This window comes from Malania oleifera, chromosome 13 (assembly GCF_029873635.1).
Source record: "Malania oleifera isolate guangnan ecotype guangnan chromosome 13, ASM2987363v1, whole genome shotgun sequence".
In the NCBI taxonomy this organism is placed as follows: Eukaryota; Viridiplantae; Streptophyta; class Magnoliopsida; order Santalales; family Ximeniaceae; genus Malania; species Malania oleifera.
Genome location: NC_080429.1, coordinates 35,474,424 through 35,541,499, shown reverse-complemented (window position 1 = coordinate 35,541,499; position 67,076 = coordinate 35,474,424). Strand labels below are relative to the sequence as shown.

Here is a 67,076-nt window from a genome sequence, read left to right as displayed (position 1 = left end):
TTATGCACTTTTAAATTAAAATAAAAATAAAATGATCATACTAATTTAAATAAAATTGAAATAAAAATATACATAAATTTTTTAAAAATAAAAATAATGCCAATTACAAAATATTTTTACTATTTTTCAATTGTCATGTCCAATAAAATTTTTTTATTGTAAAATAAAATTCGAAAGTATAACAATCAAATAAAATACTTATAATATTTTTATTTTTATTGTAGTATTTTTTACAATGTGTATTATTTTGCAAATTTATTATTTTAATCATATTTTTATAATATTAATTGATTTAAAATGAAAATGAGAATTTTTTATTTTAAATTTATTTTAATTTTATAAAAATTAACCAAACATGTTGCTAGCTTTTTGATTTTTTTGTTTTTATTTGTAATTTTTGGTTTTCATTTCCATATTTTTTGATAGTAATACCAAATGACCCGTAAACGGGTGTTGGTTTCTAAATTTTTTTTTTATTTCCATAATTTTCAACAATAATATCAAATAACCTCTACGAGATTTGATGAGTTTTACTCAAATTTTGCTTTCTCATCTATACCACTAATCAATAGCATTGGTCATAAAAAGAATGAGACAAAAGATTAAAAAAAAAGAAAAAAATAATTTTGTATTCGAGAATATAAGATTTGAACTTTAAATATTAAAAAATAAAACTATATTCATTTTTGGAAAATACATGAATATAAAGTGAAGTTTTAAAATTTATACCCCATTTAAAACACGATGTAAAAAGCCAAACCATAAAATAAAATATCCAGCGACCATAAAAGTAAATCTTGACCTTATACTATATTGATGAAAATTGGGTGACTGTGTGTGTGAGGTTAGATTTTTATATTGCGAGTTATTTGTGTGTAGATTGCGGATTGAGTTTGTGGGCGATGCCAAATTTATATCCCCATTTGTTCATATGATGCTGCCTTTTGTTTCTGCCTGTTGATTCTGCGGCGGACCAAAAGTTCTCTTGGATGGAGAAAAAGTAAAAGGACCAAAAAATGGAGACATATGTAGGAGGACAGAAATATTTTATTTGGAGAACATGAGTACTCATTGATTTTATAGTACTGGGGTTTAAAAATTCTTATAAGAAGAATTTTTAAGTAATTTTTATGAACTATAGCAAAGTAAGGATAAAGAAAAGAAGCTATAAGATACTTGTGTCATTTCTACTAAGACAATTAAATTTAGATGCAAGTCTTTCTTTCTTATCTTCTGTCCTTTTTTTTTTTAAATCAAAAACCAAAATCAAAATTCAAGACAAATTGGAACCATTAACTACAGATTGTGAATTCATAAACGGTTTGTGGATTTGAATCTCCAAAAGTTCGGTTTTATGCCTAAGAGATAAAAAATAAAAGCAATTTGTTTTTAAAAAAAGTTTAACAGAAAAGTTTAGAGAAAAGAAAGACTTGTATTTGGTGGGTGTTAGAAAAGAAGGGAGTTTGTAGTAGATATACGAAATAATGACTAGCGTTAGGAATGTAGAAGGAGAATCGAGAGATTTTTCAATTACAATAGGTATACATCAAGGTTTTACTTTGAGTCTTTTTCTTTTTACTTTAATAATTGATGAACTAACTAGAAATATTGAAAATGGGATTCCTTGGTGTACGCTATTTGCAGAAGATATCGTGTTGATTGATGACAATAGGAGTGGAGTGGAATCTAATCTAGAAACTTTAGAGAGCCACATTAGAGTCTAAAGGGTTTAGGATAAGTTGAAATAAAACTGATTATATAAAATTTAATTTCAGTAACACAAGGAGAAGCAATAGAGAGAAGATTAAACTTGATAATTAAGAGATTAATAGTTGATAGATTTGGATAACTTAGATTTATTATCCAAGCTGAAGGGGAAATTCAAGAAGATGTAATACGTACATAGAATTAAAACAGGTTTGTAAAATGGAGGAGTGCGTCAGGTGTGTTGTGTGATTATAGAATACTCTCAAAATTAAAAAGAAAATTTTATAAGATGTGTTGGCTTTACAAGGCTTAACATCTTGTTTTGATGCTAACAAACAAGTAGAACTTAACATGCTTTGTTTAGTAATGTCTTTTCAGGACTCAATGATGAATGCAATGTTCAAGACTTCATAAAAGCTTGTACTTCAAAGAAGCGTACATAGAATTAAAACAGGTTTGTAAAATGGAGGAGTGCGTCAGGTGTGTTGTGTGATTATAGAATACTCTCAAAATTAAAAAGAAAATTTTATAAGATGTGTTGGCTTTACAAGGCTTAACATCTTGTTTTGATGCTAACAAACAAGTAGAACTTAACATGCTTTGTTTAGTAATGTCTTTTCAGGACTCAATGATGAATGCAATGTTCAAGACTTCATAAAAGCTTGTACTTCAAAGAAAGATGATTATATCAAGCTTAAGGCATGAATTAAAACTTGAAGATCATGAGAACATTGATATTAAAGAAAAAGCTTCAAGAATATCAACATGGAAAGGTTAAAGATCAAATGAAGCTTAGACCTCAAAATGATATATCTTGAAAGCTCACAAGGATCAAGGAACATGGAATGTCCATATCAAATAAAAGATCCATAATGAAAGCTCAAAAAAGATTGAAAGATCAAAGATCAGCGACAAAGAGAACTCAAAACAAAGAAGATTTAAATCAGTTTTTAGAACAAACTTTGTAAGTACTTCAAGTATGATTCAAGTATGACTTTTCATTTTGAAGCTCATTAGGCAAATGAGACTTAGAGACTTTAGTTTTAAGTCTTGGAACTTATTTTTCGAAGAAAAACTAATTGATATTCCAAGATTGAATAAGCAAAGAAGAGAGAGAACAAAAATATTTTAAAACAAGAAACAATTGGTTGATTGGCGACTGACTGCACATGGACAGTCAACTACCATGTTAAAGGTTTTAAAATAAGCAGATAGAAGCATGATAGTCAATTGTCTAGAGCTTGACAGACGGCTATCAATGTAAATTGAGACGACTGCTTATGTTTTGCCAGTCGTTTGTCACCTTTCTAGTCATTTAAAAAAAAACCCAATTGTTCAGTGACAGGCGCCTGACTTCTTGTTGACAGGCGACTGCCACCTTACTGCTTATGCATTTTATACGTGTAATACATAGATAGCCGACTGCCAGAGTCCTCACAGTCAACTATCATGCGACAAAATTTAAAAACATAACAGATATATTTTGAAATTTTCAATTGCTTGGGGCTTAAACTTATTTAAATATTAGACGCTACTCCAAGTAAACTTGGGGAACAAGTTAGATACTTTTCTACATCTATAAATACACCCAAGTTAAATTGATTTAAACACAAGAATTCAATTCAGCATTCGAAATCTCTCTTAAGTGTTCTGAAATTCTCAAAACTTTCTCTTGCTGTAAATTGGCATGAAGTTTACTGAAGTCTTGCTGATTCTCTCACTGATATTGTGCTACAACTATTAATTCTTTCATCTATTGAAAGAATCATATGATGAAATACTTCTAGAGGTTCAATTTGAATTTCATATTGTAAATTATATTGAAGTATATAATTTTGATCTGTACTAATCACCTCTTTGAGGAGCAAATTCTTTGTACATCTATTTGATTTGTATCTTGTAGATTGACGATTCCAAGGATTATTTGGATCGTTGGCTAAGCAAGGGAATATCGCTTAAAGAGGCAGACTCTAGCCTAATTGAAGGAGTGACTAAGCGTGGGGATATCGCTTAGAGAGGCGGGCTCTAGCCTATTTGAAGGAATGACTGAACGAGGGTACATCGTTTCGAGAGGTGGACTCTAGCCTACTGAAGGAGTGTGTAAACGATGTTGTTCTGCCTGACAAAGGAACTGGTTTTAGTGAATCCTTTGGTTATTTGCCAAAGGTGAGAACATAGGCTGGGTATAAGCCGAACCTTGTAAAAATCCCGATCTCACTCTCTCTTTCCCTTACTCTTTATTTTCAGTACATATAAATTGCATGGATGATTTAATTGGTAATCATATATACTATGTATATTTTGAAATCAAGTAAACTTAAAGTCTAAATTTTGATTTGGGTTTCGGAAACTAAAAGGGAGTACATTGGTTAAACCATACTTTACGAAAACCATACAAGAGTATATTACTTGGTTAACATCCCAAAGATAAATTAACTAAGAGTTTATTTGAATTCTGAATTTTGGGAAGAGTGTGAATGTTTTGTTGAATATTAAATTGAGAAACAAATTACATTCTCTACAAGGCTTAAATCAAACTTTCATACTTTTAGGGCTGCAAGTAAACAAGAGCTGAAATCCAGTATCTTATATATTGGTTTTAATATTGTGTTTTGAATAATTGGTTTGGTTGATTGATTGGTTACTTGGTTGTTTAAATAGTTGTGTTGTTGATTGTATAAAAGAAACTAAGTTCTTGTGTAATTGACAAATTAAACAAACAAGTCAGGAATTGGTTAAAAGAAATAAAAGAGGTTAAGAAGTCTTGAAAGGAATTAAGAGAAATTTTTAAAATCCAATTCACCTCCCCTTTTGGGACTACACCTTTGTTTTCAAGATGATTGTAAGGCTAGCTATGCTTTATGGTTCAAAATGTTGGTCAACTAAGAAACAACATGTTTAAAAAATAAAAGTTACTGTGATACGAATGTTAAGGTGCATGAATAATTTAATATTAAATGATAAAGTAAGAAATGAGCATATAAATAATAATTAATTTAGGCATGAAAAGAGGATAAAGGAGGGGCGGCCTAGATGGTTTGAGCATTTGAAATGCATGCCTAGTAGAACACCTGTGAGGAGGAGTGAGTTAGTTATTACTTTTGGAATGGAAATGAGTAAAGTTGGGCATAAAATAACTTGCAATGAGATAATAAGGATTTAACAACTATTACAACTTATAGTTAGTTTAGTTAGTTTGTTCTTTATTTTTAGTAAAGTCTATTGTTCAGTTCATGGTTTCTATTTTTTTTGTTTTTTTCTTTTCTTCCATTCTTTGGTTATATATACAGAGAATATCATATTATAAATTCAGATTAATGAGAATATTCTTCTACTCTTCGTCTCTCTCTCGTTTATTCTCTCATTGCTCTGTTACATGGTATCAGAGCAGTGATCTTAAGAAGGGTATGTTGCAATGTCCATCCGTCCTTCCTCTACATCTATTTCTATGTTCAACACAAATGTAGAGAGTAGTCCATACCATTTACAGAATAGTGATTCACCAGGAGCAATACTGGTGACCAATGTATTCAATGGTGAAAATTATTATACATGGAGTAGGTCCATGATGATGGCCTTGATGGTGAAAAGCAAAATTGGTTTTATAGATGGATCAATTGTTCAACCAGCTTCAACAGATCCTTCGATTGCTTTATGGGAAAGATGCAACAACATGGTATGTTCTTGGATTATTAGTTCCGTGTCAAGAGAAATTGGAGCAAGTATCATCTACTCACACATTGCGAAAGATATGTGGCAAGACCTCAAGAACAGGTTTACACAAGGAAATGGGCCCAAAAGTTTTCAACTATAGAAAAATTTATCAATGCTGGTTTAGGAGCATATGTCGGTAAGGGATTACTATACGAAATTGAAATCTTTGTTGGGTGAATTGGATGTTTACAATCACATTCCCACATGTTCTTGTGGAATTTTAAGAACCTGCACATGTGATGCCATTCGTCAGTTCTTGAAATATCAAGATAAACAACATGTTATTCAATTCTTGATGGGATTGAATGAATATTTTTCTTATGTTAGAGGTCAGATTTTGATGATGGAACCTCTACCAGAGATCAACAAAGTATTTTCTTTAATTGTTCAAGAAGAAAAACAAAGGGAAATTGGCAGAACTGGAGTAATTGACACTGGCTTTTTTGAGTAAAATACAAGACTCAAATTCTTCAGGTCAAAAATTTACTTCTGGAAATCAACAGGAAAGGAAAACAAAATTGGTTTGTACTCATTGTGGATTAAATAATCATACGATTGACAAATGTTATAAAATACATGGCTATCCTCCAGGATTCAAGTTTAACAACTCTTGACAAAAAAGAAAGTCTTCATCAGCAAATCAAGTTACAAGCCAACCTCTTGATACACCCTTTGAGTTTGTTAATCAATTACCTTTCTCTCATGAGGGTTGTCAAAAGTTGTTAGCTTTAATCCACTCATACTCAAATGAAACCATCACTCACCAAGTAGCCAATATTGTTTCTAGCATTCCTTCACAAAACACTCAAGGTATGATTCTTTCTAGCTTTCCTTCGAGCCATTTAGTATCTTCAATATCTCAAAATAATTGGATTATAGATACTGGTGCTACATACCATATAATTCATTCCATTGATTTTTTTTTTTACTTCCATAACAAAATCCTTAAACACCTCTGTTATGCTTCCCAATGGCAATAATGTACCAGTTACTCATCTTGGAATAGTAAAATTATTAGAAAGATTAATTCTTAAAGATGTACTTTGTGTACCATCTTTTTCATACAATTTTCTTTCAATTAGAAAACTGTATGGCTTTTGTGGAGCCTAGTTGTGTTTTAATTTGGATGACGACCCGACCTCTATTTAATTAGAGATTTCTATCCTAAGGCTTAGTCCATGGAGCGAAGGCTTGGGCCACAAGCCGTACTCGTGGGGGTTCAGGGGCAACGCCCCCGGGAAAATTTTGGAGCCCATTCGGAACGGAACCCTAGGCGTAACATATAAAAGGATTGCTTTCGGGTGATTAGGGTTCTGGTGGTTGTACCTGCGAGAGAGCGAGAGGGAGAGCATTGTATCACCGCACTCTCTGTGTTTTCTTCCTGATAATATTGAAATCCCTGCAACTCCGTGGACGTAGGCAAAATTGCCGAACTACGTAAATATTGTCTTGTGCGTGAAATTGATTTTTCTTTGGCGTTATTTTTCTCTATTTTATTTCTCACAGGTTTCGGGAATTTGTTCTTTATTCCCAACAACTGGTATCAGAGCCTAGGGTTAGGTTCGAGTGGGAGCAATGGTAGAGGAAGCAGGAAAGGTGTCCGGAATAGAAAAGTTTGATGACACAGACTTTGGATTCTGGAGGATGCAGATCGAGGATTATCTCTATGGGAAGAAGTTACATCTACCGCTTCTAGGAGAAAAACCTGCTACTATGAAGGACGAGGAATAGACTCTCCTTGACAGACAGATACTAGGAGTTATAAGATTAACTCTGTCCAGGTCCGTTGCACACAACGTCGTGAAGGAGAAAACTACAGCAGATCTGATGAAGACTTTGTCTAGTATGTATGAAAAACCATCAGCAAATAACAAGGTACATCTGATGAAGAAATTATTTAATTTAAAGATAGCAGAAAATGCATCTGTAGCACAACATCTGAATGAGTTTAATACTATCACAAATCAATTATCGTCGGTAGAAATTGATTTTGATGATAAGATTCGTGCACTGATCGTTTTGGCTTCGTTGCCAAACAGTTGGGAGGCAATGAGGATGACAGTAAGCAACTCTACTGGAAAGGAAAAATTGAAGTATAATGATATACAGGATTTAATTCTGGCTGAGGAGATTTGCAGAAGAGATGTAGGAGAAAGCTCAGGATCCGGCTCTGCCCTAAACCTTGAGACCAGAGGCAGAGGTAATGACCGAAATTCAGATCGGGGTAGATCAAAATCCAGAAACTATAATCGAAAAGAAGTAAATCTAGACCTGGCCAAAAGGGACAATGCTGGAACTGCGGGAAAACGGGTCACTTTAGAAGACAATGCAAAAGTCTTAAGAAGAAGAGTGAGGATGATTCTGCTAATGCTGTAACAGAAGAGGTACAGGATGCACTACTTCTTGCAGTAGACAGTCCACTTGATGATTGGGTTTTGGACTCAGGAGCTTCATTTCATACTACTTCACACCATGAAATCATACAGAACTATGTAGCAGGAGATTTTGGTAAGGTGTATTTGGCTGATGGTACAGTCTTGGATGTTGTGGGTATGGGAAACGTTCACTGCCAAATGGGTCTGTTTGATTACTAAAGAAGGTACGACATATTCCTGACCTGAGAAGGAATTTGATTTCTGTTGGACAGCTTGATGATGAATGGCATGCGATGTTGTTTGCTGGTGGCACTTGGAAGGTTATAAAGGGACCCAGAGTATTGGCTCGTGGAAAGAAATCTGGTACTCTGTACATGACCTCAAGTCCAAGAGATACAATTGCAGTTGCTGAAGCAAGTACTAATACAAGCTTATGGCACCGCAGACTTGGCCACATGAGTGAGAAGGGGATGAAGATGCTGCTATCAAAAGGGAAACTACCGGAATTGAAGTCCGTTGATTTTGACTTGTGTGAAAGCTGCATCTTAGGAAAGCAGAAAAGGGTGAGTTTCTTGAAAAGTGGTAGAACACCGAAGGCTAAAAAATTGGAGTTAGTGCACACAGATTTATGGGGTCCTTCTCCTGTTGCATCCCTTGGGGGTTCAAGGTACTACGTTACTTTCATTGATGACTCAACCAGAAAGGGATGGGTTTATTTTCTGAGAAATAAATATGATCTATTTGAAACTTTTAAGAAGTGGAAGGCTATGGTTGAGACAGAGACTGGTTTGAAAGTAAAGTGTTTGAGGTCAGACAATGGAGGAGAGTACATAGGTGGAGGGTTCAGAGAGTATTGTGCAGCACATGGAATCAAAATGGAAAAGACCATTCCTAGGACACCATAGCAGAATGGTGTGGCTGAGCGCATGAACAGAACTCTCAACGAGCGTGCTAGGAGTATGAGGCTACATGCTGGACTACCAAAAACTTTCTGGGCTGATGCTGTCAGTACTGCAGCTTATCTGATAAACCAAGGACCTTCAGTTCCCATGGAGTTTAGACTTCCTGAAGAGGTTTGGAGCGATAAAGAGGTAAATTTTTCTTACTTAAAGGTTTTTGCTTGTGTTTCTTATGTTTATGTTGATTCTGATGCTCGTAGTAAACTTGATGCAAAGTCCAAAATATGCTATTTCATTGGCTATGGTGATGAGAAATTTGACTATCGGTTTTGGGATGAACAAAACAGGAAAATAATCAGAAGTAGAAATGTGATATTTAACGAACATGTTATGTACAAGGACAGGTCAACTGTAGTGTCAGATGTCACAGCGATAGATCAGAAAAATTCTGAGTTTATTAACTTAGATGAGTTGACTGAAAATACTGTCTAGGAAAGGGGTGAAGATGATAGAGAGAATGTAGAATCGCAAGAAATTCAAATTACACCTGTAGCTGCGGTCCATAGATCTTCCAGGGCCATTAGACCTCCATAACGTTATTCACCTGCTTTAAATTATCTTCTACTGACTGATGGTGGTGCGCTAGAGTGCTATGATGAAGCATTACAGGACAAAAGTTCAAGCAAGTGGGAGTTAGCCATGAAGGATAAGATGGACTCCTTGTTGGGGAATCAGACATGGGAACTAACTGAATTACTAGTAGGGAAGAAGGCTCTGCACAACAAGTGGGTATACAGAATAAAGAACGAACATGATGGTAGCAAGCGCTACAAAGTCAAATTAGTTGTCAAAGGGTTTCAGCAAAAGGAAGGCATTGACTTTACAGAAATATTTTCTCTAGTTGTGAAGATGTCAACAATTAGACTGGTACTGGGAATGGTGGCTGCAAAAAATCTACATCTTGAGCAGTTAGATGTGAAAACGGCATTCCTTCACAGTGACTTGGAGGAAGACATCTACATGATTCAGTCAGAAGGGTTCATTGTCTAAGGACAAGAGAATTTAGTCTGCAAACTGAGAAAGAGCTTGTATGGTCTAAAACAAGCTCCAAGATAGTGGTATAAGAAGTTTGATAGTTTTATGCATAAAATTGACTTCAAGAGATGTGAAGCTGATCACTGTTGTTATGTTAAGTTCTTTGACAATTCTTATATCATTTTACTACTATATGTAAATGATATGCTTATTGCAGGGTCTAGCATTGAAGAGATTAATAATCTGAAGAAGCAATTGTCAGAACAGTTTGCAATGAAGGATTTGGGAGCTGCAAAGCAAATCCTTGGAATGAGAATTATTAGAGACAAGGCTAATGGTACATTAAAGCTTTCACAATCAGAGTATGTGAAGAAAATTCTTAGTAGATTCAACATGAATGAATCTAAACCAGTGAGCACACCCTTGGGTAGTCATTTCAAACTAAGTAAGGAATAGTCACCGAAGACAGAAGAAGAAAGGGACCATATGAGCAAGGTGCCCTATGCTTCAGCTATTGGTAGCTTGATGTATGCTATGGTGTGTATAAGGCCAGACATTGCACATGCAGTGGGAGTTATGAGCAGATTCATGAGTAGGCTAGGAAAGCAGCATTGGGAGGCAGTAAAGTGGATTCTGAGATATCTGAGGGGTTCATCAGATACATGTCTTTGCTTCACTGGTGCAAGTTTGAAACTGCAGGGTTATGTAGACACTGATTTTGCTGGTGATAATGATAGTAGAAAGAGTACAACTGGATTTGTATTTACTCTAGGTGGTACAGCTATATCTTGGGCTTCAAATTTGCAAAAGATTGTTACTTTGTCTACTACAGAAGCTGAGTATGTTGCAGCAACTGAAGCTGGAAAGGAGATGATTTGGTTACATGGTTTCTTAGAAGAATTGGGTAAGAAGCAGAAGATGGGCATGCTACACAGTGACAGTCAGAGTGCAATCTTTCTTGCCAAAAATTCGAATTTTCATTCAAAGTCGAAACACATTCAAACAAAATACTACTTTATCCGTTACCTCGTTGAAGATAAGCTGGTAATGCTTGAAAAGATATGTGGATCTAAGAACCCAGCAGACATGTTGACTAAGGGTGTTACTATTGAGAAATTGAAGGTGTGTGCAGCTTCAGTTGGTCTTCTAGCTTGAGGAGAGGAGGTTGAGTTGCAAGGATGAGGGATTGTTTTTAGGAGGATTGCAGTTGATATTGGTGATTGAATTAGTCTCCAAGTGGGAGATTTGTTGGGCTTTTGTGGAGCCTAGTTGTGTTTTAATTTGGATGACGACCCGACCTCTATTTAATTAGAGATTTCTATCCTAAGGCTTAGTCCATGGAGCGAAGGCTTGGGCCACAAGCCGTACTCGTGGGGGTTGCCCCCGGGAAAATTTTGGAGCCCATTCGGAACGGAACCCTAGGTGCAACATATAAAAAGATTGCTTTCGGGTGATTAGGGTTCTAGTGATTGTACCTGCGAGAGAGCGAGAGGGAGAGCATTGTATCGCCGCACTCTCTGTGTTTTCTTCCTGATAATATTGAAATCCCTGCAACTCCGTGGACGTAGGCAAAATTGCTGAACCACGTAAATATTGTCTTGTGCGTGAGATTGATTTTTCTTTGGCGTTATTTTTCTCTATTTTGTTTCTCACAAGTTTCGGGAATTTGTTCTTTATTCCCAACAAAAACTTACTTCATTTCATCAATGCACTTTCATATTCTTATCCAATGTTTGTTTTACTCTGGAATTTACCCCATGGAGGATGGTTGGGATTGCTAGAAAGACTACTGGGCTATACATTTTGCAACAATTGGGTGCTTATGCTATTGTGTCTCCACAAAAATCAACCACTATGAATTCTATCACAACTTCCAAAATCCGGCATAGTAGATTAGGCCATCCTTCCATATCTTGATTGCATTTTCTTTCACAGAATGTATCAGATATAAATTTTTCAGACAAACCTGATAGTCATTGTACAATTTGTCCTCTTGCCAAATATAAAAGGCTTCCTTTTGAGACTCATTCTTATAATAAAAGTTCTTCTTTCAATCTTATTCATGTTGATATATAGGGACCTTTTTCTTTTTCAACTCATAATGGTTCTAGCTACTTTCTAACATTGGTGGATGATCATTCAAGATTTACTTGGACTACTTAATGAAAACAAAGTCTGAACTCAAAAATATTTTTATTACCTTTTATAATATGGTTGAAATACAATTTGGCACAAAAATAAAATGCTTAAGATCTGACAATGGTTTAGAATTCAAAATGACAAATTTTTTTTTTTTTTTATTCAAAAGGACATCAAGTGTCATGTGTAGAGACACCTCAACAAAATTCTATAGTTGAAAGAAAACACCAACATCTTTTAAATGTAGCAAGAGCCTTAAGATTTCAATCCAACATACCTTTGATTTTTTGGGGAGAATGCTTACTTGCTGCAACATACCTTATTAATAGAATTCCATCTTTAATTTTGAGTAACAAATCTCCATATGAAGTTTTGTATAATTCAGTCCCCACATATCATCATTTAAAGGTCTTTGGGTGTTTATGTTATACATCCACTCTTGCCAAAAACAGATCCAAATTTTCCCCTAGAGCAAGAAAATGCATATTTGTAGGATATCCTTTTGGTATAAAGGGTTACAAACTTTATGATTTGGAACATAATTTTTTTTTTTTATCTCCAGAGATGTCACATTTCATGAATCCATATTTCCTTTCTCCTTCTCTTTGAATTCATATTCTATGATTGATAATTCATCTCAGTCAAATTCCATTTCAGAAAATTCTAATGTAGTTCTTCCTAAACCAGTCACAGATTCCACTGAAAATGTTAGCTATTCTGTACCATTACAAACTGAACCTTCTTCAGATTTATCATTACATGATACCAATCAATTTCCTTCTTTGAGAAAATCATCTCGACAGCACAAGAAGCCTGATTATCTGCAACATTATCATTGCAACTTAGCAACTTCTACTTCTCAATCATCTAATAGGGATCGTATTCTTAATTTAGGTACAAAATATAGTACATCTGATGTTCTTTCTTATTCCAAATTATCTGAATCACATAAAGCTTTCTCAGCTGCTATTTCTTTTAATTTAGAACCTTCCTTTTATCATCAAGCTGTCAAGCATGCTCATTGGAGAGCTGCTATGTCTGCAGAATTATCTACATTAGAAAAGAATAATACTTGGATCTTTACTTCATTACCACCTCATAACATTCCTATAGGTTGTAAGTGGGTCTATAAAATTAAATGCAACTCTGATGGTTCCATAGAGAGACACAAGGCAAGACTTGTTGCCAAAGGGTATACTCAAATGGAAGGCTTGGATTTTTTTGAGATTTTTTCACTTGTTTCAAAGATGGTTATTGTGAGGTATGTCCTGTCACTTGCTGCCATATACAATTGGCATATTGTTCATCTTGATGTTAACAGTGCTTTCTTGTATGGAGAATTAGATGAAGAAGTCTATATAAAACCTTCTCCAGGTTATCTTAGTAAGGGGGACACACGGGTATGTAAATTGCAAAGGTCTTTATATGACTTGAAGTAAGTTTCAAGACAATGGAATTTAAAGTTTATCTCTATGCTGTTTGCCATGAGTTTTTTAGAATCCAAGACTGACTATTCATTGTTTACTAAGAAAGAAGATACCTCTTTTGTTGTCTTGTTGTTATACGTTGATGACATCGTACTAGCTAGTAGTGATATATCTGCCATTGATAGTATTAAAAGTTCTCTGCATATTAAAGTTTGTCCAAATCCACCAAAATTCAAATCTAAGGATCTAAATTCATGCTCCCAAACACATCATAGTTTAGACTTTTAATATGAATTTGTGCAGATTTTAAACGGAACTCAACTCATGTTGAGGAATTTAATTATATTTCAAAACTTAAATTTAGATTTATGTTAATTTAAATAAACTAATATAAAATTATACAAAGTTTAGTCTAAATTCACACATATTTAAGTTTGAAACTTAAAATTCGTGCTCCTAAAAAATTGTTTGGGATTATGAATTTCAAGTTTTATATTTAAATGCATGTAAATTTATAAAAATTTAATATAATTTTATATTATATTTTCTACAAATCAAAATTCATCCTCAAAAAGATGCTCCCAAACATAAGATATTATTTTAAAATTTCACTTCTCGAAGTGGCGTCTAGCACTGGTCACAGTTGTTAAAGCAAAAAAGCAAAAAGATGATCTAGCCAAAAGCTTGACCCAATGGTATACATATAGATTATGGATATTCTTTATTTTGCCTAGTCCTCCATCCATGCATGTCACGTTGTGTGAGATTGTCTAGAAAGTTCCATAAAAACTATCTTTTTTGTTTTTACCTAAGTTTTATTTTCTCTTTTTATATGTACTTTGTACAATATTCAACATATGACTTTTTTTTTTTGTTTTTTGTTTAAGCCAATTGAGTTGAAAGAGTTAGGGTAACTCATCATTCAACTTAAATTCTTTTTTTCTTTTTAAATTAAAATAGTATCTTTTGATAAAATTTAAAGATCTGTCACATTAATTGATAACCTTCTAGATCATTTCCATGAATCTCCAAGTTGTGGACACCCCAATTTCAATTAGACCGTTTTGGGAAGACCCGATGTAATAGAAGTTGATTTCGAATCTCGGAAATTGGAAGACCCTTTTCAAAATTAAGTCCTTAAGTTCCGAGTCTTCAAAATTGAGTCATTCTGCTTCAAAAGTGAGTGCCGATTAGTTCAAGATTAAGTCACGTTCTATTGTCTAAAATAAATCCCGATTAGTCTCAAATCGAGTTTCGGTTACATTAAGAGTAAGTACCTTTAATTTTATTTTTTTTAAAATTAAGTTCTTTTAATTTTGAAATTTGAGTTCTTTAGTGAAGTCCTTCAATTCAATTTTTAAAATTAAGTTTTATAATAACAATAATAAAAAATATATATAATTGAGTCCCTTTTATTTTGTTTGAGTCGTTTTATTTTTGAGTTTGGATCCTCTTAATTGCCGTGATCAAGTTTTAATTTTTAAACCCGAGACTTTCCTTGGGAAGACAAAATTAGATAACAAGAAGCACAAAAAAGAAACAAAAAAGAGATAAAACAAAAAAAAAAAAATAATACATACCAAAAAATAAGAATGTTACATGGTACAAAAACAAGTTGCAGCCTAAGAGGGATGAGGTACATCCAGCAAAGGGGGAGAAAAGAAATTCAAAAAGAAAAAAAAAATAAAAGGGGAAAAGCATGTGCGCTTGATTCTCGTAGGATATGTTTATTATATACTAGACCTCATGCTGCCACACACTGATAATAATCTATCCATTCTTACTGAGAGGTGTCTCATCCCAAGAATTTTAACATTTCAAGAAATACAAGAAATCAAGATTTAGGATTTAGGGTTTAGGGTTTATGGCTTAGGGTTTAGGTTTTAGGGTTTAGGGTTTATAGTTTAGGGTTTAGGGTTTAGGGTTTAGGGTTTGGGTTTAGGGTTTAGGGTTTAGGGTTTAGGGTTTAGGGTTAGGGTTTAGTGTTAGGGTTTAGGGTTTAGGGTTTAGGATTTATTGTTTAGTGTTTAGGGTTTAGGGTTTTCACATCGGATCGACGATTTGAAGCCACCACCTTTTTGTTCTTTTTTTTTTTTTCCTTTTTCTTTTGGCCTCCTGCTAGTACTTCTAGCCTTCCTTTTCTTTTCTTTTTCGGGTTTAGGGTTAGGGTTTAGTGTTAGGATTTAGGTTTACGGTTTAGGGTTTAAGATTTATTGTTTAGTGTTTAGGGTCTAGGATTTTCACATCGGATCGACGATTTGAAGCCACCACCTTTTTGTTCTTTTTTTTTTTTCCTTTTTCTTTTGGCCTCCTGCTAGTACTTCTAGCCTTCCTTTTCTTTTCTTCCCCACCCCCCCCCCCCCAAGCTAGCGTGCCAGTGCCCAAGTCAAATAGGTTACAATTATATAGGATTCATTTTGGAAAGACCGATTTACAAACAACACTCTACTGAAATTTTTCTACATCTTTCCAAAATTTTCATGTATAACTGTAATTCTTTCCCATTGCCTAGAATCTTAACTCATATGACTAGAATAGTTATGATAGTGGAGTCTAGGAACTTAAAATGAAACAAATGCTTCAGGAAATACCAAGACTCTTTGACTTACAAGTTGTCATCCTTTTTCTAAGATAGCTTTCAAGAGAAGCTTCATTGTGAGTCTCCTTATGTAGTGGCCGAATTCAAGGGAAGGGGGTGGGGGGAAAGGAGCGTTCATTTATTCTCAAAATATCATATCGCATATCATAGGTTTGAAAAATGACATTTTTACTCTTTTTAAATTTCAGTAAAAATATAAATTGTGTGGATGTTGTAATTCTTTTAATTATAAAAACAACGTATATTGGAAATTAAATAAATCAAAACTTAATTTGTTCTTGGGCTCGCGGAAACCGAAAGAGAGTACGTTTGTTAATCAATATTTTACGAAAACTAAGGTCTCTTAGACTTCTTCTCCATTTCGAAGAGAGTCATTCTATCGAGAGCCATTTCCAGAATATGATGGTATTGTGCCTCAAAAGTGTCTGCCAAATCCCCCCATGTGCGGATTCGGGCCCTGTCTTGTTGGACAAACCATCTAGCCGCTGCTCCCGTAAGACTGCTCCAAAAGCAATGCATCATCAATTTCTCATTGTCAGCCATAAGCAGCCATTTACTGGAAAAAATAGGATAAAAGCAAGAGAGAGGAGAAATCTCTATGAGGAAGAGTACTCAATTGCCATTGTGGTTTCTTACATTGAGAATATTATTGGAGGAAGACTTTCTTATCCTTTTAATAGTATGAATAGAGGTATGAATCTTACTTTTTTCAATTTCTTTTGATAAACGTTGTTCAACTTAGCATGATCTTTGCCATTGAGGTTTGTTTTTGCTTATAATATCATTTTTAAAACTTTAAGGTAAAAATTTTCAATAAAACTCTTTCAAACCAATCAACTAAACAATTTTTTGGAATGTTGCATAACATTGGACCGTAAAATTGGCTCCGGCGAATGTCCAGGACGGAGGTGGGAGGTGGGTTCGTAGCACAAATTGGAAAGAGGGTCAGTCGTTGTGGGGCTGTGGAGGGAGGGTAAATTTCATTGCTGAAGCAGGAGAAGGGAAGGGAGGAAGAGAACAGTGCCAGAAACAAAGCTAAAAAATATAGTTTTTTAATTTTATTTTTTTTTAAATTTATTTTAAAAACGTTAGATCAACGTATTAATCGTAAAAATAAAATTTCTTTCGAATTTTTTTTAAAATTATTTTTAATTAAATTAAAAGTAATATCAGAAAAAAACTCTAGATAACCGTACATCTCTTTGAATTTTAAACCATTTTAAAAAATTCAATTAAAATTAGTGATCATCAATTGAAAATCATTCGAAATTTTTCTTTTAAAAGAAAAGGATTCATAAGTGAAATTGTGTGACTTTCTCATTTCTCATCATAAAATATTTTTTTCTTCTTATAAGATTCATCAAAATTCACAATAAAAAAATCAATTTTTAGACAATCTTCCAAACTGTTAGAACAGACAAGCCTAAAATAATATGTAGTAGCCTTTTCTTTTCTTTTTTTTTTTTCTTTCTTTTTGGTCTTACCCTTTTGGGCAAAAAAAATGAAGATATTTCTAAATAGATTGTAAGCTGCTCAATCACGATTCCCCAAATTGTAGGTTGGGAATGATGGGGACGGTAATGGTCCCATACAAATATCCCACCAAATTTGAGTGTCTCTTAGAATAAAAATATAATAAAAAAGTGTCATTGTTATATTAATTGTGAAGCAAAGTTTATTTAGAGATATTCAAATTTTGTTCTATACAAGTTATTACAAACATGTCAGATGAACCATTAAAAAAAAAACATGAATCAAAATTTAATACTTTCATTTTTTTAATTAGTTTCTTATCATAGTTATTGAGCCCGAGTTCATATATTAATTAAGCATGATTTGATAGAAATGATTTTCAATCTCTTGCAAACAAAATGCAGACTCAAAAAAATCAAAAGCATATCACTCATGACCCCTTCTTTATTCAATTTTAAAGTGAGAGTTTAATAGAAGCAGACGGCATTCATGCATGTGTATTTTCCAAAATGAAAGTAGAACAAGAAGAAAGGCTAGACTCTCATTTTGAGTTTTTTTTTTAATGATGTATTAAGGTAAGACGTGCAATGAATCATATATAGTATAAAATCAGTCTGCACTTTGGGACAGACATATACACATGTAATTTTATAATCAATTTTGAAATTACTACCATAATATAGTACATTATTTTGTATTATTTGTTCAACATAATTGTCAAATATTGATAAATTTATGTAAAAAACATCGTATTTACAAAAAAATTGTATGCGATACATAGAATTTAAACACTATAGATGACATAAATTTACTTGCACCGGACCAATTTGTTGGGGAGTGGATCTACAAGCAACAATCGCACAAGCAAAATACATGACCACAATACAATACCAGATTTACGTGATTTGGTTCACTGTGACCTACGCCCACGGGAGAACACACAATCCACTATAACCAGGAGAATTACAAGGAGGAGGAGACTATTGCCCTCAACTCAACTCTCTTTCTCTCTCTCTCTCTACAACACACACTTTGCCTCACACTACTCTGCACAGCACCACACCGCACTTTGCAACTCCCTCTCTCTGCACACACCATAGCAAGCAACTCACAATCTTGCCACATACAATTACACACACATACATTACATTTACATATATATATATATATATATATATATATATATATATATATATACACAATGGGGAGGGGGGTAAAAGTCAAACAAAGGTGGTTGCAATTCAACATAGTAGCTAGAGTTTGGTGGCTGTCAGTTTCTAGTGTCAATGATTGCGGCTGGGTGGTGCGACTGCAGACTCCAATACGAGCCAAATTCTAATAATCTCCACTTTTGCGAGTATCAACTCCCAAGTCCATAGCTCCACCTTGATATGAACTCGATTAAGGAAAATCTTCATAGTTTGGTTCAAATGTCTGAACCATGCAAAGAGCACCGTCTTCTTCATCGGCAAACCGAACTCGTCTGCTCATTTTTTGACAACGTGCAACTATCATCATCCGAGGTCAAACCACCAACCCTTGTGGTTCCCATCAACTAATACAGCCCACGAGACTCCTTTTCAGTAAATATTATTGAGTTACGTCAGGTCACCTCCATAGCTCCACCTATGACAGAGATTTGGCAACATTTAGAATCCAATTGACTAAGGGAGATCAAATTTCTTCGCATCCTTGGAATGAAGTTTACGACATCCAAAATATAGACTGCTCCAATAGGCGTCTTCAGATTCACAAATCCAATTTCTCTGACATCGTATAAAGACTCATCACCGAATGATACCATACCGTGAACTTCTTTGAAAGAATGGAAAATTTTTTTCTTAAAACGAACATGAAATGAACTCCCAAAGTCCAAAACCCATCCATCATCGTTTGGACTACAGCGAGCATTCATGTTCTTTCTCATTAATTTCCAGCACTCTCTCTTTATATGGCCGTACTTCTTGCAGTATCGACACTGCACATTTCTTCGATTGATTTTTCGATGTAAGCTACTCGCCGTTACAAGGATCTCATCATTACCATGTTGAAATTTGAGGGGTAGTCCCAAGAGGGGGGGGGGGAATTGGGTTATTTAAATTTCTTTTAATTATTTTCATGAATTCTTAACCACTTGTTACACAACAAAGCTTTTTAATCACTTAATCAATCCACAAACCAATACTTAACACACCATAAGTGAACAAACTTAAACATTCATCCAACCAATTTTCAATTAAAGTAATCAACCATAAAATACCCAATTAAGATATAGTAAGTAGCTTTTTGATAAGTTTCAACTTTTATATCCTTGTGAATATATGAGTTTGTTTCAAGCCCTATATTGACTGAAATTGATTGCTCAATATGATGCACAATAAGAAATCCAACACTCCTTCCAAGAACTTGGACTTTAAATAAACTTTCAGTTAATGAATCTTCGGTATTAACCAATCAACGTACTCTCTTACGGTTTTCGCAACTTGTATTGATCAACTAACGTACTTCCTTTCGATTTCTGCAAATCCTAAAATCAAATTAATCTTTAGTTTATTTAACATCTAATCCAAGCAATGTATATGATCAAAAATTAAATTCAACCACGCAGTTAATATATGCTGAAAAGTAAAGAGAATAAGGAAGGAGAGTGACACCACGTTTTTTACGAGGTTTGGCTTATCCCCAACCTACGTCCTCGCCTTAGGCCAATACCACCTAAGGATTCCACTATACTATTCCTTTCCAGGCAGAACAAACCGTTACAAGCGATACCACACACTTAGACACTCCTCCAGTAGGCTAGAGCAATGCCTCTCCAAGTGATACCCGATGCTCGGTCACTCCTTCAATAAGCTATAGCAACGCCTCTCCAAGCAATACCCTACGCTCGGTCAATGATCCAATAACCTGAAATCGTCCAAGAACTACAAGAAACAAGAAATAATTTCTGCGTACAAGAATACTCTCACAAAGAGCAGATTAGTACAATTTCAAACACTAGACACTTCAATATTTAAATATCAAATTAAAATAAGATTGAAACTTTAGTAAGATTTCACCAAAATCCTTCTTTAGATGAGTATCAGCAGTAGAAATTAGAGTAGGATGGATCAGCACTTCAGTATTCTCAGCAAATCAAATTTTGCAATGAGTGAGCAAGAGAGAGCTTTGAAAGGGAAAGCGTGCTTTCAGCTTTGAAATAGATTTTTCAATTCTTGCTGTTGTTTTGATTTGCAAAACCATGTATTTATAGGCTTTTAAAAGTAATTTCGTGTTGCCCAAGATTACTTGGAGTGTCGTACAAGTTTTTAGAAAATTTGGGGTACAAGAAATCATTATTTGAAATTTAAAACATTTAAAATTTCTAACCGTTAACAGTGTTCAGACGACTGAAGTATCGGTTTCAATCTTCTCATGTTCCTTAATGTTGGGTTCGGTTCAGCCTGAAAATTGAACTGGGGAGTCTCAGCCCCGTAAGTGACTAGTTCGGCTTAACCTAGTAATTGAGTTGGGGTTTTCCTCGCCTCATAAGGAGAGGATGTAAACGGCTTCTACTTCGCTCGTTTAAGTGAGTAGCTATAGTGTAATTCTTGGGGGGTATGCCCAAGGCGGGGACGTAGGCTGGTTTGGCTGAACCTCGATAATAAATATTGTGTCTCCCTCCCTATCTAATTTAATTTATGCGTTGACGTAGGCTGGTTTGGCTAAACCTCGATAATAAATCTTGTGTCTCTCTCCCTATCTAATTTAATTTATGCGCTTCAAATTCACCATATGTATGTTTATTCATTCATGGCTTTAATTATTTTGCATGCACACCTTTATTTAAATGAGATATGCTGCAAGTGTGTGTTCGCACCTATAGCTTAATCATTTTACATACACGACCATAATTAAAATAGAATATGATTTGTGGTGAATCGGCAAAATGTTTAAATTAACTGAAATGTTTTTAAAACCCAATTCACCCCCCTTCTTGGGATCACACCAATTCCAACACTTAACACACTGAAAAATTTAAACTGCACACAAGGTCAGACGACTGAACTGAGGGTTCAGTCTTATGAAGTCCCAGATTAAACAACTGAACTGAGGGTTTAGTCTTCTGAGGGTGTACTACCTTTTCTATATTTCTTCAGAAAAATTTTCAGTAGACTGAACTAATTCTTTAGTCTTCTAAAGAAATTTTTCAAGAGACTGAAGTAAAACTTCAGTCCTCTGAGGTACATATTCAGTCTTTTGAGGGTGCACCTTAGTCGTCTAGGCAAACCAAATTCAAAATTTTCATTTTAGTTTTCAAAAATCCTTTTTACTCACTTGCTTTGATTTCTTATAAAACATTTTCTGAGGTTTTGAAATAAGGTCTTTAAGTCCATAATTACCCCTAAAGAACTTTCAACATATTTCCATAAGATATTTAAAACATGAAGTACTTACATCATATCTTTTAAAGCCTACAACTCTAAGCTTTGAAGTCTTCCATGATATTTTTGCTTTGGCTCCATCTTGTCTTCAAGTTTCAATATACTTTAGCAAGTTCTTATTCACGCTCTCATGATCTTTAAGCTTTATTAGATCATCTTTGAATCCATATCTTTTAAGCTTCATTTGAATCTTTCTTTGGAGTATAAACTTTTAATGATCTTTGTGAGTATTTGACCTTGTATTCTCTTCCTTGAGTCTTGTCATATCATCACTTATCCAAATATGTTAAGTTCCTATGATTTTTTTATCATCGAAACAAGATTTTAAACCTTATAAGACCAACAATCTCTCCCTTTTTGATTATGACAAACAAGGAGTAAAAAATTAAGTCTTAAAAAGACTCCTCCTTACAATAAGCATCAACTTAATAATATTTGCAATATCAAGATCAAGTTTAATATTGATTTCAATATCATGCTCATATATCAAAATCACATCATTCAAGATCAAGTACCAATATATCAACTTAAGTATGCAGTATTATACTCAATTTTTGCCCAAAATTTCTCTCCCTTTTGACATCAATAAAAAAGAGTAAGATATCAAGGAAAAAAAAAACATATAAATATTAAGGCAATGAGCAACCATAAGCAAAAGTATAGATCTAGTGAATGTTCAAAACAGAATTTTTGCATTCATCATGCATAATAAGATTAACAAAAAATACAACCATGTAAATCCTAAGAATATAGCAAATTCAAAACAAGGATCATATAGCAAACACAAAGAACATGTGGCTAAGTATTATACTTTTCAATTAAGATATTCAATAAGGTCATCACAATTGAGCACATGCCACAGTGAATAACAAACTGATCTAAGCCAAAAGTATTGGTGAACATAACAAGATAGGATTTTAATTTAAGATGCTCCCCCTATCAATTTGAGATTGTGCTTAGATTCTTTAATTACTTATACTAGCGAAATATTAATTTCATTATGCTCAGTAGTATAAGCCATGAATCTGAATCTTTGAAATCAACTATATTGAGTATTTATCAATTACATGTTATCATTTGATTAATATAGTTGTCCCTATAGATCATGGATGCATCAAAAGATATATATTAAGGCATGCAGTAATGTTTATGACCCAAGAACATTTCATATCAAAACATAAGCCTTTAAGCACTAGATATAATGTTTTGGGTATTCTCAAGAGTCTCAATATTCAATATATGAAAGTGATGCATATGGATCATTTATGCGCTTCCTATAGGGATGGATCTGAGTCTTTCTAAACAATTGATGATTATGTTAGGATGAAGATTAATTATTTACTTGAGTTTTCACTCATCCTTTCAAAAATATTTTAAAGTAAATTTCATTATAATCATCTTTAACACAAGGTTTTGGGAAAAAATCCTGCCGAAATTTCAGCAACATGCCGTCTGTAAATCAGACATTTCCCAAATTTTCATGTACCAAAACCTAATAAATTCAAGCAATCAATTCAAAGTAGTAATTTAAGATTGTAAAAACCTATAATCCACTACCAACATGCAATTCTCATCAACTGTATCCGCCATGCAGGAGGCTTTCAACACAGGCATGTAATCTAGTAGTATAATCAGCAGATGATATAAAGGATAAACTATCCATTATAAGATATACTCATTTAACGCATAATGAATAGTAGGAATTTAGTACTTTTCATATGAAGGCATATGGGTATGAAAGACAAAAATTCATGAGAGCATTTAATGTATATATATTCATGAAGAGAAATGCTCCCCCTGAGTTATGCACTTATTCAATTTATGCCTTTTTCATTTTCTAGTTCTTTAGCCAAGTGTTTTAAGATTTTTGATGATATATGCTTGGCTTTGTACGAATAGGCTTAGAGGACCAAACAATCACAATAGATATTTCTTTAAGTGAGCTAAGCTAGTATTGCCTCTATTGATATGAATTTCGATATGTGCGAGAGGCACAAGTTAGAATGACTTTTAATTTAAAAGTACACATGCATAAGTCTACTTGAATTTTATGCATTCATCTTGATTGAGACCTAGGCAATCAATTTAGTCATTCAACTCATCTCTAAGTATATAAAGCTCTAAAGGATATGATTTAATGAGTTGAGAGCTTGAGAAGTGAAAATGAGTGAATACTTTTGACAATCAAATTTTCATTTAGTTCGGAAGAGTATTTAGGATGAGTTGACATGATTCAAAGTATTTTCATGGAAGTGGATATGTCCAGGCAATTTAGATAAGAGCAACTAGAAGAGTATGAATTTTAGAACAATGATCTTTGGTGATTGGAAAGTATCCTTTAGGTATGATCATATAGAGGGGCAAGGATACAAACCAATGAACTAGAATGAAAACTTTACCGAATGTGATCATGGTTGGTAAAGATACCCTACGGAAGAGATAAACCAAAATTAGAGGATTCTTATATTTTAAGTTCAAAGGGAATATTTTGATTTGATAAATAAGACTTGAATCCCTTAGTGGTTGCCTCTAATTTGGTTTCAAGGAGGATGACTTTTAATTAGCACTCGATACATATGAAATTTATTATCATTGGTGTTTATACCTAGAGTGATGACTTAATTTTGATTGATGAGTTTAGGGTAAAATGATATAAGGCAAAATGAATTCCCTAAAACTCAATTATGCGCAATGGACAAAATATGCTTAACTGAAGATATTTATATTTAAGTATGGGTTAAGCATTTTGAATTAAATACCAGGCATAGATGCAATGTCCATTTGGAAGTGGATAAAGTGTCTTAGTATAATAAGATAGTTTAGTGAGTGTGTATACTAAGATTTTTATTTTAAGCAACAACCACTTCCCAAACCTACAGTCATCACAACCCCCTAAACCTAAACCTAGGATCTAAGGAAACATTTAATAAAGTAATATTAATTTAAATCCATTTTTCCTTAGGACCTACGGGTTTTGCCTTCATGATTACCGACATCATTTCTTTTTCTAACCCTTTGGCACTTCTAGATGAGAGAGTAAATCGGTTGTGCCCCTTTCTTTTATAATGCAAGCATGTTTGTAAATGCGTGAAAGGATATGCTTACAATTCTTATGATTGCTTGTGGAGACATGATAGTGGGAATTATGTGATGGTCCTAAATCCTTTTTGAAAAGATTTCTCTCTTTAATCTCTAAGGATTTATTATGATTATTCTTCTCATTTATAACTTTGAGTGTAGTTCTAGAATAATCATCCATTTCTTCTTCTAAGCATTTAATTTTTAAGATCTTAATCTTTCTATTTTCTAAGATGGCGTGAGTCTTTTAGATTTTCTAATTGTGCAGCCAACTTTTTACTTTTTCTTTTCAGAAAAATTTTCTGCTTAGACATCCTAACTATAAGCTTATGAGCATTAAGGATTTTCCTTTTCAGTTTTTCATAAGATGTCATGCTTCCAAAATTTGATGCACATGATTCAACAAAAGATTTAATACAATCATTTTCACATATATTATTGCATGCATTATCAAAAAATTTATCACAAAATGCAACAGATGATTCATTCTGTAATATATTGCAACATTCAATATATGAATCATCACATACATCATTAACGAAATTATCATGATATTCAATAGATGATCCAGCATTTGATACATCACATGATTTGGCACGAAAATCATCACAGTAAACATTACATGAGCAATTAGATGATTCATCACAAAATTTTTCATAATAAACATCGCATGAACCATTTACAGTATTATCAATAGATGATTCAGTATATGACACATCACAACATTCATCACAAGAGCCATCAAACAAGCTCAAACAAGCTAGAGTGAGAATCATATACCTCCTCGTTGATTTCTAGCTCATAATTTACCTCTTCTTGATCATTTGAGCTTGGAGCATTTGGAGGAGTTGCGATCTCCATCTCCTAGGATTCTCCATATTTCTTTTCTAGTTCATCCCTGATTTCCTGTGCACTACGACATGCCATAATCTCATGAAGAATATTAGAAGCTAGAGCATAGTACAATAAATCCATGGCATATGAATTTGCATGCATTAAGGTAATATCATTTTCTACAGGCATACAAATTCCATTTATAATCACCTGCCAGGCCCTCCAGTTCATAAATTTTATGAAAGCACTCATTCTGATTTTCCACGTTGTAGTAACCTAAAGAATAATAGTATTTTAATAATAAGAGAGAGAGAAAATAGATACAGAAACAGAAGGAGGCCGTAGACTTTGTCGACGACATTGCATTTTGGAGATATTATTAAATAATAAAAATTTTAGAAATTTGCCAAGCTTCGTCGATGAACACAGGGTTTCGTCGACGAAGGTCTTTAGAATTTCATCGACGAACACAGGATTTCGTCGACGAGAAAATATCGAGAGACGGTTCGGGTTTCTTTAAATTTTGTTGACGAACACAGGGCTTCTTCGATGAATTTACTGAAGGATTCGTCGATGAACCCGGTCCTATAAATAGTGGAAACCCGGGATTTTTGTCATTCACTCGCCGCTCTCTCTCTCTCTCCTACGACTCCCTCTCCCTACTCTCTTCATTTACGACCCCACCAGTCGCCGGATCGACGATCCGAAGCTACTACGACGCTCCTGGCGGAGTTCTCCACTCATCTACCGGAGCGGATCGTTGGGAAATCGGAGTTGGAAATCATCCCAAATTCAGGGTAAGACCTTTTAGTCTCTTTTTGGCCTTGTGGTAGTTATAGGAATTGATACAGGCAGAAAAATATTGATGTTTAGTTCTGGAAAATATGGGTTTCAGGGTGTTTTGTAGAAGGCCCTGCGGGTATTAGGCTAGAGTATAGTAGGGGCTTTTCAGAGATAAGGTAAGGGAAATATGCTATGCTAGGAAAGTTCTGAATATTATGCAGTTTATTTATTTAAGAAAACTATGTATTTTAGTATGGTGTGGCTTATGATTATGTATATGGTATGGGGATATGTTTATGAATTTAGTTTCATGATTTTACGAATTTCAGTATTATGATTATATGCATTTCAGTACCATGATTTTACGAATTCCAATACCATGATTTTACGATATTTTAATACCATAATCTTATGAATTTCAGTACCATGATAACACGAATTCCAGTATTACAAATATGCAGTTCCATGTTATGATTATTCAGATTTCAGTATGTTATGCAGTATCATGGTTATTTCAGTACTTCAGAATCATGGTAAATTAGATAGACATGTATATAGAAATATATTATATGATATCAGACCCTGTTGGACTTGCAGCTATAGAGCACGGTACCGTTGCTACAGATACTATGTTACTTTATGAGTGCAACCACCTATTCAGATATACGTGATACGGTCGACCACCTAGGCCCTTGAAGAGGTTAGGCTCCCCATCTAGATGTGGGTTGAGGTGGGCAGGTCGATTGATGGAGTTCAGTGATTTATTCATAATTGGTCAGCCAGGGTAAATCCAGCCTACGGGCCGCACAACCTCGTCATGAGGGGCATGTTATGACACAGATAGCCACAGGGAACAGTTTCAGTTACTATTATTTACGTATTGATTTTCAGAAACAAGGATCCTACTATATACACTAGAAGTATTTTGAATTATAACCATAATACTGATATGTTAAGCAATAGGGAAAATGGGTGGTGTGCTTTATATTTGTACTGTACTTTGGTACTCAGTTATTCATGTTTATATGAAACAGATTTCATGATATATAGTAGCTATTTGCCACACACTAGTAATAGCATATTTTCTCTTGCTGAGCGTTGGCTCATCCTAGTGTTGAAACATTTTTCAGGTGATCCAGGTAGGCGAGCAGACCAGGCTCACAAGTAGAGGGGTGTTTGTAGTGCCCTGTCAGCAAAGTGAGTACAGAGTATCATTTTTGAGAGCATTTTTGTGTAGCCCTCACCAGTTGAGGTTATTTTGGGAACAATAATACATGTGTATTCAGAGACTACATACTAGCACTTTGGTATTGTACATAACGTATGGATGTGTTTATTCAATTTCTGCTTCTTGCTGCTTAGGTTGATGGATGGACTTAACTTAGTAGGGTATCAGAGCATGTAGATAATCACAGTATATATATATATATAACCCATTTAATTAAGCAGGTCGTTACACACGTGGTGTAATCGACACCACAAAATATAAAGGGACTGAAAGGTGATTGTCCCTCACCGAATGGGGATACACCAATTTGAGCCATTGCGATCTTTTTGAAAAAACGTTTAAGTCTAGTGCAACGAGGTTCTGATACCAATTGTTAGCTTTTATGTATTCCCAAGAGGGGAAGGGGTGAATTGGAAATTTAAACTTTTTCCTAGGTTTACCCTAAACAACAACAGTATACACACAACCTAGGGTCTATTTATGTAATTTCCAAATGCACAGATAAATATAATGTGGAAATTAAATCATACGAATCATTCACACTATAACATACACGTGCGGTAAATATAAAGTATGTAAATATAAACAGAAAAACGATATGTTATTGGGGTTCGTCCAACTATGCCTATGTCCCCGCCTCTAGCTCACAAGCCCGCTGATTCCACTAATGACTCACTTAATGGGTGGAGCGGCACCTAATACAACCAAGTCAATTCAAGGGGCTGACCTCAACCAACACGCCTTAACAGGATGACACACCTAACTTTCCTAAACGGGTCTAAGCTAATCTGGGACTATTTCACAGGGTTAGTCTCCCTCTTCAGCTCCGCGCCTGGAAATACAACAATATTTTTCATAATAAACTGGTACAATGATTATGCTTTCATGTAAAGCAGATATGTACCCCAATACGCGCAGTATACTTAATCAATCACATACACATCAACAGTGTAGGTAAATGTAAGCTTGGTGATGTGTATTTTTGTGCAAGTTATACTCAATAAGATATGATTGCTAATATGCTCAAGAGTGTTCTAGTCAAGCTATTTCTTCGAAACAGTAAATATCAAATTTCAATAATAAACCATGGTTTCAAAGATACCGCAAATATTTAAAACAACTCAAAATATTTTCTTCAATGTAATATGCTCAAGAGTTGCTTGAAAGAATAATATAACTTGTTAAAAATATTTTTGTACAACAAAATCAAGTTATTGGAATCTTTGCAATGACAATGCAAAGATCTTTAAGCTACTAGGTTTTTCCCAACACAAGATTTATTAAATGAAATGTGTGGGAAAACCTTGCTTAACTCCCCAAAATCAATATCAATCAACCGAGTAAAGCAATGGGAGTATGAGCAATACTAAGCAATAAATAAACACCCACAAAGTAAGATTTCTTAAGGGAATGAAGGTGTTTGAGTGTTATGGGGTTGGAATGAACAAATAGGGTTTAGGAAATTTGAGAGAGTCTTTGGCTAATCCTATTTGCTAATCACCACTAATTTTTGCAAATGAACCCCTATATATAGAGAATGGGTAAATTATAACTGTTGGGGGACACATAGGGTATTCTCAAATTTGTTAAAGAAGTTTAGTAAAAATTAACCCTATTTAATTGAAATTTAGCCTTGGTAAAAATAATTTAACCCGCAAGATTCGGGTGCCCAGTTTGAGGTTTGGGTGCCCAAATAGACTTAGTCAGAAAATCAATTTTTAAAGGTTCGGGTGCCCGAAGAAAGTTCAGGTGGCAGAACCGAAGACAGAAACTTTCTGTTCGTGGTACGGGTGCCCGAAGCTAAGTTCGGTTAATCAAACTAGCAAGTTCGATCGTCTGAGGCCTTTTTAAACGTGAAGGTTCGGGTGCCTGGGTTGGTGAAAAAATCTCTGACATGGGTTCAGTCGCCCGAGGGCGATACATTCATTTTAGCTTCGGTCGCCCGAAACCTGGTCAAACTATTGACTTTCCAGTAGTTCGGGGGCACAAGGAGTTTTGAACTCTAGGGGTTTAGTCGCCTGACCTCTCATATATTTGTCTATTAAGTCCAACTTTTAATTCAATTATTTCCCTTGATAATGTAAGTGATTATGGGGACTTTGTGCACAATGTGTAAGAACCTAGAGTCTTTTCAAGTACGCCCAAAAACCTAGCATCGGTCGATCGAAGGTCGACTGAAGGGTGTCCTAAGGTCATTCGGTCTCTATGGTCAATCTATGGCATTTTCTGAGCTTATAGAAACCTATATGTATGACATGCAGAGATTATTACAGACCATATCCTAATTACTATTACAAACCCAATAACATTACAACAATTAATAAACATTCCGGGTCTTCAATTTCTTCAAGTTGCCATGTGCCATCAATATGATCTTCTAATTATATACGTGCACACAAATTCGAGAGTCATCAAATACTAATAGTATTTGTCATTATCAAAACTGTGTGTGACCTATATGGTCAACACATAAGACCTAAGGTCATTCCAGGGCATTATTTGAGCCTCAAATTAAATCATATGAAATGTAAATACATTAGCTCTAAGTACTCATTCCCATGACGATCTTGAACTTGTTGCTTGCATCTTCATTCTTATACTCTTTTAATTCCATGGAGTGTGCCAAGATATGTATGTTTTAATCTTCATGACTTCCATAACTTGTTATCCTTCCGTACATGCTTAATGTAGTTCCTGTTCACAATCTTAATGCACAGATCAAATACCAAATGATTTGTCATTATCAAAACAGGATTGGACTCGTAGAGTCAACAATGGGTACAAGTCATCACTCTTTTTTTTTGGTACTAATTATTTTAATGTTTGGTGAAATCAATACTCCAAATAACACAAGTAAATAGGATGAAACCAAGGTCCTAATTTCAATTTCGACTAAAATCTAAAAACTCCATAAGTACAAAATTTTCAATGGGAATTTTGATTTCGATGTCAATTTCAATTTCGATTTGAGAAAACTATGGAAATTACGATGAAAGTGTGGAATTTTTGTATGAAACTTTAGAAATAGAATAGACATAATAACATAAGTTTTAGGACAAATGTATTATAGATTAAATACATCTATGTTATATGAGGTGCAATAGTCGCAAAAAAATACGTCCACTAAACATATTCGCAAAAATAAAGTGTGTGAAATATACTTGGTTAATATGAAGGAAATCCATAAATCAATTAAATATTATTTATCATTCCAATAAATATAATTTAGATATAAATGTTTCAATAAAACATTGTTGTAAGTTTAACTTTTCATATAATTTCAAAAGTCCTAAATAATCTTTTGTTTCAATAAAAAAAAGAAAGAAAGACAAATTAAGAGAGCAACTTCACTTTGTGTATAAATTTCACATTTGAATTTCATTCTATAGTTAAAATTTTGACAAACTTCACTAAAATTTCAAGATTTCAATAAATTTGGATGATTCATTAAAATTTCGATAGAAATTATGTAAGACAAAAATCAACTACCATGCATTTCAATTTTGACAATAATGGAAAGCAAAATTTCTTATGGAAATTTCAATAAAAGCTGCATCATGGGTGTAAAATTTCAAAATTTAATGTTTTGAAAAAAACTTTGGGAAAACCTTTGAATGCTTTGAAGGAAACATGAATGATCATGTTTGATTTCATGAAAACTTGATTTTTTTTGTTGAAAAAATAATGAAAACCCTAACAAATTCAATAAAAGACTCGACCAACTACACTTAGGCAAGTGTAGAAACTCAAAATAAGGCCAAATATCATAGAGAAGTACGAAAAATGTGCAAAATGGCACTTCTTGGGATTTGGCGTTTAACCACCCACTCAAAAATTCAAAGGGTCGGTTGACCACTTGTAGCCTCAACGACTATTTTTTTCAAAACCGCATAGGCTGGTCAACTGCTTTCATAAGCCGATTGACTACCTACACTATCAATGTGTAATTTCATGCCATTTTTTGTCACTTTTCTTATGCATGATCATATACATTTTAAAAATAAATGAATATACTAAAAAATGATATACATGACATCTTAGAAATATGAAGAAAACAAAGGAGCTCACATGCAAATCTTAAAACATGATTTTAGGGAACAATATATGTCATACATGAGAAAATGAATGAAATTACATTAGTGGAAGAGTTAGGCATTGACCTTACAATGTGTTTTCACTCTATAGATAAGTAAGGGCCTTTTTTAAAAGATCTCTCCCTAAATGCCCCTTAAATAACTTGAAGGAATGAAGTTTCCTTCTTTCTTCTTTCAAACAAAACCTTTGTTTTAAATCATTTTATTCACGAAATTCTTCGCCTTACCCTCACTTTGACGTGCCCTAAACTCTTCCTAAAGGGGTCCTCTTTATAGACCTCTTGTGGAGTGTAGAAAAACCCCTTTTGAATTTGAATTTTTTAAAATTAAATTCAAAATTCAAAATTTACCTGCCAATAATTACTAACCATCAATAACCATGATTGACAATTGACATGTGGCATCAAAGGGGCAATGGCGTGCCCAAAATCTCTAATCAATTGCATTGAAACAACTCAAAATTTCAAATTTCATATAGACCAGTCAAGTACCTTAAGAGGCCTATCGACCACTTGTAGGTGGTGCCAACGACGAGTTCGAGGGAAGGTCACTTGACCGCCTAAATGGACTGGTAGCCGCATCTAGCTCATTTTCTTTCTCTCTTTTTATTTTCTTCTATTTTTCATACATTCGAGAGGATCTCTATTTTTGGGAGGTAAAAAATGACTCTCAAAATTGGCCCTTTCAACTATCATCTATAGAGCTCCAAAAAAATTTTAGTTCTAGAAAATTTTAATTAGGCTAAGGTGACTAGGTATTTTTTTTTTTTTTAAAAAAAAGATGGGTGCAACACGAGAAATTATCAAGAGGTCACCCATCCTCGTACTACTCTCGCTCAAGTATGCTTAATTGCGGAGTTATGATGGGATCCAGTGCATTAGTGCTGGTATGATTGCACCCTCTAATGTGACTAGTTGGACACACCTAATAATGATGGGTACAAATCATTACTCTTTTTTTGGCTCTAATTATTTTATTGTTTGATGAAATTAATAATCCAAATAACACAAGTGAATAGGATGAAACATTCAATTTCAACTAAATTTTGGACTCCAAAAATACATAAATTTTAATGAAAATTTTGATTTCAATGTCAATTCCAATTTTGATTTAAGAAAACTATTGAAATTGCTACTTACTAAGAAAGTATGGGATTATTTTATAAGACTTATAAAACTTTAGAAATGGTTAATAGATATAATAATGTAAGTTTCATGACTAATATATTATAGATTAAATACATTTATGTTATGTAAGGTGCAATAGTTGTAATATAATGGATGTATTAAAGATATTCATATGAATGTAATCCATAAATCAATTAAATTTTATTTATTTTTAAAATAAAGATAATTTAGACATGAATGGTTAAATAAAACATTGTTGTAAGTTTAATTTTTCATATAATTTCAAAGCCCTAATTAATTTTTTGTTTCAATACAAAAAAACAAAGAAGATAAATTGAGAGAAAAAACTTCAATTCATGTCGAAATCTCCCATTTGAATTTTGTTCTATAGTTAAAGTTTTGACAATTTTCACTGAAACTTCAAGATTTCAATGAATTTCGGATGGTTGGTTGAAATTTCAACAAAAATTATGTAAGACGAAAATAGACCACCATTTCAATTTCGAAAATGATGGAAAGCGGAAATTTCAATAGAAATTTTGATAGTTTCAGGAAGATTTAAGGTCATGGATGAAATTAGTACTCTAAATGACATCATTTAACAAGATGAAACTAATACTGGAATAATGCAAATGAGTTGGATGAAATTAATACTAAAAATACGACGAATTAGTAGAGTAAAACATCAAATAAAAGTAAGTTGGTATATTTGGAAGAGTTAATTAAAGCTTTCGTTTACATTTAAGAAATTCCATTTGTATTTACGAAATTTGAATTAAAGGTCAACCAATTTTTCATTTTATAGAGGTCAAACTTACAACTACTTCAAACTTCCAAAATAGAGAAGGGACATATGGAAACTAAAAAAATAATTAAATTATTAATTAATTGTGAATGGGAAACAGCTCAACTCACTAGTGGGGGCAATGTGCTTAACCCTAATATTTACCTCGAAATAAGTGGACCATGACCATCATCTCCGCCGCTCGGACGGCACTCTCTGAGTCTGAGGACAGCGAAAATTTAAAAATATGGCAGGTGAAAAAGTCCAAAGACTTTGAGATGCCCCAAATCACCAGCTGTTGAATATTCAATCAGAAAATCATTTATAAAATATCAGTCTTATTACCAAAACAAGCAAGCAAAAATCATTTTCATCAAATACTTATGAGTACATATTTCCATACTCTGAAGGCAGCATTGGCATTGTGGGTCTCTCTCTCTCTCGCTCAGTCTTATTACCAAAACAAGCAAGCAAAAATCATTTTCATCAAATACTTACGAGTACATATTTCCATACTCTGAAGGCAGCATTGTGGGTCTCTCTCTCTCTCTCTCTCTCTCTCTCTCACTCGTGTCTACCATTGTATGCTTTTTTTTAATTGGTATTTTAAGCGGGTGAGGCTTCGCTGACAAGTCCACAAAAATACGCTACAGGATCACATTACAGAGTAGACCAGTGGAGATAAAGATAATTGAGAGAGAGAGAGAGAGAGAGAGAGATAGAGAGAGAGTCTTTTGCATTGAGATACTCTGCTCTGTGGCCATGGCAACTCGGAGGCTATCCTCGTTGCTGCCTCGTTCTCTCTCCGCCTCTTCTCCTCTGCTTCGCTCACTGGGTGACTGGCTTTTTCATTCCTTTTTTGCTTTTTGCTGCTTTTTAATCCAGTTTTTTACTTAGATTTCTGTGCTCTCGCTATGTTGTTTGTGGTTTGTGTTAATCTCATTTCGTATATGAATCGGGTATTGATTCAGCACCTGAGTTGCATCCCTGCACCTGAAATTAAAGTGAGAACTAATACAAAAGAAATTATAAAAATTTGTCTGGTAATGAAGTAGATGGTCTTTGAAGGGCTTGATTCAACGAGGGTTAGTGTTTTTGCCTGTTAAACTACCGGAATCACTTCTTTTGAATCCCTCCCTCCCTCTCTCTCTCTCTCTCTCTCTCTCTCTCTCCTTTTCCTCTGTTTAAGAAGCAGAGTACAGAAGGATTACTGAAAAAAGTTGTAGAAATTGAAATTTTTGACGCAGTTGTGGTGTATTTGATCGGATTCTTCACTTTTCTATGGTTTATGTCAATTAATTTTGCCTCTTTTTGGGAAAATTTGTACTTATGTAATATGATCTTCAGGTAGAAACTCTAACAGGGGAGGAAGCATCAGCAGGTTTAGCACTGCTGCTGTTTTGGAGGAACCAATCGCCCCACCTGTTCAAATAAACTATACCCAGCTTCTAATTAATGGGCAGTTTGTTGATGCAGCTTCTGGTAATCCTTTATTTGGGAACAAGATCGTTGCTTTTCTCGTAATTGGTTTCCTTTACCTGCATACCTCTATTAAGCATTTCTAGTGGGATACTGTTTGATTTTACCCTCCATGAACAAATCATGAACTGGAGCGCATGTTCAAAATTGGTTGCAGGTAAAACATTCCCAACTTCTGACCCTCGGACAGGGGAAGTCATTGCTCATGTCGCCGAAGGTGATGTCGAAGACATCAACCGCGCAGTCGCTGCTGCTCGCAAGGCGTTTGATGAGGGACCCTGGCCTAGAATGACCCCTTATGTAATTCATACGTTTATACACATGTTAAAATAGAAAATTTATGTGAAGGACATGAAGAAATCATGTGGTGAATTTGCTTTCATCCCACTCAACTGCATTTCATTCCCATGTTCCAAACCTTCCTGTATTTAATGGTTTTGACTTTTGACAACGTTTGCCTTCCTTGTTTTTCCTATTTCAGGAAAGATCGCGGATATTATTGCGGTTTGCAGATTTGCTTGAGAAGCACAGTGATGAGCTTGCTGCTCTTGAGACATGGAACAATGGGAAGCCTTTTGAACAGTCTGCAAAATCTGAATTACCGTTGCTAATCCGTCTCTTTCACTATTATGCTGGTGAGAGCAAGAAAATTAAATGAAATTCACATACTTCCATATCATTTCCCTGCACAATTTGATTGAAAATCTCTAAACCGTTCTTCCCAAATCACCCAGGCTGGGCAGATAAAATTCACGGTATGACAGTTCCGGCTGATGGATTGCACCATGTGCAAACACTGCACGAACCAATTGGGGTTGCAGGGCAGATCATTCCATGGAACTTCCCTCTTATCATGTTCGCTTGGAAGGTTGGGCCTGCACTTGCCTGTGGTAACACCATTGTGCTGAAGTCTGCAGAGCAAACGCCATTGACTGCACTTTTTGTTTCAAAGCTATTGCATGAGGTAGGTTTCTATTAGTGTTTGTTATCCTATAATTTGATTATGGTCCAAGTATTTATTACCTTGTAAATGTTTCTGTCATTCTGATACCCTATTATATATGTTAAAAGGGTTGACTCATTGAGCCTGAGGCATCTGGAAGCAAAGAATGGAAGGGTCTTACTGCTGGAGCAAATAGTCTTATCATGGATCAATTTAGAGTTTCTTAGGAACAGAGATAAGAGGGAAAAATTGTAGCTTATTTTGTGCTGAAAATGGCCGAGGGCCTTACAAGGTTCTTTAACTCCTAGAATCTTAAAACATTTAGCACTCCTCTAAAGAACTTATTGAATCATCAAAAAATGAAATGAAGTTGTTATTATAATATAAGATGACTGGTAAAATACCATATATAAAATTTAACACATACATAACAAAATCACTTCTAAAATAAATAGTTGGCAAAAATAAAACAAAATTGCTGATAAACTATCCAAATGGACCCTAATCTCATAAATGATACTAATGACACTGTAGGACTTGTTTGGTGTTTTTCGTGTGTATATGCTACACATCCCGTAACTTCTTTGGATAAAAAATTATGGGCTTCTAAAGTTATGCCTAAAATACTACTACTTACCAAAGGGCTTTTTATCGTTGTGTGGACTTGTTTAAGTCAAAAATCATGTTTATGTCTGGTAAGAAACAATTGACAGGCATAATGGCTAGCAGTTTTCAGGCATAAACGTTTTGTTCTTTGAACCTTCATTTAGGACAGAACCAATTGCGAATGCAAACTAAAATTTTTTTTCCTTGCTTTAAAAGTGAAAAAAAAAAAAGAAGAAAAATTTATGAGCTTAGCTTGATGAATAAATTTTGCACTTTCCGCCTCTTGTCTCATCTCTGGATGTTTCATTATAGTATCAGCTGGATTTTCTTGGGGACTGTTCTGTAAACTCTATGTTGTTCTTCTTTCTGACAGGCTGGTCTCCCTCCAGGTGTTCTGAATATTGTTTCTGGTTATGGTCCGACTGCTGGTGCAGCTCTTGCTAGTCATATGGATGTCGACAAGGTACTTTCAAAGCCTTCATTAATCCCTTTCATATAATGTTTCAAGATTTTGTGTAAGAAATGTGGAGATTCATGGTTAGTTATCCCTCATACTATTTCCTATTGTTTGGATAATGTTTCTGAATTGATGCGTGTCGTGAAAATTCACGAGGGCACGAAATTGTAACAATTAATATAATGATAAAGAAGGATGTCCAACCCACGAGGACTATTAACCTATTAACTATTGAAATTGTTCTAATTCTAAATTATTTGAAAATCAAGAAAAGTGGTGAATTTTGAATATGAAAATAAATAAATAAATAAAATTAAATCAATTTAATACTTAAAAAGAAGAAGACTTCACCCAAGAAGAAAACACTAAAGCATCCGACTCACCTAACCAATCCAATCCCAAATCTTAATCATGCAATCAATCAATTATCATCCTATTTGACGGCAGAATATTCTAACTTATCTAAGACTCTCTCTTGAGTAGAATTAGAATTATCCAAAATACGATAACCCGCGATATGTTTATGTGAATTTAAAAGCATTTGAGTATATTAAGATTAATAATATTTTAAATAAAAGCTGCACAAATCACGCTGACACCTTGTCTTTCATTCAATTCATGGTAAACTAAATGCATTAGCTTTCGAATTAATATGCACAACAAATCACTCAACTATTTGCCAGATAATTGAAAGCTTTAAACTCAATGATGTATATTCATAAGGAATGATAAAATTATGATCACATAGAAATAAGATTCGGAATTTTCATGAAGAAGTTACATTGTAGCTTTAGAAATAGCAATTAGCTCATAATAGAATCAAAACAAACCATAATAATTCTAGAATTCATAATGAAAATTGTACAAAGAGAAGATGAAAGAAGTAAGAAGGAAACTATATGTAGATCAAGAATCTCAATCGTCAACAACTCCAATTCGGCCTCTCTCTTCTTCTTCTTTTTTCAAGCTTCGAATTCCTCTCTAATGGTGAAGAAAATCCTCCTCTTTTCCCTGCTTCCAATCCCCTCTTTTTATAAAGCTCTGGTCATCCTTCCTTTTTATCTCCCCAAAACAAGATTCTCCAAATCCCCTTCTTTTATGCCGCCACCTTTATGTGCGATTTTCTCTATTGAGATCTTCTCATCTTTGAAAATCTTAATTACAAAAGTTGTGGGAGTTTTTCTTAACTTTCCGTAGATACCAAGATCGCCCTTTTTAGAGTTCTGCTCCAAATACTGAAGGGTGTTTCAGGAAATTTGAGAGAAGAATTTGAGTTTGAAAAAGACTCTTGATGAAGGGAATTTGAATTTGAAAAGGAAAGTTTCCTCCTTATACCATGATTCCTTTAATTATTTATTCCTAAACAAAAAATAAACAAAATAAATCAAAACTCTAATAAATAATAAAATTAAACACAAACTAGCATAAAAATAAGAGTGAAAATATGACAAAACTTATAAGGAAATTAAACACATCAGTGTTATAGATGACTTTGGTATTACCATATATGCATGGGTACACCTTTCCTTTTTATGATTTTTATCAGGAGGGAGGAGGGTTGGGGTGTGGTGATCAGAATTTTGAAATACAATGCATCTGCCATAAAATATGTGTAATTCACTATAGAGTTTATATTTGTTTTTGCTATTGTTGCTGTATAAATCTGGCTATCATTACGTGGGGTTCCTACATACTACCACCAAGAAAAACACGCCTTCGGAGTTTCAATTCCTTGCGAGGTTTTGAATTGCCTCAGGGACCTTTTTGATGTTCAAGTTAGTGACAGTTGTCACAGTTCCACAAGAAAGAATAAGGAGTGTAGGGCAACATATCAACTTATTTCCTCCTATAAAAGATTTGATGCTCATATATTTACCAACCTGAGGCCGTGCCAACCTTTTTACATGCCTATCCTGATTATCATCAATTTGGTAGCTCCTTGCATGGTATGTTCAGTTCTGTTAACTGTTAATTTGGGCTGACTAGCCATTCTTAGCTTTACCCTCATTGAACATCTGCAAAAGAAAATATTAATGATAAAAATGTTGTGAATTGCAAATCAATGGTGAAGAAAAGCATGTGACATTTTCTTTCTGTTTGGGTTGGTTAGAGCCTCAACCTCAAACATTTGAAGATTGACTTTGAGATATCTAAGTGGTTGGCAAATGATATGCTGAAGAATTTTGTTCATTAATGTGCTCAGAGCTAGCTGCAATGGGCGTGAGATGTGCATTAGTGAAGTTGGCTGATTCTTACTCGAGGGCAGAAGATTTCTTTTAGAAAATGGATCAATGCACATTTTAAATAAATATTTCAAAGCGTGGAAGTTTATTTCATAACATTTCAATATAAGAAATCAATTATTCAATTCTGAATGAGATATATACTAAATAAAGTAATAATTATGAAGCAAAGCATGTTTATTTCTTTTAGTTCTACAGATGGGACAGACACAAGTGAAGGAGTAAGACTCTGAGACCATCCTGTATTATGCATTTTCTTCAATTACAATTTATGTTTTAGTCCTTGTAGTATCAGGATAGAAGTATATAGGACATGGACAGAACACTGACTGCTCTGTTCATCACTGGGCAATAATTTCATATGAATATCTGAACATTTCAGTCACAAAGAGAGGCACACTAATTTCCTTAATAATTTGTTTCATTTTGCTGAGCCAGTAGCTTTATTAAGATTTGAAATGGATTGACAATGTTGGAACTTCTGGAGCATATGAAAAAAATGAAATGTTTTAAGCCACTAAAACTATTTTTCATGCCTAGTAAAAGATTGGGATAAAGTAACATTACACAAGTGCAAACTTACACTTGGTGAGTTTGTGTATTTGATTTGTTAGCTGCCTTGATGGTGGCTTGACACAAGCTTCTGAATCTTCCTCTTCGTTTCTGCCAAACAAATTTCACTATTGATCTCTTGGTTTGATGCAAAGATGTGTTGGATTGCTGCATTTTTTAGCAGAATGTTATACTGTTTATTGCAGCTTGCCTTCACAGGATCAACTGATACCGGAAAGATTGTACTTGAATTGGCTGCAAGAAGCAACCTTAAGCCAGTAACACTAGAACTTGGGGGGAAATCACCTTTCATTGTATGCGAGGATGCTGACATTGATCAGGCTGTGGAGCTTGCACACTTTGCTCTGTTCTTTAATCAGGTTGGCTTGGTCAATTAGTTTTTGCCCAATAAGTTGGAGTTGTAGTATGTAAAAACATTGAATGTGGTGATTGCTGGTGTGTCTGCAGGGACAATGTTGCTGTGCTGGGTCTCGTACTTTCGTGCATGAGCGTGTCTATGATGAGTTCATAGAGAAGGCAAAAGCACGCGCTTTGAGACGTACTGTTGGTGATCCCTTCAAGAAGGGTATTGAACAAGGTCCTCAGGTTAGTGGGTAATATGTGAAAGATCAAAATATAGCTTGAGCGGAGCAAACTCATTTTGTGATAAGCCCATATAAAACTTTTCTGCTTAGCAGCAGCAATTTTCTAATAAATTAATTTAGGTTGTGTTTGGTAGTATGGATTTCAAGTCTTAGGGCTTGGATTTATCTGTATTGGATGAAACTTAATACAATTTTATGCTTCATTTTATTCAAATTCAAGGCCCAAACTTCAAGCTCCTAAAAAAAAATGTTAATAACTTAATTAGAAGTTTTCTTAAAGCCTGACCCCTCAATTCTCATATAAGTTCTATAAGTACTTGATCCTACAATTCGTATTACTTTTCGCATATACTTTGCTTAACATGTAAATTCTGGATTCGCCATTGCTATCGTGTCATGGTTCAGTGAGATAGTGAAACTGAATCCTAAAACTGCATGCCTGATGATGTCTGATAAATCCATTGGAACAGCAAAATGTTTAAAAGCTGTTAAGAACTTTGTTTCTTACATGTTAATGAACTATACCAAATTCATTTAGGTTTCAGTAGTGATGTTGTTTATTGAACCTGTGAAAAATCTCAGATCGACTCCGAGCAATTTGAGAAGGTTCTCAGGTACATAAAGTCAGGAATTGAAAGCAATGCTACCCTTGAATGTGGTGGTGAAAGATTTGGCTCCAGAGGCTTCTATGTTCAGCCCACTGTTTTCTCAAATGTTCAGGTATAGTTCTTTCTACTGTCATCATTGCTGCAACTAAGATACTATGAAATATAATTCAAAATAACTTGTAAAACTTTCATCACCTAGGACGATATGTTGATTGCAAAGGACGAAATTTTTGGCCCAGTGCAATCTATCTTGAAATTCAAGTAAGTATGTGAGAACTTTTCAATAACTAAACCCATCTCGACATTTGAGAAAAAAGGGTTGAATTATATATACATATATATATATATATATATATATATATATATTTGTTTTATTTAATGCTCGAAAATTATTTTTAAGTCTTTGTTCCATGCCAGGGACCTTGATGAAGTTATACGAAGGGCAAACGCTACACGGTACGGTTTAGCAGCTGGTGTTTTTACAAAGAACATAGACACTGCCAACACCTTGACACGGGCTTTGAAGGCTGGGACCATATGGGTGAACTGCTTCGACATTTTTGATGCTGCAATTCCTTTTGGAGGGTACAAGATGAGTGGGCAAGGCAGGGAGAAGGGGATCTACAGTCTTAAAAACTACCTGCAGGTTAAGGCAGTTGTTACGCCTCTCAAGAACCCAGCATGGTTGTAGATCTCCTAGCACCATGTTCTACTTCCTCTGCTTATTGTACCTTGTAATAAAGATAAATCATGCATACGCTTGGTTTGTAATAGCGCAGAATATTTCGGGGGCAGCGGGGCTTGTTTGTTTGTTGGGCTGCTTCCAAGGTTATGTACATTCATCTCTCAAGATTTGAAGTTTGCATTTTTAAGTTGCTAATTGATTTTTGATATATTAATAGCATGGTTTAATAGCATGAAGTATGAGCTTTGAATGTGGAAATGCAAGAGTTGGACCTTATGATCCCAATTGCAGGACTAGTGTTGTGCATCTCTCCTTGCTTTGTTAAAATTAGTTTATTTTTTTTGGTCTAAAGCAAGCAGGGTTTGCCCGGCTAGAAACACAATTTGAAATGTTGATACTATAAGTTGGTTTAGCAGAGGCTCCAATCTTTAAATCACCAACAAATTGGAATTCAACCTATTTTATCTATCTTAAAAGAAGAAAAATACACTTTGGAGGCTTGATTTGATCCAAATCTAGTATAACTAATTCAGTATGTGAGTTAGCTCTAGATCCCTACGGTGACAATTTTTGGGTATCTGGACTGCAAATGGTGTCTATTATGAAAGCAATGTTGGTCATCACATGATAGCTAATTCATACTTTTCAATCCACTAATTGTGGTGGAAAACTAACGATGTGAAACTCTACAATGAGAAATTACAAAAAAGTGTCTGCCCCTCCCTCCCACGTGTTTGTGTATATCTTGTTTAGATATGAGATACATACTATGTAAGTCCCATTGATGATGAGCATAATGGTAAAATGTCCTCACATTAATGATGAGCATAATGGTAAAATTATCTCACCTTAATTGCCACTAAAGTTTATTGCCCATCATTTTCACATCCAGCCCTAGGACATATGTATAGAAGTATATCAATATAATATTAGGAGTGAGTGTGGAAATATGTCTTTGTCAGCACTCTTCATGTTGAGAATTTCACTTGTGAGATCCTAAAGGTTTAAGCTTTTGAGTCAAGTTGGTATTCACCCATGTATAACAAGCCCACCCATGGGCTCCTTCGATCCTAACACTTCACTTTTAGGTCATGAATAGGTGCGATGAATAAAATTTTAGCAACTCTTTTTTATCCTTTAGAATGTAGCCCAATTTAGGAAAACTGTAATTGCAATTTAAAAATTGCAACTCACAAAGAGTTAGTGTTATATTTGCGTTTATGTTCGTTATTTGACAATTTTGATTCCCATGATTTGCTGGAAAGAATCATCCTCGCAAATAGCACCAATTGTTTGTTCATACAAAAAGTTGGCTTGATGCAAGCTCCAATCCTTCAATCATCAACAAATTAATAATTATTCTATTTTCCTAATGTGACTAAAGAAAAAGATACTTAAAAGGTTCGGCATAGCTCTTAAGAGACTTTTGTGATGCATAAGTTAACTGTTATGATTAGTTATTTGTTTTAGGTCATTTCTGGATCCCTATTGCGAACATAGCTTGAGTACGTATAAGTTAGTAATGGTTCTCTAAAAGAGTATAATTGATTTGTTTTGAAATATTTGAGTAATGAATGTTCACACCAATTATGATTAAGTATAGTCCACCCACTAATAAAGGGATATTTATCCATGTGAAACTGATACAAGACGGGATGGTAACACCCCCAAGATGATGTATGACAGGGATGGGTTGACCTAGTCCTACCAATTTCAACCCTCACAAGTAAGCATACACACTTACATACTTTAAATTAAGAATTCAATTAATCAACATAAACACATAAACTATGATATATTTCACATGTTCGAGGATTTTGAATAGGTGTATGATGCTATTTTGAAATAAGTCTCAAGAATTCTTTCACAAATATATTAGGTTAAAATGCATAAATATTTCAAGAATAAAATTCTAAGCTTAACAAGCAATATTCCCACAATTGATTTTAAAGCTAGCAAGTATCAATAATGAATTCTAATAGCTCATATATGCTCTTTTAAACATGGAAGTTCAGTGTTCAAGCATGGGATTACACAAGTTTAAGCAGGGCTTCAAGCAATGTGAAATAATATTGAAATTTTAGAATTTGGGCAACTACAGTCAACTTTGGATCAAAGGTCAGTTGCCTGAAAAATTTAAAAACAGATTTCTAGAGTGGCAGTATTGAATTAGTTGACTGACATAAGAACCTCAGTTTACTGTTTGAGATTTCGGACAAAAATATCGAGAGCAGAACAAGGTTAGTTGACTGACCATCAGGGTTAGTCGCCTGACCCAGGTTAGTCACCTAACCATCAGGGTTAGTTGACTGACCTGCTACGGGATTGAATGAAAATGCGAGGATTCAAGGTTGTTTCTCACCCAAAGCTTATGGAATTTTAAACAAAGGTTCACAAGCAATATAAGAGTGGTTTAAGAACAACCATACTAAGGTAAAATCGTTGGAAGACTTAGTTTGATTCACCCTAAATTCAAAACACACCTTGGAATTCCTTACTCAATCTTGAAGTTGCAATGAAGTTGTTGTATAGTTGAATGGTCCAAGCGAGCACTGAAGCTATCAATAACTATTGAGGATATCTTGATGATATTCTTTAAGAGTTAGACTAGCTCTTGAAATTCTTTGGCACACTTCATATTTTGATATATATATATTCAACAAATAAACGATGTTTTGTTGGCCGTGTGGGAGTAGCTTGGTGGTGGCCGTGTGGATGATGGATGGAGATCGTGCAAGATGGAAATGAATAGAAATATTGGTCTCACACCAACTGATCTTCGAAGAGAATGGACATAGTCTCTCGCCACTCAATCACAAGGATTGAAACAAGCTTAAACAAGCCCACAAAGACAAGGTCTTTAACTAAATAATATTATATTAACTCTGGCTGTTGTTACAACTATTACAATGGAGATTTATAGAGACTTCACATGGGGAAGGGGAAGGCACAACAATAACTAATTAAGCTGGCATGGAGAACAAATATTAGACACAAACAATTCCCATATCGGCATGGGAGACAAAAAAAATATTACAACTTACTAAACTATTAAATGACCCAACTTACTAGACACATCAATAAGCACAACTTACAACACATATTAAATACTAAACACACTTGCAAGCTAAGTTGACTTGCAATAATACAAAATAAAAATATAAGTCAAAGGGGATGCCCAGCCATGTGGGGCCCGGGGCCCACATGTGGTCTTGATCTTGATTGTGCTTCGGCATCTCAATTTGAAACTCTCTCACACTAAAAAGCATCTTCTAGATACTCCATGAATTCCTACATAGCAATGAATAAAAGGGGCATTCGGAGGTCTTCCATGTTTTAACATGTTGGCGAAGGAAATGTGGACTTCTAGAGGTCGTCCACGTGTCGTAAAATCTACAAAAGAAATGTGGACATCTGGAGGCTGTCCACGTGTCATAATATCTGAAAATGACATGGGCAACATATGCTGATCCCCATTAGAAACTCTTTAACTAGGTCTTAAATTTATCGGGCACCGATGACTAAATTATTCACAACAAAACTCATTATCCAAGTTTATTTACATACATATAAGAATTGTTTTTAATCGAATCTAACATCGTAACACATCTTTTCAACTCTCCTGATAATTAACTATGAGCACTTCTTTTCTCATATGGGGATTATGTGTGTGCAATGTGTTAACAAATTAAATTTATAAGTTTTCCCCACCTTAGAGGGTGAACCTTGAATTAACGATAAGGTTGCTCTTTTGAGACTAGTTAGTCATAGGTTCAAGTCCAAGGAAACAACCTCTCTATATAAAAGTAGGAGTAAAGTTGTGTACACTATGACAACCCTCTTCTTACCTTTGCCAAGTGAGGAGCCTTATGATATGGGGACGCCCTTTCCCCACCTTAAAAAATTGAATAAACATTCAGTAACTTACATATATGTAATAAGTTTTTGGATTAAGTTGGAAGGAGGGGTATGAATCATTGATTTTAATATTGTAGATAAATGAAATCCCGTGACTTTTTGGTTTTCCTATGGTGAATAATGGCTTTTGGGTAAGTAGCATAAACCATGAGAGATCAAGAATCTTGCACACTCGTAGGGACTCCTTGATGTTAACAAGATTCCACTCTGGGCCTTCTATGGTGAATAATGGCTTTTGGATAAGTAGCATAAACCATGAGAGATCAAGAATCATACACACTCGTAGGGACTCCTTGGATGTTAACAAGATGCCACTCTGGGCCTTCCCTAGAAGGTACTTCCCACCCCACTTTACTCAAAACCCCCAACATGTTGTTGGTGATTAAAATGGAACTTCAACCCTTCACCTCCCATTTGGAAAAGGGAAAATAAACAACTAACTCAAGGCCTACCACAGAGTTGAGACTAACAAAAATAATTAGGATGACAAATATTCATCTTCTTTATTCATGGGTTACCCATATATAACTAGGGGTAGCAAAATAAATTTACGGGTTGAGTCTGAGTGGGTCATAAACGGGTGAGGGTTAGATGTTCAGATTTGAATTGACCCATTTATTAATGTGTAAATAACCTCTAAATGCAAACTTATCCGTTTTGCTAAATGGATCATAAACAAGTACCCATTAAGCACTGTTAAAAAATATAATTTATTTATTTTAACTTTTTCCTTTAATATTTCGCCAAAATTGAATTGAATTTAGAAGAAAAACAAAAAAACAACAGTCATTTATTTTATTGATTAATATCTTGACAAAAAACTTAAAATTCAAAAAATATTACTTTTCTTTAATTAAAAAATATGATTTAAAATTTTGAAAACAACACCTATATAAATATAACCTATCACATGTGTTTATCATTTTCTTTTGGTTCAATTTTTCATCAAATATATTTATGTAACTTAAATCTATAAAATATTATTTTATCTAAAAGTTCAATAGCAAAAAAAAAAATAAAAAATTATAAATATAATTTATTTAAAATGTAAATAGGTAACCCAATGAGTATCCGATCCAAACTCATCTAGCCCATTTATTAAATGAGTTGGGTTCGAGGTGACTTATTTATAAAATGGTCTTCTTGTAATGATCCAAAGAATAATGACATTTAAATAATAAAGAAAGAGTGAAATGAGAACAGAAACAGAAAGAGGCAGCAGATTTCTTCGATGAACGCGAAGCGTTTGTCCTTCGCTTTTGTCGACGACGTTGCACTTTTGGGTGTAATAACCCAAGGAATTTTCTTATGGCCTCGTCGACAAACACAAGGGATTCGTCGACGAGGGTACAAGAGGGTCTCACTGACGAGGGCATGTTTTGTCAATGAAAAAATACCGAGAGGATGTTTTGGGTAATTCTAAATTTCGATGACAAAGGAGAGAGTTCATCGACGAATTGTTTCTTAGACTCGTCGATGAAGGCCGCAGAATAAATAGTGTAACCCTCGGATTTTATACAAGATTTTCAATAGAAACTCTCTCTCTTCTCTCTCTACGGTCTCTCCTCTATCTCTCTTCGATTTTGGCCTTGTTAGTCGCTGGATCGACGATCTGAGGCCACCATGATGCTCCCGACGAAGTTCTCTCCTAGTTTATCGGGGCGGATCATCGGTGGGATCGAGTTGAATTTCTCCCTAGGTTCAGGGTAAGGTCTTTTATTCGAAATTATGCTTTCCAATAGTTGTAGGAAATGAAGTAGACAGAGAAATAATGATGTTTTGTTCTAGTGAATGTTATTTTCAGGAAGTTGAGTGGGAAACCCTACAGGTGTAGGACCGATATCCAGTAGGGGCTTTCTAGTAGTCAGGTAAGGGAAACATGCTATGTTAGGAAACTTCAGTATGATTTCAGTATAAAATATAGGTCATTATCAAATTATTATTCAAATTATATATACGATTTTCAGAGCCTGATTATGATAATATTTATTAGTGTGGCTTGAGTTGATTAGAGTACGGTACTGTATTTATACAAATTATGAATACCATGTTTACAATTTATGAACATAAATACCATGATATTTACATGCTTATAAAATAAGGAACTTTCAGTATACATTATATTTGAAAAAATGTATTTCCAGTAATTTTAGAATAATCAGTTTTTCAGTACCATACCGCCCTGATATTCAGTTATATAAATAATAGTTTAGTTATACAGAAATTAGATTTTCAGATAGTTAATTTATAATTTCAGATAAATTCTACGGGGTTATGGTTATTTTAGAAATCATGGTAAAATAGTATGTTACAGATATCAGCTACTTATATAGTACCAGACCCTGATGGATAAGATTTAGTAGAGCACGGTACTGTAGCTACAAATATTCAAGTCAAAGTGCAACCACTTTACTCAGACAGTAAGTGGTATGGGGTCGATCATGCCTACGTCGGGACAGGCTCTCCATCAGATATGGATTAAGGGAGCTGATTAGACTGTCAGAGTTTAGTTGACTTACCTTAGTCTGCCAGCCAGGATAGGTCCCACCTTTGGACCGCACAACCCTGTCATGAGGGGTTAAATCATAACATACAGCCATCCAGGGAAATTTTCTCAAATATTATAAGTATAAGTAGATTTCCATAAATAGTAGTAGTATTATGAAAAGTAAATTTATATAGTTTTAATATATGTTATTTATACCAGCATTTACAATTTCAGTTATCCATGATATTGTTTTTAAATTAGATTATTTATACAGAAATATAACTCAGTAGCCACATACTAGTACTAGCATGTTTCGACTTACTGAGTGTTGTCTCACCCCAGTGTTGAATTATTTTTCAGGTGAACCAGTTAGGCAAGCGGATCAGACTCGCAGGTAAAGGGGCTATTAGTTTGCCCTGTTAAGGGTGAGTAGTATTTTTGGGTAGTATTTTTGTATGCCCTGACTTCAGTAGGGAATAGTTTTGAGGAGAACAGTGATTTATGTATAATTTATGGGATATTTAGACGCTCTGGTATTGTAATTTATGTGGTTATGTTTATGTATGTGGCTTTTCGCTGTTTAGGTTAATGTTTTTATATTAAAATAGGGAAAAAGAATTTATTTTATTAACAGGACGTTATACATCTCCTTTCAAATCCAAAACAGTCTAAATAGGCGAGAAAACATGTCAGTCGTAGGTTTTTGATCCATTTTGCCAACCTACGTATAACCATAAAAAACTATTGAGGTGATTAATTTCTAAAAATTCAACTAATGAGCATTGAGAACAAAGAAATTGTTTGAGTTACCATTTCATTTCTATCTAATAATGCACTTGTTGGCCTAACATGGCTTTCGAATCTCATTTTGATGACAACAAAAGAAGGTTGATTTAACATATTGTTGTTAAGTGATGATGTTTTAGGAATGCTTAATTGACAAAGTTCAAAATATCAAAGGAAATACAAGTTCAAGATCACCAACCACCATAAAGCCACTCTCATCTTTAAAGTGATCCAAAGGAAGCTCAAATGAACTAAAATGACTAAAGCATGTGGAAACCTAAAGTTGACTCAAGCTCAAGTCTAAGAGAATTCAAAGCAAAGACACCATAAAGACTTCAAGCTTAGAGTTTTTTTAGGCTTTAGGATAAACTATGTAAGTATTTCATATTGAATATCATGTGGAAATGTTTTGAAGCTAATCAGGGTTTGTCTTGGACTTAGAGACCTTATTTTAAAACATCAAAAAAAAAATTTTACAAGTAACAAAGCAAGAGAGTCAAGTGTTTTTAAAAACTGAACTGAAAAACAAAAAAATTGACTGTTTAGGAGACTAAAAAATAACCTTAGGTGCCTGAAGATTTTCTTTGGGCGACTGAAGAATAAATTCAGGCGCTTGAAGATTTTCTTAATGAATTTCTAAAGAGGCAATGTAGGCTCAGGCGACTGACCCTTGTCACCTCAGGCGCCTGACCCTGTTTTTAGTTAAAATTTCACTATTTTAAAGAATCTTAGGAGACTGATCCTGAGACTTCAGGTGTCTAAACACTGTTAACAACTATATTTTTGAAAAGTTTTAAAATTCAAATTTAAGTTTCTTGTGCCCCAAACTCCAAGTAAACTTGGGCAACACGAATTAACCTTTTTTAGCCTATAAATATATGTTTTCACAAATCAAACTCACACCAAGCAATTGAAAATATGCTCTTAAGCTGAAAGCTCTTTTGTTCTCTTAAAGCTCTCTTTTGCTCACTCTTGTAATATGAGAATTACTGAAATTCTGAACTGCTGATCATTATTCTCTGAGCACTACAATCTAAATCGTTGATTCTTATCTAAGAGAAGTAATCTAGTGAAATTGTTCTTGAGCTTCAACTCTATTTCTTTTGATATTTGTAATTGAAGTATACAGTGTTTTCAATTACACTAACCAGCCGTATCTGAGAGCATTCTTTGTACAAAAGAAATTTGTTTCTTGTTTCATGTTTCTTGACGGTTCAGGTGATTGGATCGTTGTAACTAAGCGTGGGATATTGCTTGGAGAGCGGGCTCCACCCTAAAGGAGGGTTGTAAATGGTTTGTTTCGCTCAGAAAGGAATGAGTTAGTGGAATCCTTAAGTGATCTTGCCTAAGGCGAGGATGTAGGCTGGGGATAAGCCGAACCTCATAAAAATCTCGATCTCACTCTCTACCCTTTTCTATTTAAATACCAGCATATACAATTGTGTTTCAAAGTGTAGGATTGTTGAAAAACTGAGACTGAGAAGACCTTTTAATCTAAGAAAGTACGTTGGTTAATATTTTGTGAAAATCTTAAAGGGAGTACGTTGATTAACCACTTGTGGAAATCTTGATTAAAAGAAGTGCTTAAAAGAACCATTCATACAGGGCTACAAATTGAAATTTGGCAAAACGCTGAAATAAGAAAGTGCTGCAAGCTTTCACAAATTGATTAAACATGGTTGGTTGATTGTTTATTATTTGGTTTATGATTGGTTTTGTGATTGTGGTTGATTTTTTTGAGTACTTAAAATCAACAACTTCCTTGTGTGTTTGCTTAAGTATATAAAGAGTTGAAAATCTGTAAAAACAGTTAAAGGAATTTTTTATAAACCTCACCCCTCTCTTGGGAAAACACCTTAACTTTTAATTCGTGTCAGAGCTTAGCTATAGCAAATCCTAATTATAAGCTATATAAAGGTCTAAATGGCACACCTAGGTGTTTCTCCTTTTGTGGAAGGCCAATCATCTACCAGACCACCTATCTTTTGTAGTTTAAATTATACATTTTGGAAACAAAGAATGAGAATATATATTCAAACCACGGATTGGAAAGCATGGAAGGTTGTCACACATGGTGACTACATTCCCACTAAACTCGTAGATTGTAAAGAAGTTCTTAAAAAAGAAAGAGAATTGATTGACAACGACTATAAAATGATGCAAGTTAACTTTAGTGCCATGAATGCACCATATTGTGCTTTAGACGTTAATGAGTTTAATATGGTCATGGCATGTAAGTTAGCCAAAGAAATTTGGGACAAGTTAGAAGTAACTTATGAAGGAACCATGGATGACTCAAGTGAACAAGAAGTTGACAACATGTACTTTATGGCACACAATGCTGAGGTAAACTCTTATTATAGTTCATCAGAAGAATCTAGTGGAGAGTCTAGAAATAATTCATGTGATAGTATGCCTTCATATAAGGAAATCCAAGCTAAATTATTCAACTTACACAATAGGTTCATCAAAGTATCTAAAAGAAACATAGCCTTAAAAAAGCAAAATGAAAATCTTAAGAATCAACTAGAAAGTTCTAAATTGGCTGAAAAAGAAGAAGATTCTCATATTGATGTTCTAATGAAGAAAATTAATGATATCTCTCAAGAATTAGTAAAACTACAAGTAAATGATGAAAGCAAGAAAGTCCTAGAAATAAGTGATCTTAATAGAACAATTGAAGATAATGACAAAATCATTTAAAAATTTATTAGAGGTAAAGAAAATTTTGAAAAAATAGTTGGTCAACAAAGGATGATAAGTAATAAAGAAGGAATTGGTTACAATGGAATTGAAAAAAAAAAATAAGAAAAAATTATTTATGGGATGTTTTGTAAAAAAAAGCAAAATACTATGCAAGCACATCTTCTACAAATATACATGAAAACACCACTTGCTACTTGTGTAGAAATTAGGGATACATAAAGTTCAATTGTCCATTTAAAAAGAAGTATGTCAAAATCAAGAATAAATGGAAAGTAAACACTAAAACTAGGTATGACTTAAAAAGAATTAAGAAGGTTTCGGTTCCAAAAGTAACACCATGAATCCTTCCTTGTAGGTATGCTTTAGGACTGCTCCATTAAAGGAAAACTGGTACTTGGATAGCGGGTGTTTAAGACATATGACAAGAGATAGAATAATGTTAATTCACCACCTTAGTTCAAAAATATGGAGGCTATGTGACCTTCGGTGACAATGCCAAAGGTAAAATCGTCAGAATAGGTAAAATTGATATAGAACTCTCACTTACTATTGATGATGTTTTGTTAGTTGATGGATTAAAGCATAACCTTTTAAGTATAAGTCAACTTGGTGACAAAGGGCTTGACATAATATTTAAACAAGATAAGTGTATTGTTCAAAATCCTAGAAAACATGAAATTCTATTCACAACCTATAGAGTAAATAATGTATACTGTATAAACCTAGAAAACTTAATCTCTCAAGATGTAACATGCTTGGCTGCCATGAATGAAGTTAGTTAACTTTGGCATAGATGACTAGGACATGCAAGCATGGACCTATTATCAAACTTACTTAGAAAGAACTTAGTTAAAGGTTTACCAAATACAAAATTCATAAAAGATAAAATCTGTGATACTTGTCAACTTGGAAAGCAAATCAAAACAAGTTTTAAAAAGAAGAAACATATATCTATTAGTAGACCTTTATAACTAATTCATTTAGACTTGTTTGGTCCCACTAGAACCCAAAGTTTAGGAGGAAAGCAATATGTCTTTGTTATAGTTGATGACTACTTTAGGTTTACTTGGGTGTTGTTTTTAACCTCCAAGGATGAAGCTTGTAATATGCTAATAAATAAAGATGTTGATAAATTTTGCAATGAAAATGGAATCAATCATAATTTTTCAGCACCTAGAACTTCACAACAAAATGGAGTTGTCGAAAGAAAAAAATAGAGATTCTTCAAGAAATGGCTAGAACATTGTTAAATGAACATAATCTACCAAAATATTTTTGAGCCGAAGCGGTAAACACCGCATACTATGTAATAAATAGAGTTTCTATAAGATCAAATTTAAATAAAACTCCCTATGAACTTTGGAAAGGTAGAAGACCTAACATCTCTTATTTCTATATTTTCTGATGTAAATGCTATGTAGTAAATGATAAAGATGATTTAGACAAATTTGATGCAAAAGTTGATGAAGGAATATTCCTAAGATATTCATTAAAAAGCAAAGCCTATAAAATATACAATAAAAGAACTCTTACAATCTTGGAATCAATTCATGTCACATTTGATGAAGAAAGTCCATTCAATAAACCAATAAAAATTGAAGAAGTACATACTACTCAAAAACAAGAAGACTTAGACATAGTAGAAGCAAAAGAAAAAGAAGAAGAAAATGAAAAAAAAAAAATCAAATAATAATGCTGTTGAAAATATTGAATTACCAAAAGAATGGAAATATGTAAGGAATCATCCAAAAGATCAAATAATTTGAGAACCATCATGAGGTATAACTACAAGATCCTCTTGAAAAATCTATGCAATCACTATGCTTTCTTATCTCAAGATGAACCAAATAATGTAGAAGAAACTCCAAGTGATGACTTATGGATAATTGTTATGCAAGAAAAATAAAATCAATTTGAAAAAAGTAAAGTATGGAAATTAGTTCCCAAACCAGAAAATCATTCAATTATAGGAACTAAATGGGTATTTAGAAATAAATAGGATGAAAATGGAATAGTAGTAAGAAATAACACTAGACTTGTAGCTAAAGGATATAACCAAGAGGAAGGAATAGATTATGATAAAACATTTGCTCCCGTAACTAGAATGGAAGCAATTAGAATGCTCTTAACTTATGCATCACATAAAGAATTTAAATTGTATCGAATGGGCGTAAAGAGTACATTTTTTAATGGTTTCATTAATGAAGAGGTATATGTAAAACAACGACCAGGCTTTGAAGACATACAAAAACCTGAATATGTGTACAATCTAACTAAGACTTTATATGGTTTGAAACAAGCCCCTAGGGCTTGGTATGAAATATTTAGTGGATTCCTTCTAGATAAGGATTTTTTGGAGGAAAGGTTGATAGTACTTTGTTTATCAAGACTAAGAAAGATGACATGCTCATAATCCAAATCTATGTAGATGATATTATTTTTGGTGCAACTAATGATAATCTATATAAGGAATTTGCCAAATGTACGCAAGAAGAATTTGAAATGAGCATGATAGGAGAATTGAACTACTTCCTAGGATTAAAAATCAAACAAACAAAAAATGAAACTTTTATAAGTCAATCCAAATACATAAAAGATATGCTTAAGATATTCAATATGAAAAGTAGTAAACCCATAGGTACCCCCATGAGTACTTTAATAAGCCTTGATAAAGATGAAAAAGGGAAACTGATAGATATGAAATATTATAGAGGCATGATAGGAAGTTTGCAATACCTAACAGCTAGTAGGCCCGATATAATGTTTAGTGTATGCATGTGTGCATGGTTTCAATCAGCACCTAAAGAATCACATCAAATAGCTGTAAAAAGAATCCTAAGATACTTGATAGGAATAATCGATTTAGGACTTTGGTATTCTAAGGACACTGGATTCGAAATGATTAGCTATTCGGATGTTGATTATGCGGGGTGTAAGATAGATAGAAAAAGTATAAGTGGAACTTGTCATTTTCTAGGACGATCTCTAGTGTCTTGGTTTTCCAAGAAAAAAAAAAACTCCTTAGCCTTATCCATAGCTAAAACTGAGTATGTAGCAATTGAGAATTTTTGTGCACAAACATTGTATATGAAACAATATTAAAAGGCTATAATTTAGAATATTTCACTATACCAATTAAGTTGATAACAAAGTGTAATAAACATCTCTAAAAATCCTATATCACACTCAAGAACAAAACACATTGATATAAGACACCACTTTCTAAGAGATCATGTTCAAAAAAAAGACATCATACTTGAATTTATAAATACAAATGACCAATGGGCAAATATCTTCGCAAAACCTCTTCTCGAAGAAAGATTAATATCCATTATAAGAGAACTTGGGTTTTTACATAGTAGGGAAGTGATTTAGATAGGTTTCATATTGAGCAAAATGAGAAAACTAAGAAATTAGGGACTTTAGGCGACTGAGCTTGGAAGCTTAGGCGACTGAGCACTATATATTGAAGGTTCAGGCGCCTGAGCTAGCAGACCTTAGGCAAATGAGGTGCTACTGCCTATTGAGAATTAAAATCTATAAATTTTCAGGCAACTAAACTTAATCTTCAGGTGGCTAAAGTCGCGGATTCTATATATTTAAAGCTCGAAAACCCCAACTTCAAGCTACTAACTCCTACTCCATCACTCACCCGAAGCTCCAACCTTTGGTCTCCCTTGCTTCCTCACTTAAAATCCGTCGAATCACAATCCCAAACTCCTTCTCCTACACTCTTTCCCTATGATTCTAGGATTCCATTCTCCAAAAACACAACAATGCCTTGCACTAAAACGACAGCTAACTGAGGATCTTCTTCCGAAAGGGACGTTAACAACATTGAGCAATGGTTAGTCACTCCCCAATCTAAGCTTCATTATCATTCTACTCTCCATTCTATGGACCCAATCTTTGGTAAGGTGATTGACACCACCTTCTTCGATTTCGAATTTCCTAAAATATTGCCTATGTTTAGGAATATAGGTTGGAAAATTTTGTTGTTTTTCAAGCCAAAAGTATGTATCCTAACTTAGTTAAATTTTTTTATGCCAACATGATTCATGGAGAAAATGTTCTAATCACTGAGGTTAGAGGCAAGAAAATTGTTTTGACTCCTCAAATCCTAGCTCCCACTTTGCATATCACCCCAGGTGAATTCAAATGTCTTGTCTTCACTCAATCTTGGATTCTAGAGCAAGGCTTCACACCCGAAGAGTTTTTGCCTCTAATTATGGTAAACGAACCCGTATATTTTGGTCATCCACCTATGTTTAAGCAATTGAACCTCCAGGCTCAAATACTTCACAAAATCATCTCCAACAACATCCTACCTAAGGCTGGTTTGTATGATCATATTTCCTATGTCAATTGCTTTATTTTATGGTGTTTACTAAAGGGGAAGAAGCTTGATCTTTCTAGCCTCATTTTGAAATGGATGTGGGCCAAGTTAGAAGCCACTCGTGTCACTCTTTCTTATGGAGGTGTGTTGAACCTTATTTTTGCTCAACTTGATATTACCACACATTCTGAGTTGTTCATTAAACGTACTCGATATAACCTCTTCACCTCCATAACCCTCAAACAAATGGGCTATGAAAAGCACGATCAGGGTTGGTTCTTAAAAGGAGGAAGACCTCAAAGACCAGCGGTTAGAACACATGATCACTACCCCGTTAGGGGTAGAATCGGTCTACGTTACCAGAGTTGGGGTCGGGAGTTCGGTTACACGAGGGGAAGGTACGAGCACCCCCTACGCGCCCGTTCTTAAGAACGGCACCTAATTAATTTAAAATTATCCCTAAGTTAATCTAATAAATCTTTACATTACTCCTTTTTATGAATTTATAAATACATAGGAAAATAAATAAATATATACATATATTCCCTCAGAGCTTATGGTACGTGATACCCAAAGGCTAACACCCCTTGCAATTAAATCATAGGGATTTAAAAATCAAGAAAATATTTTATCAAAATATATACCATAGTACGTATAAGATCAAATAAAGAAAATACTAAAAATAGTGATAATATTATTAATAACGATAAGAATGATAACGTTAATAAATAATACTAATACTAATAACAATACTAATATTAATAGTAATAATAGATATGATAATAATAATAATAATAATAATAATAATAATAATAATAATAATAAATGACAATAATGGTGACAATAATAATATTAATAGTAACAATACTAAATATCATTAACTAACAATGTACATATTTAAATAATATGATATTTATCTTAATATTAACACGCTGTCAAAGATATGCACAAGACATACATATGCTAACAATTAATTAAGGAAAACAAATCGAATTTAAAGTATGTAAACTACTAGAACGGGCAAGAAAATAATTGAATTTATGAAAACAAGTTAATTCTAAAATTAATAATTACCTATTTAATATGGCAACCAAAATTAGCACGCAACCTTAACTATACAAATATTAAATACAAGGTGAGTACAATAATGACCAAAAATCCTAAGTACACAATTTATGTGGAAGCAATTTCAACCCTAAAAGTACATCAAGATACAATAAATCAAAATATGAGAATACAATAAATCAAAACATGATATACAATATTAAGAATATACAGTAGTAAGGCAGCAAAAATCAAAACATGATATACAATGTTAAGAATATACAGTAGTAAGGCAGCAATTTTAAATATACCCTAATATATATACGTAATTAACATAGCAGTAGGGAAAAATCCAAGATACAGGGCATTAATGCAACATTACTAATAATCTCAAATATACCATATTAACACCATAGAAATATTACTATTTAAACTAAAAATAAATATTACAATTGAAATCTTATTTGGCAATAAAAAGAAAAATCCTACAAGAATGAGAACAAACAAATTAATATTTATAAATATGGACATTAATTATTAAAAACCTTGAAACAATAAATATAAGTAAATGTTAATAACAAACAAAATTTAAACTGTACAAAAAATGTGTGTGTGTGTACATCTACTGTGTGTGTTAAAAGTTCCTGTAAAGGTGTGTGCTTTAATGTGTGTAAAAATGTGTGTTAAATACATGTGTTTAGGTGTGTGTTTTAATGTGTGTAAAAGTGTGTGTTACTGTGTGTGTGTTGTGTGTGTGCAGTGTGTGTTTGTGTGCTGCTGTATGCGTGAGTTTGTGTGTGTTGCTGTGTGCGTGAATTAGTGCGTGTGCAGGAAACTCCCAGCAGGGGGGTGATGCCGGTGTTTGCGGGTGTGTAAAGATGGCGTTTGCAGAGGGCCTCTCGAATGGACTGACTGACCGGAGATGCCGTGGTCCTCTCGGATGAGCTGAGCGGCCGGAGATGTAGTGGTTGCTGGGGTCTGCGGCAGTGTGATGCGCGACTGGTGGGCCGTTCTGCTGTGCTGAGGTCCAGCAATTGGTGGTGATTGCTGGAGGTTGGGCTGTCCTCCCGGAAGGCCGTGAGGGCTGGTATGCTGGAGTTGCAGGAGTGGCCGAGGAGGTTGCAGAGGGATGGATTACAGCAGGCGTCTGCTGGTGCTGTGCGGAGGGTTGCTGGTGAGGTGGCCGGAGGTGCTCGGCTGGTTCAGCGAGGAACAAGGGGAGAGTGGAGAGGATGGATCGCCGAGGGCTGGGTGTGTGAGAGAGAGTAATGGAGGATGAAGGAGATGGTGGCTAGGGAGATGAGAGGCGAGAGTTTCTTTTTTTTCTTAGCTTTTGGCTCCGGCCCTGTGCGCAGCCCCCCCATCCAACCGTGCTGTTGAAGCCTTTTTAAAGGCTTAGGACACCCCCCTCAAAACCCTAGCTCTTTTTTTTTTTTTAAATAATAATAATAATAATAATAATAGTAACAAAAATAAATAATAATAATAATAATAATAATGGTAATATCAATAATAGTAATAATAGTAAAATAGTAATAATAATAATAATAATAACAGAAATAAATAATAATAATAATAAAAATAGTAATAATAAAGATAAAAATACTAATAATAAAGAAAATTAAAAATAATATTAATAATAATGAGAATAAATAATAATAATAATAATAATAATAATAATAATAATAATAATAATAATAATAATAATAATAGTAATAATACTAATAACAATAATAATAATAATAAAGATAAAAATACTAATAATAATAATAAATAAATAATATTAATGATAATAAAAATAATAATAATAATAATCAAGAAAAATAAAAATAAGCAAAATAATAGTAAGTAATAATAATAAAAATAATACCATAATAATAAAATAATATCTAAAATAATAATGTAAATAATAATAAAAATACTAAAAATGATAACAAAAAATAATAATAATAATAATAATAAATAAATAATAATGAGAATAAGAATAATAATAATAATAAATAAAAATACTAATAATAATAATAATAATAATAATAATAATAATATTTAAAAATAACAAAGGTAATAATAATGAAAATAAAAATGAAAATAATAATAGTAATATAATAATAATAATATTGGGTCTGGGTAAAAATGGGGTGTGTACAATACTTATCTTCAAAGTGATCCAAAGGAAGCTCAAATGAACCAAAATGATCAAAGCATATGGAAACCTAAAGTTGATTCAAGCTCAAGTCTAAGAAGATTCAAAGCAAAGACACCATGAAGACTTCAAGCTTAGAGTTTTTAAGGCTTCAAGATAAACCATGTAAGTACTTCATATTGAATATCATGTGGAAGTGTTTTTAAGTTCATTAGGGTTTGTCTTGGACTTAGAGACCATGTTTTAAAACCTTGAAAAATGTTTTTACAGGTAACAAAGCAAGAGAGGCAAGTGTTTTTAAAAATTGAACTGAAAAACAGAAAATTTGACTGTTCAGGCGACTGAAGAATAACTTCAAGCGCCGTAAGATTTTCCTCAGGTGACTGAAGAATAAGTTCAGGCGCCTGAAGATTTTCCTGATGAATTTCTGAAGAGGCAGCGTAGGCTCAGGCGACTAACCCTGTTTTTAGTTAAAATTTCACTGTTTTAAAGAATCTTAGGCAATTGATCTCGAGACTTTAGGCGGCTGAACATTGTTAACAACTATATTTTTTAAAAGTTTTAAAATTCAAATTTGAGTTTCTTGTGCCCCAAACTCCAAGTAAACTTGGGTAACACAAATTAAACTTCTTCACAAATCAAACTCACACCAAGGAATTGAAAATCTGCTTTTCAGCTGAAAGCTCTTTTGTTCTCTCAAAGCTCTCTCTTGCTCACTCTTGCAATCTAAGAATTATTGAAATTCTGAGCTATTGATCATTCTTCTCTGAGCACTACAATCTGAGTTGTTGATTCTTATTTAAAAGAAGTAATCAAGTGAAATTGTTCTTGAGCTTCAACTCTATTTATTTTGATATTTGTAATTGAAGTATATGGTGTTTTCAATTATACTAACTAGCTCTATTTGAGAGCATTATTTGTATAAAATAAATTCATTTCTTGTTTATTGTTTCTTGACGGTTCAAGTGATTGGATCTTTGTAGCCGAGCATGCGGTTTCACTTGGAGAGGGTGCTTCACCCTAAAGAAGGGTCGTAAATGGTTTTTTCCGCCCGAAAAGGAATGAGTTAGTGGAATCCTTAGGTAATCTTGCTTAAGGCAAGGATCTAGGCTGGGGATAAGCCAAACCTCGTAAAATCCTCAGTCTCACTCTCTACCCTTTTCTATATAAATTCTAGCCTATACAATTGTGTTTCAAAGTGCAGGATTGTTGAAAAACTGAAATTGAGAAGACCTTTTAATCAAATAAAGTACGTTGGTTAATATTTTGTGAAAAACCTTAAAGGGAGTATGTTGATTAACCACTTTTGGAAATCTTGATTAAAAGAAGCAGTTAAAAAATCATTTAAACAGGGCTACAAACAAAAATTGGCAAAACGCTGAAATAAGAAAGTGCCGCAAGCTTTCACAAATTCATTAAGCATTGTTGGTTGGTTGCTTATTATTTGGTTTGTGATTGGTTTTGTGATTGTGGTTGATTTGTTTGAGTACTTAAAATCAACAACTCCCTTGTGTGTTTGCTTAAGTATAGAAAAAGCTAAAAATCTATAAAAACACTTGGAGGAATTTTTTGTAAACCTAATTCACTCCCCCCCCCCCCCTCCGTGGGATAACACCTTAACTTTCAACACTTTTAATGCTTGTTCTACTTTTAGAAGGCCTTGTGTTACGTGACTAGACCTCATTTTTTTCATAAAAAAAGGAACTAATGTATCTCCTTCGTGAATGGTTCCCCATAACGAACATGAATAGTAACCTCTAGAGTGGCTAAATAGTGCTTAAATATTTTTTTATTACAAAGATAGCTTGAACAATTAAAATTCAACCTAATTTTAGCCGTGGTATTTTTTAGGTTAAACATATGTTCATAAATGAACTGTCTAAGAATCCATTAGTCGATTACTCATATAAATAACACAAAGAAATGCAACCAACATGAAATTAGGATAGCTTCCCAAAAGGGGGGTGAATTGGGATTTAAATATTTTATTCCCTTTTTTTTTAATATTTCTATGTTATAACAATAATCTCACCTCAACCACAATCACAAAATTGATTCAAAGTAATCACAACCAAAACAAAATAATCAATCACTTAAATAATAGCCCTATAGTAATATGTAAAGCTTGCTGAATTTGTATAAGCCCTGTTGTTAAATTCCACAAACAACCTTCTTCCCAATATTCAAATTTTAAATAAACTTTCAATTTAATAAGTTAAGGATGTTCAACCAACGTAGTCCCTTTCAGTTTCCGCAATCAATGCTGATCAAACCAAAACAAATTACCTTCCGGTCTATTTAACAACTAAACACCTAGAATTTAGAGTTTGATAAAGCATCCAAACAATTTATAATATTTGCTGAGAAGTAAAGAGTAGGGAAGAGAGAAGAACACAAGGTTTTACGAGGTTCGGCTTCATCACAGCCTACGTTCTCGCCCTTGGCAAAATCAGGAAAGGATTCACTATCACCGTTTCTTTACCAGGCGGAACAATACCGATTACAACACTCCTTGGTTAAGGTTAGAGCTCACCTTCTCCAAACTGTATTCCCTTGTTTGGTCCAATGATTCAACACTCGAACCATCTATCAATCTGCTACAAAGATTTAAAACAAGATGTACAAGAATTTCTCCTCAAAGAGATGATTTGAACAGATTAAAAACTATGTACTTCAATAAAATTCACAATACAAAATTCAGATTGAAGCTCTAGAGATTTATCACTGTAGGAATCTTTCAATGGATGAAAGAGTTAACAATTGTAACACAATATCAATGAGAAAATCAGCAGAACTTCGTGAATGTTGTGAGCAACAAAGAACTTTCAAAATTTCAGAATGCTCGAGAGAGAGTTTGATTGCTGATTTGAAATCTTGGTGTCTAAATCAATGTAACTTGAGGGTATTTATAGATGTAGAAAGGTTTCTAACTTGTTCCTCAAGTTTACTTGGAGTAGGGTCCAAGTTTTAGATTAATTTGGGCTTCAAGTAATTAAAATTTTAAAAATATGCCCGTTGAGTATTTTGAATTTTTCTGCAATCCAGACAACTCTGTGCTCTCTGGCAGTCGTTTGTCCATGTATTTCAAATACAATTTTCACAAACAGAAAGGTGGCAGTCGCCTGTCCTTAGGGTGGTAGTCGTCTGTCACTGAACAACTCAATTTTTTAAAACATACAGAAGAGTGGTAGTCAGCTGACAAAACCCACACAGACGTCTCATTTTGCACTAACAGTCGTTTGTCATGCTTCTGTCTCTTTGTTTACTATCTTTTAAAATGTCAGTTATCTTTCCATAGACGGATAGTCGTCTGTCAATCAGATTTTCTCATTTTGAGATATTTTTGATTTCTCTCTCTTTTATTTATTTAGACTTAGAATCTCAATTTGTTTTTCTTTGAAAAATAAGTTCCAAGTCTTAGAAACTAAGGTCTCTAAGTCTCTTTGCCTAATGGGCTTCAAAATGAATGTTCATACTTGAATCAACTTGAAGTACTTACAAAACTTTGTTCTAAAAATAAATTTGACACTTCTTTGTTTTGAGTTCTTTTTGTCACTGCTCTTTGATCTTTCAGACTTCTTTGAGCTTTCATTATGGATCACCTTCATTTATTTGAGGATTTCCTTGTTCCTTGATCCTTGTGAGCTTTCAAGATATGACATTTGAAGTTTGAACTTTCGGAAGTTTCCTTTTTATTACTGAAATTATCTTTGTCTGAAATAGTATCACTTGGAAACAATATTAGATAACCTTACTTTGTTAGCATCAAAATCAAGAGTTGTAAGCCTAGTTAGGCCAACAATCTCCCCCTTTTTTGATGATGACAAAGAAAGAGTAAATATATAACAAAAAAATAAAATAAAACTCCCCCTGTCAATAAGCATAGTTCTTAAGACATAATTTCAGATTTAACATAGAAACATATACATAGAAACAAATACATAGAACTCACAAACTAGAAACATAGACTTATATACTCTGCGCACACACATACTCCCCCTTTTGACATCAACAAAAAGGCATAATACATCCATAAAATGAGCATGTGTGGCATACAAAATAGCAAAAAATTCAATCATCATAAGAAGTCTTTAGTCAAGCATCAGAAGCTATATCACTATTTGCAGCAATTCCTTTTCCTTTAGATTGTTGTGAACCTTCTTCTTCTGTAGTAAAGTCTTCATTTAATTTTTCCTAAGAGTCTTCATCATCATTTTCATTACTCTCTTTATCTGAATCAGTGTCATTTTGTGTGACACGTTGCTCGATTTTGTCAAGACATTTATCTAGCAAAGTGTATTTATCATCAATATTTGTGATCTTGCCTTAAAGAGAAGCAAAACCATCCCTCATATCAGAACTGAAGCTGGAATAATGATGATAAAAAGGAAGAAACCATGTAGGCATATCAGCTTTTTAGGAGCTGGATTACGTTCTTCTGGTGCTGGTCGTGCAGGTCTATTTCCCTTAAACATCCATCCCTCGGTGTACTTCTTGTAACCCATCCATTTTAAAGTAGTGGAGGAGAATATGTTGTAATGGGTTCACTTCACTATTGAAAAGCAAGGTGTAGTCCCAAAAAGGGGGAGGGGGTGAATTGGGTTTTAAAATTTCTTTTAATTCTCTTCAAGAATCCTTGACCTCTTTTTATTTCTTTTAACTAATTATTGAATTGTTTTTTTAATTTTTTAATCACATAAGAACTTAGTTTCCTTTATCCAATTAACAACACAATTAAACAACCAATCAATTAAGCACAATCTCCAAACCAAACAACTAATTTATTTGCCAAGTATAAGTTAACGACAGCACTATTAGATTAATGAAAGATTCAGCACTCTTTGGAATATAAACACAATCCACTCAATATAAACTTTAAACCATTCAATCACAATATAGCTTTTGTTGACAACCCTGAGTATATAAATTTGATTCAAGCCTTGTAGTGAATGATAATTTGTGTTTGCTGATGTATAGCCTTGTATAAATTGATTTGCTTAATATCATGTGTAATATAAAATCCAACACAATATTCACACTCTTCCTAATATTCAAAATCCAAATAAACTCTTAGTTAATTTATTTTTGGGTGTTTAACCAAGTAACGTACTCCCATATGGTTTCTGCAAAGAATGGTTTAACCAACATACTCCCTTTCGGTTTCCACAATTCCAAATCTAAATTAAATTTTAAGTTTACTTGATTTCCAAATATACGTAGTATATATGATATCCAATTAAACCATCCATGCAATTTAAATATGCTAAAAATAAATAGTAAGGGAAAGAGAGTGAGACCGGGATTTTTACGAGGTTCAGCTTATACCTAGCCTATATCCTCACCTTTGGTAAACAAACAAAGCATTCACTAAACCTGTTCCTTTAACGGGAAGAACAAACCTTTACAACACTCCTTGGTTAAGGCTAGAGCCCGCCTTCTCCAAACGGTGTACCCTCATTCGGTCACTCCTTCAAATAGGCTAGAGCCCGCATCTCTAAGAAATATCCCCTTGCTTAGCCAATGATCCAAACAATCCTTGGAACGTCAAAGAACTACAAGAAACAAGACATAATCTGCATATAAATATACTTTCACAAAGAGCAAGTTAGTACAATTTCAGCACTATATACTTCAATGCAGAAATATCAATATGAAATAGAATGAAGCCCAAGTGTAGAATTCACCAATATCCTTCTGAGATAACATTACTCACACAAATACGTTAAATTCCACTTATTTATTAGCATCAAAATAAGATAACAAAATTTTAAGCCTTGTAAGGCCAACAACTATTTGGAAGATGGAGTGAGGACTTGAAAGTGAGCAAAAACTAAGGAAAGAATGCCACCATATGGAAGTCCAATTCTAGGAGATTCGAGCTTCATGACCATCCTTTTGAGTATGAGGCTAGCTAAATCTAATTTCTTTCCTTTTAGTATGCACCACATGACGAAGCAATCAAAGAAGGAGATATGATCAAAGGATCCTGATCTAGGAATTATATTATAAGCAATGATCATGTGAAGAATTTGTGCTTGCAAATTGAGCTATTTGTATTGTGGAGGATTTCCAAAATAGACAGGTTGATCGTTCATCACAAGAGGCAGAAATTCTTGTGGGGAAAAACCTTACTTCATGGTGCACTGTTTTTCTATTGGATTGCACTCAAAATCACCATGCTTAATACGAAGTATTTTCCTTAGTGAGTGTGGAGTAAGTGTGATTTTTTGGCCAAATACTTCGGTGGCAAATCCAACACCTTTCTTTACCAAGTTGGAATAAAAAATTTTGATTTGATTAGGGCAATATCCCTTAACTTGGTGAAGAATAAACTTGTCACATCCTATATGTTTGAATAACTCAAGAATTTTAGTGAAATTTTCTTCAAAGAAAGAGACATCGATTACCTTACCAAATATGGGATCGATAGTTCATATGTGATTTTGGCACAAGGCTTTTGCGTGAGATGAGACTAACCACTTTTCAATTTCATTGTTGCTAGCTGGCCTTGAAGAAGAGGATGCTTTGTCTTTTTTTTCCAATTGTTTTGGTTCATGGCATTTTGGGGAAGCAGAAATTTGAGGAACCCTAGATGTGAAGGATTTAGGGTTTTGATGGAGTGACGTTGTGTTAGCTTTACTGTGAACCCAAAAAGGGGGGGCGGTTGAATTGGTATTTTTAAAATTTAAGCCCTAGGTCAATTTCCTAACACTAGTATATTCACAACCCTATGGTCAGTCAAGTACAACTAATGTAAATGAATACTAGAAAGTAAATACAACAATTTAATCAAATACACATGCACCAAAAAGAAGTAAAGTAATGGTGACACACAGAGATGTTATTAAGGTTCAGTCAATTGCCTATGTCCCCACCTTGGCTAACAAGCACAAAGATTACCACTATATCTTGCTCACTTAAATGGGTGGAGTGACACCTAAACGAACCAGGTCAATTAACACAGGACTGACCTCAATCTTTACAACCAATCCTTATCAAGCTGGATTACCGCCCCCTTAGGCCACGCCTAGAAAAATCAAATAATATCGGTACAATGATTGTACTTTCATGTAACGCAGATATGTACTCAAATGCACTCAATCACATACACTACAAGATGATTTAATACGTAAGCTCAGTGTGGTCTAATATTTCAACTTTCAAATATATTTGTTGTTTATGTAATGAGTGCGTGAGAGTGTCAACAAGTAATCTTTGTATCTCAAGATATTTAATCAATCGGGTTCACACAAAGATATCAATCAAGTCTCAAATGTATCAATCAGTAGGATATATCAATCACGTAAATAGTGTATACGCTTGGTTTGTAAAAGATATGTAATCTTTGTATTCAGCAAATGATGTGTAAGTGAATAAATATTACAACAAAGATCAATATTACAAACACAAATATCTTTTCAAAAATATGTCGATATAAATCACATAAGATATTTGAGAATGTTTTTTAAAAACGTTTTTGCAACCCAAAAACAAATACAAGCTTCCTAAGATATTGCAACACAAATGCAATTCTCAAAAGCTAAAAGCAAGTCTTTTTAGGAGAGACTTATTAGCAAAGCCCCCTAAGAACACTTAGGTTTATCCCTCATTAAAAATCGATTCAATCACACACAAATGGGAGAACAAACCTATTAACAACAAACACTCAATATACTTACAGAGGATTTAAGAATTTGAAGAGAGTAAGTTTGAGTGATTGGAGTAAGAGAATGAGTAGTAAAGAGTTTTTGACTTAA

At 33.9% G+C, this 67,076-nt stretch overlaps 1 protein-coding gene and 1 pseudogene across 3 annotated transcripts; one reads left to right on the top strand and one right to left on the bottom strand.

Annotated features, from left to right (window-relative positions):
* Window positions 1-32,590: 32,590 nt before the first annotated feature.
* On the bottom strand, window positions 32,591-32,709 carry LOC131147072 (5S ribosomal RNA; annotated as a pseudogene).
* Window positions 32,710-34,142: 1,433 nt separating this feature from the next.
* LOC131145464 (aldehyde dehydrogenase family 2 member B4, mitochondrial-like) lies at window positions 34,143-42,093 on the top strand. Of its 3 annotated transcripts, none has more exons than XM_058094553.1 (12): window positions 34,143-34,251; window positions 34,374-34,555; window positions 35,068-35,202; window positions 35,357-35,499; window positions 35,681-35,834; window positions 35,934-36,163; window positions 37,122-37,211; window positions 40,207-40,380; window positions 40,469-40,606; window positions 41,188-41,325; window positions 41,413-41,474; window positions 41,631-42,093. In XM_058094553.1, exons 2-12 carry the CDS (start codon window positions 34,483-34,485, stop codon window positions 41,902-41,904), a joined length of 1,611 nt encoding a protein of 536 aa, XP_057950536.1. In that variant the 5' UTR covers window positions 34,143-34,251; window positions 34,374-34,482; the 3' UTR covers window positions 41,905-42,093. The 3 variants fall into 3 exon arrangements, with proteins under 3 accessions (XP_057950536.1, XP_057950534.1, XP_057950535.1); XM_058094551.1 differs by having other exon boundaries at window positions 34,144-34,255; XM_058094552.1 differs by having other exon boundaries at window positions 34,145-34,555.
* Window positions 42,094-67,076: the final 24,983 nt, after the last annotated feature.

Bases quoted from the DNA above. Each gene is read 5' to 3' on its own strand.
- LOC131145464 (XM_058094553.1), top strand. From the start codon at position 34,483: ATGGCAACTCGGAGGCTATCCTCGTTGCTGCCTCGTTCTCTCTCCGCC. The intron at 41,326-41,412 runs GTATAGTTCTTT...TTCATCACCTAG, and splicing joins CTGTTTTCTCAAATGTTCAG to GACGATATGTTGATTGCAAA. The intron at 41,475-41,630 runs GTAAGTATGTGA...GTTCCATGCCAG, and splicing joins CAATCTATCTTGAAATTCAA to GGACCTTGATGAAGTTATAC.